The 71,799-nt window shown below is 43.8% G+C and overlaps 1 protein-coding gene across 1 annotated transcript; it reads right to left on the bottom strand.

Annotated features, from left to right (window-relative positions):
- Positions 1-37,827: 37,827 nt before the first annotated feature.
- Positions 37,828-42,084, bottom strand: MMP7 (matrix metallopeptidase 7). The gene is made up of 6 exons (XM_072855059.1): positions 41,977-42,084; positions 41,220-41,443; positions 40,965-41,113; positions 39,193-39,318; positions 38,503-38,664; positions 37,828-37,947 (listed from the first exon to the last, which is right to left on the bottom strand). Exons 1-6 carry the CDS (start codon positions 42,082-42,084, stop codon positions 37,925-37,927), a joined length of 792 nt encoding a protein of 263 aa, XP_072711160.1. The 3' UTR covers positions 37,828-37,924.
- Positions 42,085-71,799: the final 29,715 nt, after the last annotated feature.

The following is a 71,799-nucleotide window of genomic DNA, read 5'->3' as shown; positions in this document are numbered from 1 at the left end:
CGCCATGGTGTGGTCCTGTCCCTGCGTGTTCGTGTGTCTGGAAGAGGCAGGATAAGAAGCAAAGGGGCAGGCACCCCGGCTCACCGTGGGCAAGGCCTGCCCAGGGCTCTGCCAGAGTCTCGAGGCCTTAACTTAGCGTCATCGTCCTTGTAGAAGGTAGCGAATGTGTGTGGCCGAGGACGGGAGCGCGCCATGGTGTGGTCCTGTCCCTGCGTGTTCGTGCGTCTGTAAAAGGCAGGATAAGAAGCAAAGGGGCAGGCACCCCGGCTCACCGTGGGCAAGGCCTGCCCAGGGCTCTGCCAGAGTCTCGAGGCCTTAACTTAGCGTCATCGTCCTTGCAGAAGGTAGCGAACGTCTCTGGCTGCCTGGCCGAGGACGGGAGCGCGCCATGGTGTGTTCCCGTCCTTGTGTGAGCCTGCAGCCCTGGAAGACAAAGGAGGAGCAGCCGGCATCTGTCGCGCCACGGGCAACCCGGGCCCAGCAGCCCTCCCCTCCCCTCCCTGCCCTCCTCCCTGCCTGGCCTCTCGCCTCAGCCCTCGCTCACCCGCCTGCAGCCTGGGCCGTCTGACCGCACAGCCCTTTCTCTACCGGTCCTGGGCGGCTGTGTCACCAACCCCTGTGACACGGCCGGCAGCAGCGTTCTGCCCACTGTTACACGGCCACCGCATCAGTGGAGGGAGCCAGGGCTGATGGGAGGCCCAGCACAGTACAAGACTTCTTTTAAAGAACAAGTACATTAAAAACCCCCTTAGAGCCCTCAAACATTCCAAAGTTGAGGTTGTCTCTGCCAAGCCTGGCTTGTTGCACCTTATCTTCACTCCCGTGCCTGTCTCCAGTGTTGAGGCTTCTCATTTCACTCCCAAACACCTCCCAAACTTAGTATTCCTTGTGCCAACTCCTCATCTGATGTGAGCTTCCATTTACCTGTTAGCTGGCAGGCATTCCCCTTGACCAGCAGCCGCCAGCTGATTCCAGTCTCCCCTGGAGCAGTCTTCTCTGAATTTCGTGTATCCTGGCCCAGCTGATATTATTGTGCCTCTGTCCATTGCCAACATCCTTTATTTCATAAGAGCCTGTGCACATCAGGCTGGCTCCCTGCTCTTCACAGGCCTTGCTCTTCTACTTTGTGTCTTTAAATCCGGTTTCTCCATTTCTTGGGCCGCGAAGAACAAATGGTGCAAGAAGGGAAGAGCAGGGTTCCTTGCTCTCCTGCAGTGCAGACTCAGCTCTACGAATTCTCTAAGCTCATCTGGGCCTAAGGCTTTAATGATAAAACATGAATGGAAACTGTGATTATCATAAGCACGGTCAAAGTCGTATTTTTGACAGAAAGGCTGTATCTGTTCTCCAGGTTTCAAGTCGCAAGTGTTTGTGGATGATAGTTTTGCAAAACAAAAGGGTCAGCAGTGTAATTCAGCCGTGGTAAAAGGATGAATATGCTTTCTCCTCAGAGGCCAAAGGTCTGTTTTGAGTTGCTTTTTCAGCAAAGCTTAGCTTTTGTCAGGCACGCATTGTGGACCACGTCCATCCAAAGCTTTGCCAAAGTGACGGGTTACTGCAGAGGGTATCTTTGAGTAGCTGTCCTCCTTAGCAGCAGCCCGGGCTGTCGGGTTCTGTATACTAAGCTTGATGGGTTCCTTTGGCCATAAAAGGCTCAAGGAGTTTGTTTCTTTTTTCCTGAGATGGCTTTGAAGTGGAACTGAAGGCGACATTGAAAGTGATGGTCGCTCCAGGGATATGATGGGAGGAGGTTTGATCATCAAGCAGCCCAGTGAAATGAAGGCTTCTAGAGAGAGTATGGGTGTTTAGCCACCGCCATGTTTGGCGGTCCATTAAGGCGAGAAGCTGTTCTTCAGTGGTGGTGGTGGCGGCGTTGCACGTGAGTAACCATTTTTTTTTTTCCTAAGGCAGATAACTGAGATGGTTCCATTGCTGGATAAGGTTCTCAGTGGTAATTGGAATAGGCTCCAGAAAAGTGACGCTGTCCCCTGACTTTATTGGGTTAGGCTGTGAGGATGAGAACTAAAACGCTTGAGTGGGAAAGAGTGGTTTTCTGTGGCCTTTTGCCTTTGCAAAGGAATAGAGCCAACTGATAGGGAAAGTGACTGTAGTACCTGATCCCAAATGCTGTCCTTTAACGATGTACTTGAATACTCCCCAGTGATCTCGTCACTCACTGCTGGTTTCCTGAAACATAGCTGTCCTATTGGCAGAGTATCTGGGCAGGAGAGAGAGAACTGCGGACGTAGGCACAGAGCGGGATAAGCTGCATCTATATCTGCGGGATGCTCTGCACCGACAACAAGGTGTGTGTGAGCAGAGTTCTGTGTGTTTATCTATGCTTTGTGTCCGTGTTTGTGCATATTAGATATGCCTAAGTTCATACATGATGAGACGGAGATCTTTTTGGTAGCTGTTAACGGGCAGGATAGAAACTGAAAAGATCATAGCTATTGAAACGCTTCACTACAACTTCCTTTCCAGAAGCTATCGACAATTCACGATGCCGAGTAAAGGCATGTGGTCTATCTCTAGCATGCTCTTTTCCAGACATCCTAAGAGGAGAGGCAGGCCCAGAATTTCAGATATTCTGCCTGCAACCCTGACTTCCCTTCAGCGCTGTAGAGGAAGGCAGCCAAGAGGTTTTAGTGCTTTATGTAGGTCAAGCCCAGCACGAGAGGTTTTTAAGAGGCACGGACCCCAAAAGAACCCCATGCTAGTTTCTCAGATCCTGCGGAAAATAGGACATGGCCATGAAACGTAGAATGACAGAATCATAGAATCACAGGATCGCAGAATCGTTTAGGTTGGAAAAGACCTTTAAGATCGTCGAGTCCAACCGTAAAGCTAGCACTGGCAAAGCCAGCACTGAAACATGTCCCGAGGCACCACGTGTCCCCGTCTTTTAAATACGTCCAGGGATGGGGATGGTGACTCGGCCACTTCCCTGGGCAGCCTGTTCCAACGCTTGATAACCCTTTCAGTGAAGAAGTAGTTCCTAATATCCAGTGTAAACCTCCCGTGGCGCAACTCGAGGGCGTTTCGTCTTGTCCTATCGCTTGCTTCCTTGGGAGAAGAGACCGACACCCACCTCAGTACAACCTCCTTTCAGGTAGCTGTAGAGAGCGAGAAGGCCTCCCCTGAGCCTCCTTGTCTCCAGACTAAACAACGGCAGTTCCCTCCGCCGCTCCTCATAGGACTTGTTGTCTAGAGCCTTCACCAGCTTTGTTGTCCTTCTTTGGACAGATGAGGTAGGGAGGCAGAGCTTCAAAGAGACACAAGTGGAAAACAGAGGGGTCACGGGCAAGTTGCCTGCGTGCGTGTCTGCTAAGACATCTGTTGGCGTGGAGAAGTCAGCAGAGCTAGTGTGGGGTCCAAGGTCCTGCCTGCCTTAATCCAGCCCTCCCTGGTAAAGGCAGAGCTCTCAAATGGATTGTGTTAGTCTTATCTGCTGCAGATCCTGTCAAGATATTCATTAGCAAGATCACGGCAGTGTCCACCTACTTGTGAGCTGGGAGCAATACTGAGGCGTATGCAAATGTCCTCATCCCAGGGCAGTATGTTTAAATTCTAAACATCGCAAGAGCAGTGTTAACGCTGCGTGTTGTTGTCGGTCTGAGAAAATTCTTGAGCTCAGAGAAAATGATTGAGGTGTGAGAAGATTCCCCGCAAAGAGCACACAAACCCGAAGAACCAGCCAATGGTTCATGACTCAGAAAGTTTTATTTCAAGGTCGGTTTCAGACAGAGAGGGCAGGTGGCACGGGGCTCCCGTCGTCCGCGGCTGTGGGGAGCCTCGGGCTGCCTGTGGGACCCTGGCGCGGTGCAGACTGGGGCTGTGAGTGCTTGGTTGCGCTTAGGTCCATGGCTTTGTGGAAAGCTGCAGAAATCTCTGGCTGAGTGTCTGCGGAGGGAGGGACGGGAGTGCGCCATGGTGTGGTCCTGTTGCTGTCTGGGCCTGTGTCTGTCAAAGGCAGGATAAGAAGCAAAGGGGCAGGCACCCCGGCTCACCGTGGGCAAGGCCTGCCCAGGGCTCTGCCAGAGTCTTGAGGCCTTAACTTAGTGTCATCGTCCTTGTAGAAGGTAGCGAATGTGTGTGGCCGAGGACGGGAGCGCGCCATGGTGTGGTCCTGTCCCTGCGTGTTCGTGTGTCTGGAAGAGGCAGGATAAGAAGCAAAGGGGCAGGCACCCCGGCTCACCGTGGGCAAGGCCTGCCCAGGGCTCTGCCAGAGTCTCGAGGCCTTAACTTAGCGTCATCGTCCTTGTAGAAGGTAGCGAATGTGTGTGGCCGAGGACGGGAGCGCGCCATGGTGTGGTCCTGTCCCTGCGTGTTCGTGCGTCTGTAAAAGGCAGGATAAGAAGCAAAGGGGCAGGCACCCCGGCTCACCGTGGGCAAGGCCTGCCCAGGGCTCTGCCAGAGTCTCGAGGCCTTAACTTAGCGTCATCGTCCTTGCAGAAGGTAGCGAACGTCTCTGGCTGCCTGGCCGAGGACGGGAGCGCGCCATGGTGTGTTCCCGTCCTTGTGTGAGCCTGCAGCCCTGGAAGACAAAGGAGGAGCAGCCGGCATCTGTCGCGCCACGGGCAACCCGGGCCCAGCAGCCCTCCCCTCCCCTCCCTGCCCTCCTCCCTGCCTGGCCTCTCGCCTCAGCCCTCGCTCACCCGCCTGCAGCCTGGGCCGTCTGACCGCACAGCCCTTTCTCTACCGGTCCTGGGCGGCTGTGTCACCAACCCCTGTGACACGGCCGGCAGCAGCGTTCTGCCCACTGTTACACGGCCACCGCATCAGTGGAGGGAGCCAGGGCTGATGGGAGGCCCAGCACAGTACAAGACTTCTTTTAAAGAACAAGTACATTAAAAAACCCCCCTTAGAGCCCTCAAACATTCCAAAGTTGAGGTTGTCTCTGCCAAGCCTGGCTTGTTGCACCTTATCTTCACTCCCGTGCCTGTCTCCAGTGTTGAGGCTTCTCATTTCACTCCCAAACACCTCCCAAACTTAGTATTCCTTGTGCCAACTCCTCATCTGATGTGAGCTTCCATTTACCTGTTAGCTGGCAGGCATTCCCCTTGACCAGCAGCCGCCAGCTGATTCCAGTCTCCCCTGGAGCAGTCTTCTCTGAATTTCGTGTATCCTGGCCCAGCTGATATTATTGTGCCTCTGTCCATTGCCAACATCCTTTATTTCATAAGAGCCTGTGCACATCAGGCTGGCTCCCTGCTCTTCACAGGCCTTGCTCTTCTACTTTGTGTCTTTAAATCCGGTTTCTCCATTTCTTGGGCCGCGAAGAACAAATGGTGCAAGAAGGGAAGAGCAGGGTTCCTTGCTCTCCTGCAGTGCAGACTCAGCTCTACGAATTCTCTAAGCTCATCTGGGCCTAAGGCTTTAATGATAAAACATGAATGGAAACTGTGATTATCATAAGCACGGTCAAAGTCGTATTTTTGACAGAAAGGCTGTATCTGTTCTCCAGGTTTCAAGTCGCAAGTGTTTGTGGATGATAGTTTTGCAAAACAAAAGGGTCAGCAGTGTAATTCAGCCGTGGTAAAAGGATGAATATGCTTTCTCCTCAGAGGCCAAAGGTCTGTTTTGAGTTGCTTTTTTCAGCAAAGCTTAGCTTTTGTCAGGCACGCATTGTGGACCACGTCCATCCAAAGCTTTGCCAAAGTGACGGGTTACTGCAGAGGGTATCTTTGAGTAGCTGTCCTCCTTAGCAGCAGCCCGGGCTGTCGGGTTCTGTATACTAAGCTTGATGGGTTCCTTTGGCCATAAAAGGCTCAAGGAGTTTGTTTCTTTTTTCCTGAGATGGCTTTGAAGTGGAACTGAAGGCGACATTGAAAGTGATGGTCGCTCCAGGGATATGATGGGAGGAGGTTTGATCATCAAGCAGCCCAGTGAAATGAAGGCTTCTAGAGAGAGTATGGGTGTTTAGCCACCGCCATGTTTGGCGGTCCATTAAGGCGAGAAGCTGTTCTTCAGTGGTGGTGGTGGCGGCGTTGCACGTGAGTAACCATTTTTTTTTCCTAAGGCAGATAACTGAGATGGTTCCATTGCTGGATAAGGTTCTCAGTGGTAATTGGAATAGGCTCCAGAAAAGTGACGCTGTCCCCTGACTTTATTGGGTTAGGCTGTGAGGATGAGAACTAAAACGCTTAGTGGGAAAGAGTGGTTTTCTGTGGCCTTTTGCCTTTGCAAAGGAATAGAGCCAACTGATAGGGAAAGTGACTGTAGTACCTGATCCCAAATGCTGTCCTTTAACGATGTACTTGAATACTCCCCAGTGATCTCGTCACTCACTGCTGGTTTCCTGAAACATAGCTGTCCTATTGGCAGAGTATCTGGGCAGGAGAGAGAGAACTGCGGACGTAGGCACAGAGCGGGATAAGCTGCATCTATATCTGCGGGATGCTCTGCACCGACAACAAGGTGTGTGTGAGCAGAGTTCTGTGTGTTTATCTATGCTTTGTGTCCGTGTTTGTGCATATTAGATATGCCTAAGTTCATACATGATGAGACGGAGATCTTTTTGGTAGCTGTTAACGGGCAGGATAGAAACTGAAAAGATCATAGCTATTGAAACGCTTCACTACAACTTCCTTTCCAGAAGCTATCGACAATTCACGATGCCGAGTAAAGGCATGTGGTCTATCTCTAGCATGCTCTTTTCCAGACATCCTAAGAGGAGAGGCAGGCCCAGAATTTCAGATATTCTGCCTGCAACCCTGACTTCCCTTCAGCGCTGTAGAGGAAGGCAGCCAAGAGGTTTTTAGTGCTTTATGTAGGTCAAGCCCAGCACGAGAGGTTTTTAAGAGGCACGGACCCCAAAAGAACCCCATGCTAGTTTCTCAGATCCTGCGGAAAATAGGACATGGCCATGAAACGTAGAATGACAGAATCATAGAATCACAGGATCGCAGAATCGTTTAGGTTGGAAAAAGACCTTTAAGATCGTCGAGTCCAACCGTAAAGCTAGCACTGGCAAAGCCAGCACTGAAACATGTCCCGAGGCACCACGTGTCCCCGTCTTTTAAATACGTCCAGGGATGGGGATGGTGACTCGGCCACTTCCCTGGGCAGCCTGTTCCAACGCTTGATAACCCTTTCAGTGAAGAAGTAGTTCCTAATATCCAGTGTAAACCTCCCGTGGCGCAACTCGAGGGCGTTTCGTCTTGTCCTATCGCTTGCTTCCTTGGGAGAAGAGACCGACACCCACCTCAGTACAACCTCCTTTCAGGTAGCTGTAGAGAGCGAGAAGGCCTCCCTGAGCCTCCTTGTCTCCAGACTAAACAACGGCAGTTCCCTCCGCCGCTCCTCATAGGACTTGTTGTCTAGAGCCTTCACCAGCTTTGTTGTCCTTCTTTGGACAGATGAGGTAGGGAGGCAGAGCTTCAAAGAGACACAAGTGGAAAACAGAGGGGTCACGGGCAAGTTGCCTGCGTGCGTGTCTGCTAAGACATCTGTTGGCGTGGAGAAGTCAGCAGAGCTAGTGTGGGGTCCAAGGTCCTGCCTGCCTTAATCCAGCCCTCCCTGGTAAAGGCAGAGCTCTCAAATGGATTGTGTTAGTCTTATCTGCTGCAGATCCTGTCAAGATATTCATTAGCAAGATCACGGCAGTGTCCACCTACTTGTGAGCTGGGAGCAATACTGAGGCGTATGCAAATGTCCTCATCCCAGGGCAGTATGTTTAAATTCTAAACATCGCAAGAGCAGTGTTAACGCTGCGTGTTGTTGTCGGTCTGAGAAAATTCTTGAGCTCAGAGAAAATGATTGAGGTGTGAGAAGATTCCCCGCAAAGAGCACACAAACCCGAAGAACCAGCCAATGGTTCATGACTCAGAAAGTTTTATTTCAAGGTCGGTTTCAGACAGAGAGGGCAGGTGGCACGGGGCTCCCGTCGTCCGCGGCTGTGGGGAGCCTCGGGCTGCCTGTGGGACCCTGGCGCGGTGCAGACTGGGGCTGTGAGTGCTTGGTTGCGCTTAGGTCCATGGCTTTGTGGAAAGCTGCAGAAATCTCTGGCTGAGTGTCTGCGGAGGGAGGGGACGGGAGTGCGCCATGGTGTGGTCCTGTTGCTGTCTGGGCCTGTGTCTGTCAAAGGCAGGATAAGAAGCAAAGGGGCAGGCACCCCGGCTCACCGTGGGCAAGGCCTGCCCAGGGCTCTGCCAGAGTCTTGAGGCCTTAACTTAGTGTCATCGTCCTTGTAGAAGGTAGCGAATGTGTGTGGCCGAGGACGGGAGCGCGCCATGGTGTGGTCCTGTCCCTGCGTGTTCGTGTGTCTGGAAGAGGCAGGATAAGAAGCAAAGGGGCAGGCACCCCGGCTCACCGTGGGCAAGGCCTGCCCAGGGCTCTGCCAGAGTCTCGAGGCCTTAACTTAGCGTCATCGTCCTTGTAGAAGGTAGCGAATGTGTGTGGCCGAGGACGGGAGCGCGCCATGGTGTGGTCCTGTCCCTGCGTGTTCGTGCGTCTGTAAAAGGCAGGATAAGAAGCAAAGGGGCAGGCACCCCGGCTCACCGTGGGCAAGGCCTGCCCAGGGCTCTGCCAGAGTCTCGAGGCCTTAACTTAGCGTCATCGTCCTTGCAGAAGGTAGCGAACGTCTCTGGCTGCCTGGCCGAGGACGGGAGCGCGCCATGGTGTGTTCCCGTCCTTGTGTGAGCCTGCAGCCCTGGAAGACAAAGGAGGAGCAGCCGGCATCTGTCGCGCCACGGGCAACCCGGGCCCAGCAGCCCTCCCCTCCCCTCCCTGCCCTCCTCCCTGCCTGGCCTCTCGCCTCAGCCCTCGCTCACCCGCCTGCAGCCTGGGCCGTCTGACCGCACAGCCCTTTCTCTACCGGTCCTGGGCGGCTGTGTCACCAACCCCTGTGACACGGCCGGCAGCAGCGTTCTGCCCACTGTTACACGGCCACCGCATCAGTGGAGGGAGCCAGGGCTGATGGGAGGCCCAGCACAGTACAAGACTTCTTTTAAAGAACAAGTACATTAAAAACCCCCTTAGAGCCCTCAAACATTCCAAAGTTGAGGTTGTCTCTGCCAAGCCTGGCTTGTTGCACCTTATCTTCACTCCCGTGCCTGTCTCCAGTGTTGAGGCTTCTCATTTCACTCCCAAACACCTCCCAAACTTAGTATTCCTTGTGCCAACTCCTCATCTGATGTGAGCTTCCATTTACCTGTTAGCTGGCAGGCATTCCCCTTGACCAGCAGCCGCCAGCTGATTCCAGTCTCCCCTGGAGCAGTCTTCTCTGAATTTCGTGTATCCTGGCCCAGCTGATATTATTGTGCCTCTGTCCATTGCCAACATCCTTTATTTCATAAGAGCCTGTGCACATCAGGCTGGCTCCCTGCTCTTCACAGGCCTTGCTCTTCTACTTTGTGTCTTTAAATCCGGTTTCTCCATTTCTTGGGCCGCGAAGAACAAATGGTGCAAGAAGGGAAGAGCAGGGTTCCTTGCTCTCCTGCAGTGCAGACTCAGCTCTACGAATTCTCTAAGCTCATCTGGGCCTAAGGCTTTAATGATAAAACATGAATGGAAACTGTGATTATCATAAGCACGGTCAAAGTCGTATTTTTGACAGAAAGGCTGTATCTGTTCTCCAGGTTTCAAGTCGCAAGTGTTTGTGGATGATAGTTTTGCAAAACAAAAGGGTCAGCAGTGTAATTCAGCCGTGGTAAAAGGATGAATATGCTTTCTCCTCAGAGGCCAAAGGTCTGTTTTGAGTTGCTTTTTCAGCAAAGCTTAGCTTTTGTCAGGCACGCATTGTGGACCACGTCCATCCAAAGCTTTGCCAAAGTGACGGGTTACTGCAGAGGGTATCTTTGAGTAGCTGTCCTCCTTAGCAGCAGCCCGGGCTGTCGGGTTCTGTATACTAAGCTTGATGGGTTCCTTTGGCCATAAAAGGCTCAAGGAGTTTGTTTCTTTTTCCTGAGATGGCTTTGAAGTGGAACTGAAGGCGACATTGAAAGTGATGGTCGCTCCAGGGATATGATGGGAGGAGGTTTGATCATCAAGCAGCCCAGTGAAATGAAGGCTTCTAGAGAGAGTATGGGTGTTTAGCCACCGCCATGTTTGGCGGTCCATTAAGGCGAGAAGCTGTTCTTCAGTGGTGGTGGTGGCGTTGCACGTGAGTAACCATTTTTTTTTTCCTAAGGCAGATAACTGAGATGGTTCCATTGCTGGATAAGGTTCTCAGTGGTAATTGGAATAGGCTCCAGAAAAGTGACGCTGTCCCCTGACTTTATTGGGTTAGGCTGTGAGGATGAGAACTAAAACGCTTAGTGGGAAAGAGTGGTTTTCTGTGGCCTTTTGCCTTTGCAAAGGAATAGAGCCAACTGATAGGGAAAGTGACTGTAGTACCTGATCCCAAATGCTGTCCTTTAACGATGTACTTGAATACTCCCCAGTGATCTCGTCACTCACTGCTGGTTTCCTGAAACATAGCTGTCCTATTGGCAGAGTATCTGGGCAGGAGAGAGAGAACTGCGGACGTAGGCACAGAGCGGGATAAGCTGCATCTATATCTGCGGGATGCTCTGCACCGACAACAAGGTGTGTGTGAGCAGAGTTCTGTGTGTTTATCTATGCTTTGTGTCCGTGTTTGTGCATATTAGATATGCCTAAGTTCATACATGATGAGACGGAGATCTTTTTGGTAGCTGTTAACGGGCAGGATAGAAACTGAAAAGATCATAGCTATTGAAACGCTTCACTACAACTTCCTTTCCAGAAGCTATCGACAATTCACGATGCCGAGTAAAGGCATGTGGTCTATCTCTAGCATGCTCTTTTCCAGACATCCTAAGAGGAGAGGCAGGCCCAGAATTTCAGATATTCTGCCTGCAACCCTGACTTCCCTTCAGCGCTGTAGAGGAAGGCAGCCAAGAGGTTTTAGTGCTTTATGTAGGTCAAGCCCAGCACGAGAGGTTTTTAAGAGGCACGGACCCCAAAAGAACCCCATGCTAGTTTCTCAGATCCTGCGGAAAATAGGACATGGCCATGAAACGTAGAATGACAGAATCATAGAATCACAGGATCGCAGAATCGTTTAGGTTGGAAAAGACCTTTAAGATCGTCGAGTCCAACCGTAAAGCTAGCACTGGCAAAGCCAGCACTGAAACATGTCCCGAGGCACCACGTGTCCCCGTCTTTTAAATACGTCCAGGGATGGGGATGGTGACTCGGCCACTTCCCTGGGCAGCCTGTTCCAACGCTTGATAACCCTTTCAGTGAAGAAGTAGTTCCTAATATCCAGTGTAAACCTCCCGTGGCGCAACTCGAGGGCGTTTCGTCTTGTCCTATCGCTTGCTTCCTTGGGAGAAGAGACCGACACCCACCTCAGTACAACCTCCTTTCAGGTAGCTGTAGAGAGCGAGAAGGCCTCCCCTGAGCCTCCTTGTCTCCAGACTAAACAACGGCAGTTCCCTCCGCCGCTCCTCATAGGACTTGTTGTCTAGAGCCTTCACCAGCTTTGTTGTCCTTCTTTGGACAGATGAGGTAGGGAGGCAGAGCTTCAAAGAGACACAAGTGGAAAACAGAGGGGTCACGGGCAAGTTGCCTGCGTGCGTGTCTGCTAAGACATCTGTTGGCGTGGAGAAGTCAGCAGAGCTAGTGTGGGGTCCAAGGTCCTGCCTGCCTTAATCCAGCCCTCCTGGTAAAGGCAGAGCTCTCAAATGGATTGTGTTAGTCTTATCTGCTGCAGATCCTGTCAAGATATTCATTAGCAAGATCACGGCAGTGTCCACCTACTTGTGAGCTGGGAGCAATACTGAGGCGTATGCAAATGTCCTCATCCCAGGGCAGTATGTTTAAATTCTAAACATCGCAAGAGCAGTGTTAACGCTGCGTGTTGTTGTCGGTCTGAGAAAATTCTTGAGCTCAGAGAAAATGATTGAGGTGTGAGAAGATTCCCCGCAAAGAGCACACAAACCCGAAGAACCAGCCAATGGTTCATGACTCAGAAAGTTTTATTTCAAGGTCGGTTTCAGACAGAGAGGGCAGGTGGCACGGGGCTCCCGTCGTCCGCGGCTGTGGGGAGCCTCGGGCTGCCTGTGGGACCCTGGCGCGGTGCAGACTGGGGCTGTGAGTGCTTGGTTGCGCTTAGGTCCATGGCTTTGTGGAAAGCTGCAGAAATCTCTGGCTGAGTGTCTGCGGAGGGAGGGGACGGGAGTGCGCCATGGTGTGGTCCTGTTGCTGTCTGGGCCTGTGTCTGTCAAAGGCAGGATAAGAAGCAAAGGGGCAGGCACCCCGGCTCACCGTGGGCAAGGCCTGCCCAGGGCTCTGCCAGAGTCTTGAGGCCTTAACTTAGTGTCATCGTCCTTGTAGAAGGTAGCGAATGTGTGTGGCCGAGGACGGGAGCGCGCCATGGTGTGGTCCTGTCCCTGCGTGTTCGTGTGTCTGGAAGAGGCAGGATAAGAAGCAAAGGGGCAGGCACCCCGGCTCACCGTGGGCAAGGCCTGCCCAGGGCTCTGCCAGAGTCTCGAGGCCTTAACTTAGCGTCATCGTCCTTGTAGAAGGTAGCGAATGTGTGTGGCCGAGGACGGGAGCGCGCCATGGTGTGGTCCTGTCCCTGCGTGTTCGTGCGTCTGTAAAAGGCAGGATAAGAAGCAAAGGGGCAGGCACCCCGGCTCACCGTGGGCAAGGCCTGCCCAGGGCTCTGCCAGAGTCTCGAGGCCTTAACTTAGCGTCATCGTCCTTGCAGAAGGTAGCGAACGTCTCTGGCTGCCTGGCCGAGGACGGGAGCGCGCCATGGTGTGTTCCCGTCCTTGTGTGAGCCTGCAGCCCTGGAAGACAAAGGAGGAGCAGCCGGCATCTGTCGCGCCACGGGCAACCCGGGCCCAGCAGCCCTCCCCTCCCCTCCCTGCCCTCCTCCCTGCCTGGCCTCTCGCCTCAGCCCTCGCTCACCCGCCTGCAGCCTGGGCCGTCTGACCGCACAGCCCTTTCTCTACCGGTCCTGGGCGGCTGTGTCACCAACCCCTGTGACACGGCCGGCAGCAGCGTTCTGCCCACTGTTACACGGCCACCGCATCAGTGGAGGGAGCCAGGGCTGATGGGAGGCCCAGCACAGTACAAGACTTCTTTTAAAGAACAAGTACATTAAAAAACCCCCCTTAGAGCCCTCAAACATTCCAAAGTTGAGGTTGTCTCTGCCAAGCCTGGCTTGTTGCACCTTATCTTCACTCCCGTGCCTGTCTCCAGTGTTGAGGCTTCTCATTTCACTCCCAAACACCTCCCAAACTTAGTATTCCTTGTGCCAACTCCTCATCTGATGTGAGCTTCCATTTACCTGTTAGCTGGCAGGCATTCCCCTTGACCAGCAGCCGCCAGCTGATTCCAGTCTCCCCTGGAGCAGTCTTCTCTGAATTTCGTGTATCCTGGCCCAGCTGATATTATTGTGCCTCTGTCCATTGCCAACATCCTTTATTTCATAAGAGCCTGTGCACATCAGGCTGGCTCCCTGCTCTTCACAGGCCTTGCTCTTCTACTTTGTGTCTTTAAATCCGGTTTCTCCATTTCTTGGGCCGCGAAGAACAAATGGTGCAAGAAGGGAAGAGCAGGGTTCCTTGCTCTCCTGCAGTGCAGACTCAGCTCTACGAATTCTCTAAGCTCATCTGGGCCTAAGGCTTTAATGATAAAACATGAATGGAAACTGTGATTATCATAAGCACGGTCAAAGTCGTATTTTTGACAGAAAGGCTGTATCTGTTCTCCAGGTTTCAAGTCGCAAGTGTTTGTGGATGATAGTTTTGCAAAACAAAAGGGTCAGCAGTGTAATTCAGCCGTGGTAAAAGGATGAATATGCTTTCTCCTCAGAGGCCAAAGGTCTGTTTTGAGTTGCTTTTTCAGCAAAGCTTAGCTTTTGTCAGGCACGCATTGTGGACCACGTCCATCCAAAGCTTTGCCAAAGTGACGGGTTACTGCAGAGGGTATCTTTGAGTAGCTGTCCTCCTTAGCAGCAGCCCGGGCTGTCGGGTTCTGTATACTAAGCTTGATGGGTTCCTTTGGCCATAAAAGGCTCAAGGAGTTTGTTTCTTTTTCCTGAGATGGCTTTGAAGTGGAACTGAAGGCGACATTGAAAGTGATGGTCGCTCCAGGGATATGATGGGAGGAGGTTTGATCATCAAGCAGCCCAGTGAAATGAAGGCTTCTAGAGAGAGTATGGGTGTTTAGCCACCGCCATGTTTGGCGGTCCATTAAGGCGAGAAGCTGTTCTTCAGTGGTGGTGGTGGCGTTGCACGTGAGTAACCATTTTTTTTTTCCTAAGGCAGATAACTGAGATGGTTCCATTGCTGGATAAGGTTCTCAGTGGTAATTGGAATAGGCTCCAGAAAAGTGACGCTGTCCCCTGACTTTATTGGGTTAGGCTGTGAGGATGAGAACTAAAACGCTTAGTGGGAAAGAGTGGTTTTCTGTGGCCTTTTGCCTTTGCAAAGGAATAGAGCCAACTGATAGGGAAAGTGACTGTAGTACCTGATCCCAAATGCTGTCCTTTAACGATGTACTTGAATACTCCCCAGTGATCTCGTCACTCACTGCTGGTTTCCTGAAACATAGCTGTCCTATTGGCAGAGTATCTGGGCAGGAGAGAGAGAACTGCGGACGTAGGCACAGAGCGGGATAAGCTGCATCTATATCTGCGGGATGCTCTGCACCGACAACAAGGTGTGTGTGAGCAGAGTTCTGTGTGTTTATCTATGCTTTGTGTCCGTGTTTGTGCGTATTAGATATGCCTAAGTTCATACATGATGAGACGGAGATCTTTTTGGTAGCTGTTAACGGGCAGGATAGAAACTGAAAAGATCATAGCTATTGAAACGCTTCACTACAACTTCCTTTCCAGAAGCTATCGACAATTCACGATGCCGAGTAAAGGCATGTGGTCTATCTCTAGCATGCTCTTTTCCAGACATCCTAAGAGGAGAGGCAGGCCCAGAATTTCAGATATTCTGCCTGCAACCCTGACTTCCCTTCAGCGCTGTAGAGGAAGGCAGCCAAGAGGTTTTAGTGCTTTATGTAGGTCAAGCCCAGCACGAGAGGTTTTTAAGAGGCACGGACCCCAAAAGAACCCCATGCTAGTTTCTCAGATCCTGCGGAAAATAGGACATGGCCATGAAACGTAGAATGACAGAATCATAGAATCACAGGATCGCAGAATCGTTTAGGTTGGAAAAGACCTTTAAGATCGTCGAGTCCAACCGTAAAGCTAGCACTGGCAAAGCCAGCACTGAAACATGTCCCGAGGCACCACGTGTCCCCGTCTTTTAAATACGTCCAGGGATGGGGATGGTGACTCGGCCACTTCCCTGGGCAGCCTGTTCCAACGCTTGATAACCCTTTCAGTGAAGAAGTAGTTCCTAATATCCAGTGTAAACCTCCCGTGGCGCAACTCGAGGGCGTTTCGTCTTGTCCTATCGCTTGCTTCCTTGGGAGAAGAGACCGACACCCACCTCAGTACAACCTCCTTTCAGGTAGCTGTAGAGAGCGAGAAGGCCTCCCTGAGCCTCCTTGTCTCCAGACTAAACAACGGCAGTTCCCTCCGCCGCTCCTCATAGGACTTGTTGTCTAGAGCCTTCACCAGCTTTGTTGTCCTTCTTTGGACAGATGAGGTAGGGAGGCAGAGCTTCAAAGAGACACAAGTGGAAAACAGAGGGGTCACGGGCAAGTTGCCTGCGTGCGTGTCTGCTAAGACATCTGTTGGCGTGGAGAAGTCAGCAGAGCTAGTGTGGGGTCCAAGGTCCTGCCTGCCTTAATCCAGCCCTCCCTGGTAAAGGCAGAGCTCTCAAATGGATTGTGTTAGTCTTATCTGCTGCAGATCCTGTCAAGATATTCATTAGCAAGATCACGGCAGTGTCCACCTACTTGTGAGCTGGGAGCAATACTGAGGCGTATGCAAATGTCCTCATCCCAGGGCAGTATGTTTAAATTCTAAACATCGCAAGAGCAGTGTTAACGCTGCGTGTTGTTGTCGGTCTGAGAAAATTCTTGAGCTCAGAGAAAATGATTGAGGTGTGAGAAGATTCCCCGCAAAGAGCACACAAACCCGAAGAACCAGCCAATGGTTCATGACTCAGAAAGTTTTATTTCAAGGTCGGTTTCAGACAGAGAGGGCAGGTGGCACGGGGCTCCCGTCGTCCGCGGCTGTGGGGAGCCTCGGGCTGCCTGTGGGACCCTGGCGCGGTGCAGACTGGGGCTGTGAGTGCTTGGTTGCGCTTAGGTCCATGGCTTTGTGGAAAGCTGCAGAAATCTCTGGCTGAGTGTCTGCGGAGGGAGGGGACGGGAGTGCGCCATGGTGTGGTCCTGTTGCTGTCTGGGCCTGTGTCTGTCAAAGGCAGGATAAGAAGCAAAGGGGCAGGCACCCCGGCTCACCGTGGGCAAGGCCTGCCCAGGGCTCTGCCAGAGTCTTGAGGCCTTAACTTAGTGTCATCGTCCTTGTAGAAGGTAGCGAATGTGTGTGGCCGAGGACGGGAGCGCGCCATGGTGTGGTCCTGTCCCTGCGTGTTCGTGTGTCTGGAAGAGGCAGGATAAGAAGCAAAGGGGCAGGCACCCCGGCTCACCGTGGGCAAGGCCTGCCCAGGGCTCTGCCAGAGTCTCGAGGCCTTAACTTAGCGTCATCGTCCTTGTAGAAGGTAGCGAATGTGTGTGGCCGAGGACGGGAGCGCGCCATGGTGTGGTCCTGTCCCTGCGTGTTCGTGCGTCTGTAAAAGGCAGGATAAGAAGCAAAGGGGCAGGCACCCCGGCTCACCGTGGGCAAGGCCTGCCCAGGGCTCTGCCAGAGTCTCGAGGCCTTAACTTAGCGTCATCGTCCTTGCAGAAGGTAGCGAACGTCTCTGGCTGCCTGGCCGAGGACGGGAGCGCGCCATGGTGTGTTCCCGTCCTTGTGTGAGCCTGCAGCCCTGGAAGACAAAGGAGGAGCAGCCGGCATCTGTCGCGCCACGGGCAACCCGGGCCCAGCAGCCCTCCCCTCCCTCCCTGCCCTCCTCCCTGCCTGGCCTCTCGCCTCAGCCCTCGCTCACCCGCCTGCAGCCTGGGCCGTCTGACCGCACAGCCCTTTCTCTACCGGTCCTGGGCGGCTGTGTCACCAACCCCTGTGACACGGCCGGCAGCAGCGTTCTGCCCACTGTTACACGGCCACCGCATCAGTGGAGGGAGCCAGGGCTGATGGGAGGCCCAGCACAGTACAAGACTTCTTTTAAAGAACAAGTACATTAAAAACCCCCTTAGAGCCCTCAAACATTCCAAAGTTGAGGTTGTCTCTGCCAAGCCTGGCTTGTTGCACCTTATCTTCACTCCCGTGCCTGTCTCCAGTGTTGAGGCTTCTCATTTCACTCCCAAACACCTCCCAAACTTAGTATTCCTTGTGCCAACTCCTCATCTGATGTGAGCTTCCATTTACCTGTTAGCTGGCAGGCATTCCCCTTGACCAGCAGCCGCCAGCTGATTCCAGTCTCCCCTGGAGCAGTCTTCTCTGAATTTCGTGTATCCTGGCCCAGCTGATATTATTGTGCCTCTGTCCATTGCCAACATCCTTTATTTCATAAGAGCCTGTGCACATCAGGCTGGCTCCCTGCTCTTCACAGGCCTTGCTCTTCTACTTTGTGTCTTTAAATCCGGTTTCTCCATTTCTTGGGCCGCGAAGAACAAATGGTGCAAGAAGGGAAGAGCAGGGTTCCTTGCTCTCCTGCAGTGCAGACTCAGCTCTACGAATTCTCTAAGCTCATCTGGGCCTAAGGCTTTAATGATAAAACATGAATGGAAACTGTGATTATCATAAGCACGGTCAAAGTCGTATTTTTGACAGAAAGGCTGTATCTGTTCTCCAGGTTTCAAGTCGCAAGTGTTTGTGGATGATAGTTTTGCAAAACAAAAGGGTCAGCAGTGTAATTCAGCCGTGGTAAAAGGATGAATATGCTTTCTCCTCAGAGGCCAAAGGTCTGTTTTGAGTTGCTTTTTTCAGCAAAGCTTAGCTTTTGTCAGGCACGCATTGTGGACCACGTCCATCCAAAGCTTTGCCAAAGTGACGGGTTACTGCAGAGGGTATCTTTGAGTAGCTGTCCTCCTTAGCAGCAGCCCGGGCTGTCGGGTTCTGTATACTAAGCTTGATGGGTTCCTTTGGCCATAAAAGGCTCAAGGAGTTTGTTTCTTTTTTCCTGAGATGGCTTTGAAGTGGAACTGAAGGCGACATTGAAAGTGATGGTCGCTCCAGGGATATGATGGGAGGAGGTTTGATCATCAAGCAGCCCAGTGAAATGAAGGCTTCTAGAGAGAGTATGGGTGTTTAGCCACCGCCATGTTTGGCGGTCCATTAAGGCGAGAAGCTGTTCTTCAGTGGTGGTGGTGGCGTTGCACGTGAGTAACCATTTTTCTTCCTAAGGCAGATAACTGAGATGGTTCCATTGCTGGATAAGGTTCTCAGTGGTAATTGGAATAGGCTCCAGAAAAGTGACGCTGTCCCCTGACTTTATTGGGTTAGGCTGTGAGGATGAGAACTAAAACGCTTAGTGGGAAAGAGTGGTTTTCTGTGGCCTTTTGCCTTTGCAAAGGAATAGAGCCAACTGATAGGGAAAGTGACTGTAGTACCTGATCCCAAATGCTGTCCTTTAACGATGTACTTGAATACTCCCCAGTGATCTCGTCACTCACTGCTGGTTTCCTGAAACATAGCTGTCCTATTGGCAGAGTATCTGGGCAGGAGAGAGAGAACTGCGGACGTAGGCACAGAGCGGGATAAGCTGCATCTATATCTGCGGGATGCTCTGCACCGACAACAAGGTGTGTGTGAGCAGAGTTCTGTGTGTTTATCTATGCTTTGTGTCCGTGTTTGTGCGTATTAGATATGCCTAAGTTCATACATGATGAGACGGAGATCTTTTTGGTAGCTGTTAACGGGCAGGATAGAAACTGAAAAGATCATAGCTATTGAAACGCTTCACTACAACTTCCTTTCCAGAAGCTATCGACAATTCACGATGCCGAGTAAAGGCATGTGGTCTATCTCTAGCATGCTCTTTTCCAGACATCCTAAGAGGAGAGGCAGGCCCAGAATTTCAGATATTCTGCCTGCAACCCTGACTTCCCTTCAGCGCTGTAGAGGAAGGCAGCCAAGAGGTTTTTAGTGCTTTATGTAGGTCAAGCCCAGCACGAGAGGTTTTTAAGAGGCACGGACCCCAAAAGAACCCCATGCTAGTTTCTCAGATCCTGCGGAAAATAGGACATGGCCATGAAACGTAGAATGACAGAATCATAGAATCACAGGATCGCAGAATCGTTTAGGTTGGAAAAGACCTTTAAGATCGTCGAGTCCAACCGTAAAGCTAGCACTGGCAAAGCCAGCACTGAAACATGTCCCGAGGCACCACGTGTCCCCGTCTTTTAAATACGTCCAGGGATGGGGATGGTGACTCGGCCACTTCCCTGGGCAGCCTGTTCCAACGCTTGATAACCCTTTCAGTGAAGAAGTAGTTCCTAATATCCAGTGTAAACCTCCCGTGGCGCAACTCGAGGGCGTTTCGTCTTGTCCTATCGCTTGCTTCCTTGGGAGAAGAGACCGACACCCACCTCAGTACAACCTCCTTTCAGGTAGCTGTAGAGAGCGAGAAGGCCTCCCTGAGCCTCCTTGTCTCCAGACTAAACAACGGCAGTTCCCTCCGCCGCTCCTCATAGGACTTGTTGTCTAGAGCCTTCACCAGCTTTGTTGTCCTTCTTTGGACAGATGAGGTAGGGAGGCAGAGCTTCAAAGAGACACAAGTGGAAAACAGAGGGGTCACGGGCAAGTTGCCTGCGTGCGTGTCTGCTAAGACATCTGTTGGCGTGGAGAAGTCAGCAGAGCTAGTGTGGGGTCCAAGGTCCTGCCTGCCTTAATCCAGCCCTCCCTGGTAAAGGCAGAGCTCTCAAATGGATTGTGTTAGTCTTATCTGCTGCAGATCCTGTCAAGATATTCATTAGCAAGATCACGGCAGTGTCCACCTACTTGTGAGCTGGGAGCAATACTGAGGCGTATGCAAATGTCCTCATCCCAGGGCAGTATGTTTAAATTCTAAACATCGCAAGAGCAGTGTTAACGCTGCGTGTTGTTGTCGGTCTGAGAAAATTCTTGAGCTCAGAGAAAATGATTGAGGTGTGATAAATTTCTTCTACTTTTTGTGTTTTAGGCAATTCAGTATGCTTAAGGAAATCACTTGGTTAGAGAACCTGACAACTTGTATTATAGATTTTTCTAGTGCTCGTAACCTTAGATTTCCATTCCTTTTTCTGGAGCACGGCTTAGAGGTGGCCATTTGATCTCCAGGTGAAGAAATTTACAACGAAAGGTAGAGCCTTGGTCATGATATTAGCTTTAGTCTGTAGTTTTATAATGAAAATTAATTTGTAAATATGTGATTTAATTATAGTTTTCTATAGGTGGTAAAAATCTTGATTTCTCTTGTTAGTTCCATAGTATACATTGTAACATAATGCTTGATTTCATTATAATATCCACGTTTCCTTCTAAACCATAGGAAGCTAAACAATTTTAAATACTCCAAAAGAAAGATGAGAAGAAGCAGTGTGGGAAAAGAAATCAGAATGCTGCTAGTCATACTTTCATTTTTTAAATTGTCCCTGATCATCCTGTAGTATAGCCTAAGTTGGGCATTGCTTTGCTCTGAAACCATCATAGATGTTAGTACGTCGTTGAAGAATAGGTACAGCTCCTATAGCAATGTGCACTGTAAACCTTTTCAGTTGTTTTTCTGCATAATTCCAAGTTGATCTTTGGAGGAAATGCGTGCTTAAGATTCACCTGCAAACCTGGTGTACATGGCAGGAAATCTTCATTGTATATAGGACAGGTTGCATTTTATTCATAAAGAATTTATTACTTGAAGATTATCATTCAGTGAACCTGAAATGAATACGAATTTGTGTCACAATCCAGGAGTAGTTTCAGGTAAATGAAGACTGAGGATTTTATGTTATCTTATGGAAGGAAGGGATCTGTCTTGTAGTTCGGATGTGGAGCCTCTGCTTCTTGTCTCATCAACTAGTTATGAGTGAGCTCTTTCTTAGAAAATGAGATCTCAAGGTTAAGTGAAAGTAGGACTTGGATCAAACCTCTGTGCCACAGTTTCCCATATAAAGTTTCCAGCCACTTGCACCTATCTACTTTGCCGTTCTGCAAATCTAGCCCTTTCTTATGTTAAGAGAATCAGAAAGATTTTTAAACTGAAAAATAAGTAGTTTTCTAACTTGCAAATGGTGAAAAAATGAAGCTTTGAATCAAATAGTAACTTTTTATTTAATTTCAGCTTTGGAAAAAAAACAAGTTATTTTGAATTTTTGCCATCGTGGTAATTATTTTGGTTTTTATAGGAACATTCAGCTTATACAACTAGGTCCAATGATGCAAGATGCTAAGAACTTTGGCTCTAGTCTAACAAAATGTTTCATCTTAAAATATTTTCATGATCTCTTTAAAGTTTTTTTAGGGATGATGTACGTGCTTAAAATTAAGCACATGCTTAAACTCTTTGTTGTTGTTAAACATGAGGATTTCTAAAGCAAGAGTTGAAACAGTCTGTGTGGATTTCTTACTGTAGTGTTATTGTGACAGACAGATAACAGGTTTAATTAAGCCTTCTGCCATTCATTTCTCGATACTATGCATAAAGAGCATAGAATAATTTACTTTATGCTTTAAAAATAACCTTATGGGAGTCACATGTATTCAGGAGTGATATACACAGGAAAGCTTTGGGCAAAAAATACACACCTTGTCTCCTGGAACTCCCTTTCCACACAAAGCATGCAGCATGTCTTCACAAGTGGTCTACTGACCCTATCTACAGTGACTTGTCTATAATAGCATAAGACCAGCTAAGAGCTCTGGTAGACTTGCTATGTGCATTTCTGTCCCTTTGGTTCTGCTTTGGAAGCTGTCTGAGAATGGCAGTAAGTTTCTATTTTTCTATTGCTACATCAGCATTTAAAGGCCAACTGCCTTGCCCCTGTATTAGATCACTTAAAGAGCAGAGGAAACCCAATTCTTTCCTACCTACAAAAGCAAATGCTTTCTTTTCTTGAAGAAAAGAGGAAAATGGGTAAATTATTTTATTAATCTTCTCTCTGCTGCCTTGAATCAGTATCTCGTCATTTCCAAATGGGATTCCATGCCTGTGCTAGTACATTAAACATATATTCTTTTCTAGTTCTTCAGTTGTTGAAATTGAGTTACAAGAAAATCCTCTGATGAGGAAGCTAATGCTACAGATGGATATTTTTTTGCAGTGCTCCTTAGACTGTCTTAATCTAAACTCCTTCCCTTTCTTCCATCCCAAGCTCTCCCATATAACTTCTGCTTAAACGACCTGATCCACACCCAATAAATCATCCTTGTTCAGTGTACCTACCTGATGACAAAGGCATGCACATTCTGCCTAGTCACCTAGACCTCAAGTGAGACTCACTTGCAGCCCAGAAGCTTACCTTTATTTGCTGTAGTGTCATATACACTCCTAAATGTGTGACAAACAAGCCTTGGACACATGTCCGTAACCTGTGTACCTATATGGCCCTGGGGAAAATATTTACATAAAAGCGGGAGGAAATATTTACATAAAAGTGGTAGTAAAAGAGACTAAAAAAGGAAGAGAGAGTAGAAAAACTATGCAGACGCAAAATCTCCAACTGATTTATATGAACTTCGTATCAGACTTGAAAAGAAACATGATTTACAAAGGCCTTGTAAGAAAGACAGTAAACTAGCATATGAAATGATCCCAAAATTATTTGGGAGCAAACTCAGTTGCATATCTTAAAGTGACAGAGATCCAAGGCACATATAAATGTTGTTCAGATTTCCTGGGAATGGGATGCAATTTAAATGTTTACTTTTATAGCATTGCAGTTGCCTTATTTGATTTAAATCAAATGGTTGCTAAAATAAATTTAAATAAAAACTGCATCAACTGAGGTATTAATAATGAAAATTATTATTTTAAAGTCATAATATAATCATACTGTTCATTTTCAAAGCAGTCATATATTATCTTCTGATGTAACATTTAGAGTTTGTTTATAGAAATTACATGGTATACAGAGAAAGATGGAGAGATCCGTAACAGACATTATTTTTTGGAGAGTACATGTTTTTCTCTATGTAATACATTTAGAAACATACGAGTGGCTAAAATTTCTCATCTCATCTTTTTAGGAGACATTTTATTTGAAAAGAATAAAAAATCCTCTCATCAGTTGTATTGTACATCCAATACATTGTTCGCAACCCTGTCTAATAAGCTTGCTTTGCAGTCCTTTTGCTTCCTATAAAAATGTTTGCAGGTTAGTAAAATATGTAATTGTTTCTATTTTTAAATAACCAAGCTTTCTAGATCAGTTACAAAGAATTCTTGTCTTTAGACTTTATTAATTTAGAGCCTAACACTCTGTTGCAGTCCATTGTAATGAATAGTGTTCAGCAGTCTACTTCAGTGAGTCAGGGCTGCCAAGTTTTATTCTTTTTTATTTTTAATGTTATTTACTATCCTGAAATATGATGGGTTTTCTAGTACGTTGCATATATGTGCTTGTTTATTCTATCTCTGTTGATGAAAAACAGTATACCTCTGAAGGGATTGTGGCCCAAGGATAAGGCCATGCTGAAGAAGGTACACTTTGAAGCATCTGTGGCTGTGCATGAGTGCATATCAGCTTGTGAATGCACACTCAGGTTGGGAAAGATTTAGGGATCTCTAATTTATATCATATGATACCTGAAATTAAATTTGAAGTAATTACAAAAGTGGTATTTTTTCCTGTGTTTTATAGAGGTAGCCTAGAATTGAAGTACCTACAGGGAATAACGTTACATTCACTGTTTGTACCTCTCTGATAGCACAAATTACCAGAAGTAGAAATACCTTTCTTACATTAGGCATGGGCATTTTAAAAATGGGCTATAATAAAAGGTTTACAAGTTTCAGTGTTTGAATTGTAATGGCTGCAAAGGCGATGTTTCTGCTTCAACTCTTAAAATTAATGCTTGAAATAAAAATGCATTTAGGCACTCAAGGTTTGATCTATAAAACTGCTATTTACTTTTATACAGGTTCTTTGCATAGTTTACTTGGTAAAAGAAAACTTTGATCTCAAGAGTGCACAATATGACAAATGGGATTGAAAGTGTGAAAGAACTGTGGTATTGTCAGAATCAATAAGTAGATTGTACTGCAATATATTTTATTTAAAGAAAAATAGTGGCAACATTTTACAAGTGAAGTGCAGAAGCTAGGGCTGCCCGGAGGAATGTCAGATTGGCAAAAATACTCTAGACACAGGATCCTCTTTGAAACAGTGTGTTTGGTCTGATGTGGCACTTCCAGGATATTCACATTGAACTTCTTGCTAGGTGATTTTTTAGGTTGTTAAATAAACTAGTGCCAAGGTACTACCTAGGACAGCTTCTTGGCTGTCATCTAGATTGCTAGTGATTGTTACCCATGAGAACTTTGATTAAGACATCTAAGGTCTGTAGCATTTGTAACTGAGATACAAGCAGAAATCTGATTACCACTTATGTAAGTGTTCCCAAATTCTAGCATATAGGTAACTTGAGGGAGAGGGGAGAATGTTATTTTATACTGCTACCTCTTCTGTAATAATGAAGAGGCCAAACAAACAGAACTGAGGGCCAGTCATTTGAGATACTATATAAACATGATGAAAACACAGTTAACAACTGAAAGATTTACAACACAAATTAAAGCTAAGAGATAATAGGACAATAAAAATCTCAGGAAGACAGCATGCAAAGGCTAGGATTAGTGCTTTAAGTGATAGGTATGCTGGATCCCTAAACACTGTAGAGTGCTTTTGTCAAAACCTAAAGCTAAGCCAAAATATGAAGATGGGCAATGTAATGGGGGGTGGTATTTGTGTGGGCTTTTGTAATGCTTAAAAGTTGTGTGAGAGAACATGGAAAAATGATTGAACTGACCTAGCAAGCAGCAAAGATCCGCACAGTTGGCAGAGGCTTCTAAATAGGTGGTCCCATTCCCCAGCTTACATACACAGAGTATGTGCAAAGCATCCCATATCCAAAGTGTTTCTGTGCTGTAGACATTGTAGTGTGGGAGCAAATAGCTCAGTGGAAAGTACTAACCAATATTTATCCATCATCTTGAACATGATTTGCAATGTGTGTGAACTCTGAACTGTTTGAACTAGCCTGGTAGTGATATGATACTAGCATTCTGCTTTGTAGCCATAGCAAACACGAGTAAGAGAAGTGACTTCCTCCTTGATCATTCTGGCTTCATATAAAAACTGGTATCTTCCTTATTGTCATAAGATATTCTACTCACTGCTAAATAAAAATTGGATCTTTTTACATCAGTACTGGAAAATCATCTAATCATTTGGAAAATTATCTCAAGGAGAACTCTAAGTGGTTGAGTTTTATTTGCAAAGCTAAGGCACATTTAAAAGAGTATTGTGCTGATATTAGTGCTATCCCAGCATTTTGCCTTCTGCTCAAATTATTACCTAACTTCTCATTCCCAGGACGTAAAAGCTTAAAACTTTTTATGGAAAGAATCCATCCTCATTCCTATTTCTGGCACTGAAGGTAGGAATGAAGAAAATAATATTACCGGAGAGAAAAAGTTATACCATTTCTTCACCACATTATGATTCTTTCCCACCTCTTCTACTGCTCTTTCCATTCATATTCAGAACTACTAGAAAATATTAAAGGAAGCTTAAGGCAAAAATGTTTCTGATAAGCCCAATTAACAACAAAAGCACCATTCCCATTCTTATATACTTTTCTACTGTTAATTTTTTTAAACAATGTCAGTTCATACTGCATTTTCCCCCAAGTATTAAAAAAATAGAACAGCATTGGGAGCATTAAAGTAACACTAGGCAGTCTCTTAATGTATTTTGCAGTAATTTTCCCTTTCATCGTTAACTGCTCTGAGTTGTTGTAACCATCATAAGAAAGAAAAGGCTAGTCATAAAGACTATGATTATAACGAGAAAACTGTGAAAGTATGTTTTAATCGGCAACTTATTTTCTTTTTTCTATCTAGCTGTAGGATTTCCCATCTGACACTTAGTAGGGTCAGGATTTCTGAGCTTCCTTATCTGATACAATGAAAGAGTTCTTGTAGTACTGGCACTCATTTGCTTTAGGATGTGGTAGAAGGTTTCCTGGAGTGACGTTCGTTGTTGCTCCTTTGTGGCTCACATTACGCTATGGGTCAGCCCTTGGGGGCAGTGTGCCTCTCCTTGGCCATGGCACTTCTCATCTAAAGGAATGACTATTTCAAGTTATTCCAGGCTCCATTTTATCATAGAATCATAGATCATAGAATCATTTATGTTGGAAAAGACCTTTAAGATAATCGATTCCAACCGTAAACCTAACACTGCCAAGTCCACCACTAAACCATGTCCCTATGCGCCACATCTACATGTCTTTTAAATACGTCCAGGGATGGTGACTTTGCCACTTCCCTGGGCAGCCTGTTCCAACGCTTGATAACCCTTTCAGTGAAGTAGTTCCTAATATCCAATGTAAACCTCCCGTGGCGCAACTTGAGGGCGTTTCCTCTTGTCCTATCACTTGTTACCTGGGAGAAAAGACCGACACCCACCTCTCTACAACCTCCTTTCAGGTAGCTGTAGAGAGCGAGAAGGTCTCCCCTGAGCCTCCTTTTCTCCACACTAACCAATCCCAGTTCCCTCAGCCGCTCCTCGTAAGACTTGTTGTCTAGAGCCTTCACCAGCTTCGTTGCCCTTCTTTGGATGTGGTCTGGTACCTCAATGTCTTTCTTGTAGTGAGGGGCCCAAAACTGAACACAGGATTTGAGGTGCGGCCTCAGCAGTTCCAAGTACAGGGGGACAATCACTTCCCTAGTACTGCTGGCCACACTATTTCTGATACAAGCCAGGATGCTATTGGCCTTCTTGGCCACCTGGGCACACTGCTGGCTCATATTTAGCTGGCTGTCGACCAAGACCCCCAGGTCCTTTTCTGCCTGGCAGCTTTCCAGCCACTCTTCCCCAAGCCTGTAGCATCGCATGGGGTTGTTGTGACCCAAGTACAAGACCCGGCACTTGGCCTTGTTGAACCTCATACAATTGTCCTTGGCCCATCGATCCAGCCTGTCCAGATCCCTCTGTAGGGCCTTCCTCCCCTCAAGCAGATCAACACTCCTGCCCAACTTGGTGTCATCTGCAAACTTACTGAGGGTGCACTCAATCCCCTCATCCAGATCATTAATAAAGATATTAAAACAGCTGGCCCCAATACAGAGCCCTGGGGAACACCACTTGTGACCGGCCGCCAGCTGGATTTAACTCCATTCACCACAACTCTTTGGGCCCGGCCATCCAGCCAGTTCTTTACCCAGTGAAGAGTACACCCGTCCAAGCCATGAGCAGCCAGTTTCTCCAGGAGAATGCTGTGGGAAACCGTGTCGAAGGCTTTACTAAAGTCTAGGTAGACAACATCCACAGCCTTTCCCTCATCCACTGAGCGGGTCACCTTGTCATAGAAGGAGATCAGGTTGGTCATGCAGGACCTGCCTTTCCTAAACCCCTGCTGACTGTGCCTGATCACCTGGTTGTCCTGTACGTGCCATGTGATGGCACTCAAGATGATCTGCTCCATAACCTTCCCTGGCATCAAGGTCAGACTGATAGGCCTGTAGTTCCCTGAATCCTCCTTCTGGCCCTTCTTGTAGGTGGGCATCACATTGCTAACCTCCAGTCAACTGGGAACTCCCCCGTTAGCCAGGACTGCTGATAAATGATGGAAAGTGGCTTGGTGAGCACTTCCACCAGCTCCCTCAGTACCCTTGGGTGGATCCCATCCGGCCCCATACACTTGTGTGTGTCTAAGTGGTGTAGCAGTTCACTAACCATTTCCCCTTGGATTATGGGGGCTCCATTCTGCTCCCCGTCCCTGTCTTCCAGCTCAGGGGGCTCGGTACCCAGAGAACAAGTGGTCTTACTATTAAAGACTGAGGCAAAGAAGGCATTAAGTACCTCAGCCTTTCCCTCATCCTTTGTCACTATGTTTCCCCCTGCATCCAATAAACGATGGAGATTCTCCTTAGCCCTCTGTTTGTTGCTAATGTTTTTATAGAAACATTTTTTATTGTCTTTTATGGCAGTAGCGAGATTAAGTTCTAGTTGAGCTTTGGCCCTTCTCATTTTCTCCCTGCATAACCTCACAACATCCTTGTAGTCCTCCTGAGTTGCCTGCCCCTTCTTCCAAAGGTCATAAACTCTTTTTTTTTCCTGAGTTCCAGCCAAAGCTCTCTGTTCAGCCAAGCCCAGTCTTCTTCCCCGCCGGCTTGTCTTTCGGCACATGGGGATGGCCTGCTCCTGCGTCTTTAGGATTTCCTTCTTGAAGAATGTCTAGCCTTCCTGGACTCCTTTGCCCTTCAGGACTGCCTCCTGAGGGACTCTGTCAACCAGGCCCCTCAATAGGCCAAAGTCTGCCCTCTGGAAGTCCAAGGTAGCAGTTCTGCTGACACCCCTCCTTACTTCTCCAAGAATCAAAAACTCTATTATTTTGTGATGGCTATGCCAGCTCTTGATCATAAATCTGGGTTATTCTTTCCATACTGACAGTATGAAGGTTCCTGATCTTCCTCTCTACCCTGTCACTTCTTATCCCTACTAGATTCTAACAGTTTCTATCTCCATTTTTTAACCATTAGTAGTTCTATGGAAAAGGTTCTGGGGAGAGTGCAGAGTTGCTGCTATCACTTTGAAAGGAAATGATGGAAATGTTACCATTTTACCATGTCCTTATGTTACCAGGCACTGATAGGTCCCAGCTTGACCCAGTTGTGAATTATTTCCAGTTTGCTCTATAAATGCTGAATATTGCAAATTTTGTAAAGAATGTCAGACTACATTTGGAGTACGTCCAAGAGCGTAAGGTCAGCCAAGTGGACAAAGAGAAGAGCAGAACCTCAGCAAAACAAGTCAGTGTGAGAAACACTTAGGAACAACCTAAACCCAGTCTTTTTTAGGTAGAAGAAAGAGATTTTAGTGATGACCTGAAGATGACCCCACAGAATGTGTTCAACCCAAGAATCCACTTAAAGTTCTGGGACTGGAAGGGTGGAATTAATTTCAACTATTTCTAGACATCAGTAAGCAGTGAATATATCTACATCTGAGCTCAAGTCAAAGAGAGTTGTCTTCATAGCCAATGGAGAGAAATGGACATTTTTAGGACATTGTTTTCTGATTTCTGCTGGACCTCTGCATTTAGGATGAGATTAACTGCTCCTGAAAGTACCAAATAGAGAAAGAATGCATCCTTGGTTGCATTCTTTAAATGTAGCCTTTATTTATTCTAATGTATTACTTTTGTGTTAAAGCCTACCTCTAGTGATTTCAAGGGGTTTGTGTCATTTGGCTGATTCTCTTCAAGGGAAGATAGGACAGTCCTGATTCAGGCTGTTGCTGATCCCACATCCAATTACAGATTACAAGAACATTGTGTTTGCTCTTTTGCAAAGCTCATTTTTGTAAAGAATAACTTGTTTCTTTATCAGGTAACCATTGATTTCAGAGTAATGGTTGAACTCTGGGTGAATTATTTGTGAGAAGTAGCATGTAATCAGGAATGCCACCATGACACTGTCCTGTAATTGAAAATAAAGGATATTTAACATTAGAGACTCCAATTTATCTTCAGAATTTTTTCACAAACAGCAGTTACTGGAACGGGCAAACGCTTTTGGGAATGTACTGTATTCTGTAATTCATGCCTGAACTGGGTAGATTGGTGTTGAATGCAAACTGTTTTTTCAGCACCACCTTACTTTGCTCCTAGATATCTCTGCTTTGAGTGCAAAGCTCCATCTAGAGAAAGCCCATAGTAATACCACAGATCCCTTTCACCCTGGCATGGCCTTTAGGACAGGATGGTGTCCCTAGATGGTGGGACAGTGATTCTGAAAAGGACTTAGAAGTCTTGGTAGATAACTAGTTGCACATGATCTTCTAGTGTGAGGCATTAACTAAAATGTTTAATGCACTCCTTACGTAAATATATAAGGATGTCTGAGAAAGGAGCAGGAGGGGTTGATAGGGGTTTTCCGGTTTTTTTCACCCTTTTATTTGACATTATAAATGACTGCTGGAATATATCCATTTCTGGGACCTACAAATTAAAAAGGATGTTGATGAATGGGAGAGGACTCCGTGGATTGAGTAGAAAACTGGAATGTTTATTAAAAATAAAATTAGTTTAGGTTAGCGCAACAAAAGGTGAGCTCTAGAGTGAAGGGAGAGAAACCATCAACAACATCATCAGCTCCTGGCAAGGACTCGGGACACTGGCAACTCACTGTAACACTCCCCTCAGACTGACGCTGAGAACTGTAGGATGCACAGGGGCTGGGGAAGGGTGAGCACAACAGCAGAGAAAGGGGTAAATAGTAGGAAGTGGGCTAATAATTTTGGCTATATCCTTATTGAGACTTTCTCTGTATTAGTATTATTTTCTTTCTCCCCCCCGCCCCCTTTTTTCTATAATAATTACATCTAGAATAATAGTAATTCCTTGATTAAACTGCTAAGTTAACAATTCCTGGCTTTGCAGACAAGGTTTCCTTTTGCCTATAGCAAGATTTGCAATGTTAGCAAAACTGGTTACACTTAGATTGATCCTTCCTTTGGTATTCAGCAAGATAGAGAGCCACCATTTGCCACTATGCCATCGTGTTTAATAGCTGTTAGGCTACATCTATATGTCTAAACCTTTCAGAATCCATTTATGAATTTGGGTCTCCACAGTCAGTGAATATCTTATGTTAGTGAATTCCACAACTGAGTTATTTGCTGTGTAAAAAAAAAGTACATTCTTCTTTGTTTAAAATCTCCCATAACATTTAATTGGGAGTACTTTACTTTTTGAGTTACAAAAAATAATGAATATCTCACTACATTCAGTATATCAGCTCTGTCAGATCCCTTCATGTGGCCAAGCTGAAGACCTCTAGTGTTTTCTGGTTTTCTGATATGAATGGACTTCCATATTTTCCTGTATGCCTGAGCAGCTTGCTGCTTTTCTTTATGCTTCTTGTTTTACTGCCTGTGAACTTTATTTTTAGGGCTGCTAGAAAACAGTGACAATTTCCACCCCCAAATAATTTTCCTCAGTCTTTTCCAACAAACAGTGATTATCTGTAGTTCTCTGACTTGTGGTGGTTCATGCTGTAAAAATAATCAAAACAGATAATATTTTCTCTAGTCCTTTTCTAACATTTTTACTCTCATAGATAAATTCAAAATAATTCCATTGACATCAATGGAGCCACTTCAGATTGACATTGCTGAAACTGAAAACATAATTATGGTATCATTAAGAGCATCCTATTTGAGGTGGGTTTTATTGAAGATATAATTTTATAAAAACAGAAAAAAAGCAGCATCTTCAAATTGGATGAAATTTCCAGTTAACACTATCAGGGAAGAGCCAAGAGGACGGTACTGTGACAGGCCATATTTCATACTTTTGCAGTCCTTTCCCATCATATATCTGTGAGCTTTTTACCTGTGGCAGCTTGTTAAGGCTGGAATTGCTGCTGCTGATGTCATTAAATTTATTCTCTAGAGATCTTATTCTCCTGTTAATACCAGGTATTGCTGGCCCTTATCTAGAGTATGTAGCAATTAAGCCCCATTATAGAATTAAAAGCTGAAACAACAGGAGCCTTTGTGTGAAGCCAAGTTCCTGCACAGCGCTGGGGTGGTTGCTCAGCTGCCTGATGGCAGGGTTTTCCGTGGATCTGAATGCATCACAGGCGACAGGGTGCTGAGGGCAGTACCCTTGTTTCTCTTAGGAACAGCAGCCAGTAAAGGCAAATACATATTTTTGTAATTCATCTGAGAAGGAAAAAGGGCCCTGGATGGAACTCTGTATAAATGAGAAAGAAAATGGAGAAATATTCAGCAAGCAGTGAGATAGACAGTTATTAAATAGCCAGAGGAAGATAGGGTTGGTAAAATAGCCTTGTAAAAGAAGTGTAACAGAGAGCACTTGGGCAGACTGCAAAGCTTGGAAAAGCGGGTTGGATTTAAGGATATATCCTGTAAAAAGGAAAAAAAAGAAGTCAAACATAAGGACGGCTATACTGGATCCAAAAAATATCTGTGTACCTCAGTGTTTGGTCTCCCATAAGGACCACCTAGACAAGAATATAATAATAGGACAAACATACAGTAGTAATTCCCAAGAAAAACATATTAGCTTTTAGTAATTTGTAGATCAGGAAGTCCATGAGGTAGGGACTCATGAGGAATCATTTAATGGATTTTTTTTTCTCCATTAATTTGTCCAGACAGTATTTGAACCATATAAACTTTAAGTATTCAGATTATAAAATAAAAGGAATTTCCTCAAGAATGATGGGCCTTTTAGAAGTGAAGGGTTACAAATATTACAGCACCAGGAGTGGATTCTCATGGTAAAATCAGGCAAGCTCTACTGAATGGTGCTGTTAACACTGTATGCAGAAATGTCTCACTGCAAAACAAAACAAAGCTCTGGGAGCATGTACTGTTCATGGCATGACCTCTATTTTTTATTTCTTTGATCTCAGAAATGGAGGTACAGAAAATGAAGAGTTTTACAGGCTGCTATATAAACTTTAGAGCTGGACTTACTGTCACTTCATGTGTTGGAGGACCATTTTTCTGTAGCTGAGAACTCAAACTGAAGGCATGTTTCTTACCCTGAGATGTTTTATCTAGTACTCTTTGTCCATCCTTGCAATGTCAAAATGGCCATCTCACTTCATTCCTGATGCACTGTCTTTATATTTTTTTACTATTGTTTCTCTTTTTGGTAGGCTGTTTGTTGGGGAAATGAATAAATTAAAAGATAAATGAAAGTGTCTTTATGCCCAGTATAACCTTCTTCCTGGCTTTCTTTGTATAATTAAATGTTTCCATTTCCGGGATTCCAGAAGAAACTGATCCCAAGGACATCATGCCACGCATTTCACAGAGAAGCTCTAGATTAAAGATGATTCCTCCTTGTTGGGTAGGAGAAATGGTGGACTGAAAGAAAGGACTGAAGTCGTGTTTGAATGTGCATTACCCCAGCATAGCCAAACACTGTTACAATCGCCAAGGAGAAGAGGAGACAATGCGGACATAGGAATTAAAAAAAAATAATCTATAAATAACTAAAAAGAAGGAAAGATGTTACCTAAAGAGATTAATGTGAAAGGAATAAGCAGTGATACTGTTTCAATTTATACTAATCAAATCTAATCTGTAAATACATTTATATGGACAGATAAATTTATATAAGACAATTATATTTAAAAGCACTTCTTAAAAGAAAGAAAAATTAATGAATGGTACAATTAAAATTATCCAAACGTGTATTTTGTCTCAAATTTTTCTTAGACAGCAGATGAAGTAGAATCAATAGTGTAGTATGAATTAAAACTAGTATTTTCCTACAGGTCCTGTGCACCTCTTGTGCACAATTCTGTCACACATATATCGACTTTGCCCTCTCAGAATATCACTCCGTGTTTGATGGAGTAGGCTCAGGATACTTGAATGACTGGGTAATTCCCAATAATAGCTTCTCTAGAGTAGTAACCATGACTTTTTTAAAACAGGAGTAGGGCTTATCCTTTATATATGGATAGTCAAAGGACCCATCAGAAATGTTAATACATTTGAGAGTTCATTTGCTTCTTGTTGTACTATCTGGAACAGCAAAGCTGCATTTAAATATATTTTTATTTAAAAGAACAGTAGTACAAGCAAACAAAAATTCAAAGCCCTACCAAAACAAAATACTGTGATTACCTATTTCTTCTTCTGTATGGAAGAGGAGGGAGCACATGCTATTTAAGTAAGTGACATAATGTGCTTAGATGTCCTCAGATATTTACTAGAGAGAGTAAAAACTTACACAGAACGCAGTAGAATGAAGTGAAGAAGGAAGAGGCAGCAGCATGCTTGCTAAATTTGCCTTTCTCTCTAATTTCCCCTTATGATGGAATGTATAGTAGTAACTGCTGTGGGCTTGTGGACAGGTAAGATGCACTTTACAACAGGGTGTAAAGCCAGTGCAGTTTGCCGAGCTGTACCACTAGATGGAGGCAGATATTGCATGGTTCACATATAGTAAGCAGGGTGAGGTGTGCCAGTGGCAGCCGTTTTCCCCAAGGGAGAGGTCCTGTATGCAAACGGAAGCGCAGCAGGAGCTCGGCAAGAAGTAAGATGCTGCTGGCAGCTCATCAGTGGTACCTTTGCCCTCTTTAAAGACAAAAATCCTGGCCCCTACTTTATTTCACGTGCTGTGGAGATGCTAGCTGAGTGCTGCTGCCTCTCAGAGATGCCTTCTTCAAGACACAAGGGTGCCTCACTCCCACCTTGTGCTGGCCCCGCTGCAGGCCAGTCGGCTCGTGTACTCGCTGGAAGCTGTCTCCCAGATGTGTCCCATTGTCAGGACAGTCTTCCTAGGAATAAACCTCTGGAGTTTTATTCCATTTATCTCAGTTCATATGGAAATGTGCTGCTTTTGGCTGGGATAGAGTTAATTTTCTTCAGCTAGTATGTAGCTAGTATGGGGCTATGTTTTAGATTTCTGCTGGAAACAGTGTTGATAATACAGGGATGGTTTAGTTATTGCTGAGCAGTGCTTACACACAGTCAGGGCCTTTTCTGCTTCTTACACCACCCCACCAGCGAGGAGGCTGGGGGTGCACAAGAAGCTGGGAGGGGACACAGCCGGGACAGCTGACCCCAACTGACCAAAGGGCTATTCCATACCATATGGCATCATGCTCAGCATATAAAGTTGTGGAAGAAGGAAGGGGGGGATGTTTGGAGTGATGGCGTTTGTCTTCCCAAGTCACCGTTACGCGTGATGGAGCCCTGCTTTCCTGGAGGTGGCTGAACACCTGCCTGCCCATGGGAAGTGGTGAATGGATTCCTTGTTTTGCTTTGCTTGTGTGCGTGGCTTTTGCTTTACCTACTAAACTGTCTTTATCTCAACCTGTGAGTTTTCTCACTTTTACCCTTCTGATTCTCTCCCCCATTCCATCGGGGGGAGTGAGCAAGTGGCTGTGTGGTGCTTAGTTGCTGGCTGGGGTTAAACCGCGACAGGAAATTAATTGTACACTAGAAAAGAGATCTGCTACTTTCAGTCAAGTATTTGTTCTCATGCCTTCCTCATTTGTCAGTACAGTGCCTCCTCCAGCATAGTGCATGGATTGTCCCATGCATCCTTAGGAAGGGTTCTTTCTGCACAGTCTTTATTCTGATGATGTCTGTCTTCTATGTCTGTTTTTAATATTATTATTATTTTTTGTTCCAATTATTAAACTGTTCTTATCTCAACCCACGAGTTTTCTTACTCTTGCTCTTCCGATTCTCTCCCCCATCCCACTGGGGAGTGAGGGTGAGTGAGTGGCTGTGTGGTGCTTGGTTGCCAACTGGGGCTAAACCACAACACTCTTTAAGAAGCACTAGTGAGTGACTTGAGCTCAATAAAGAGCATGGTGTGTCTCTGTTTTGTGCTATGTTCCCTGTGGGGACTTTGGCCAAGAGAACAGGGTACTTTCTGTCAACATTGTATCTTCCCAGGACCCCTCAGGTTGACCCAAGTTGGTCGAGCATCCACAAAGGCCGTGGAGCTCACTAGTCCCATTCTTCATAGTCTTTAATGCAGTCTGAGATCTGACCCTCTATTCTGGGACTTCCTGTTTTTCTCATATCTCAAGACACCTGTGCCCTCAGAATAATATCCACTTAGCACTAGCTACTTCATCTTTGAGCTTCATGTGGAAGAAATGGCTAGTAACTGATGGGAGTGTTTTCAAATGTCTGTCTTACCAGAAGTGAGAAACCATTCTGAGCGGGAACCACCTGAAGGAACCATGCTTCATACCCTATCTTCATACCCTATTCTTGACACTCTGGGTGTCTCAGTCAGTGACTTATTTCAGCCATCCCACCATCTGGTGCTGCTTCTTGCAGCCGATATTAGGTTACATGGACTGGACTAACAGGAATTCTTTATGGAATAAACTGCTGTCCATCTGGCAGGTCAGGAGCACTAATTCTCTCTCCTCCCCTGTTCAGCTGGTTGCTCCCTCTCCTTATGGAGCCATAGGATTGCTGTCTGGCCATTGCTGGAGGCACGTCCAAGGCAATCACAGAGCAGTGGCGATCCCATGGATGGTGAAGATCCTTTTTCTGCTGCAGTACCTTGAAGGTAAAGTGTCAGCTAGGAAGGGAGTGATTAGAAGAGGTCAGAAGAAAAGCATGAAAAGGTAGTTTCCCAATGTGACAGAGAGGAATTGACCTTCATTCCTTACAACTTGTTTCACATCCCTTCCAGCTCCAGGGAGCCAGGAGGAGCAAACCGCAGAGATCAGTTGGTACCGAGAAACTTGACTGGGAATTAGGCCTACCTTGGGAAGTATATTAGTGTTTAGATGCTATCCTAGGAAATGTGTATGTCTGGTGGCTGAGAGAGCAGGACATGAGTCTTCTGAGTATAGGTAGATTAAAATTGCCTCTCCTCCTTTCCACCCAGCCCTTGAATTGCAAAAGATGCCACCACTTTCTTGTGTCCCATGTTGTCCATCAGCAGACTTCCTTCTCTGAGGTGTCCTGCACCAAACCTGGGAGTGGGCAAAACTTTTTCCCAGTTGTATGTGGACTCAGAGCCCTTGCATCACCAGGCAGCAGCTTTTGAACTGGAAGAGGCTTTTGGATAAAGGCTGGGAAATGCTGTCAAGCTTTTGAGAGACTGGACCTTTGTGCACATTTGGCAAATGTGTTGAGGTAGAAGAAGCCTTCTCTCCCCATCAGGGAGCATAAAAAACTCCTAATGGAGAAACCATTGGTCTCATAAGAGTTTATCCTGTTAAATATGCAAAAAAGCTCCAGTGTTTGTAGACCAATGCCTGTGTGCAAAGTAAGCTACTCTCATCACATCCTTCCCAACCTCTCCAAGGACTGAGCCCAGTGGAGGCTTTGAAGTTTCTCAGGTGATGTTTTGCTCAGGGAGCCAGGAAGGCATAGGCATTTTCTCCTGGGATTGTGAGACATGGATGCATTTTCCCATGCCATTTCAGCTCTTCAGTTATGGCAGGAAGACAGGCATCCTACCCTGCAGCAGAGAGCAGCTCAGGCCCCCAGGACAACTGACCAGCTCCAGCAACCAGGAGTTCATCCTAGTTTTTCCAGGGTTATGCCTGTCTGCACTTGTTTCTGTTTTCTGGCAATGTGGGATTAGTCTTCCAAAGGAAAAAAGGAGAATTCCTGTTTGTTTTTTTCTTTAATTTCAGAATACCTGAGAGGTGTTTGAATATCACAGTGGACAATGGAAATCCTAGTCCACTACTCCTTAAACCTGCTTCTCTGGGAAGCCGGGGAGGACACAAAGTTGACAAGCTGTTCCCCTTGGGAAAGCATCCCAGCCTGTGCTGAACGAAGCACTGTGGAGACCTTCTCCTCTATCCGTGAGCCGTAAGGGAAGCACACTGTGATTCTGAGGAGGCAGCAGTAGGTACTGTGAAGGGCCAGGACATGCAAGGGAACTGAAAGCAAGCCAGGAACAGGGTTTGTGACTCCAGCAGTGAATGCACATAGGCTCTTTAGGTACCTCTGCCTCTATTCGGAAAGTTATTTGTCAGTCTATCCCACATGCAGGAGTTATTAATCCCCCAGTGAAATGCCAGAAGAAAAAAACCCATTAGACAACAGAGTATACAAGTTTGGGGTTTTTTTAATTGTTAAGTGAAATTGTATAAAGTGCAAATAAATCAATATACAAATTCAGGGAGAGAAAGTGCAGTCCAGGAGTTTGCCACTTTAATTAGCTAGAGGATTAAAATTGTTTTGGAACACCAAAGCAACCAGATGTGAATTCTTTGGTCTTTTTGAAGCACTTTCTTCAAGAGTTAGACGACTTTCTCCCTGTGGGAAAGAAGCACAAAACATAGAGACTGTACTGGAAATGGACAATGCAGACAACTATGTTTTATTCCTAGTGTTCCTCTAGCATGCCCTGAGGAAGGTGGTGCCTAAAGAAAAGCAAACCTGGCAAAGTTTACTCCATGGGGTCAATTCTGGTTATGCTCCACTCCTACTACTGAGTAGTTTCTGCCTTCACTGAACTGTCCCATTGACTTAGTAAGTGGCACAGTATCTCTCATTTCCCTGCCAGTAGCCCCATTCACTGAAACAGCTCATTTGCAGAGCAAGGTCCACAGGATTTGTTTGGCAATAAGTAGGTGTGCAAGAAGACAGTGTGCCAGACTGCTGCACTGCTGCTCCGTCACCTCTTGGTTGCAGTGGGGACACGCTACAGAAGGAACATAGTGGACAAAGTATACAGGAAAGTGTTTTTCCCAAGTTTGTTCCCCTGCTTTCTTTCTGGTAATATGACGAGGCCCTTGCAGTCAGGGAGAGTAGTGAAACCTGTACCCCAGTAGGTTTTATCTTGAAAATGAAATCTCATCATGAATTTACCGTATAACTTCTGAATTCCTCGCCTATCATCCTCTGAAAGTCTGAAGGTTGCTGGGTTCACATATGAGTAGATAGGGTACATCAGAGCTTCACGGACATTTGAATGAGCAAGTCCCAAAGAATGACCAAATTCATGAGCAGCAACAAGGAACAAATTAATTTCTGCAGCACAGAAGCAAAGAAAATTATGTTAAAGGTATGGCATTTCTTTTTAGCATACGAAGAATCAAAGTAGCAGGAGAATTTATATCTTTCATTCCCTTAGAATGAAACCTCGGAGTTTGGATCAGTTATTACTGAACTTTCTTATGTAACTCTAATATTTTAATAAAAACATTACTGATCCTTTGCATACACATCTAGAGACCCTGAGTCTCTTTCCAACTCTGCTTTTAGTCAACCTTATTCCTACAAGCAAGTAATTTTACCTTTTCATAATGTATATAGAAAACAGAGGCTAGAACATATGTTTAGCCTGTGAAAAGTGCTTTAAAATATGGAGAGAACAGGCATTATGTAGCTGCTAATGATAATGAAGCACAAGTACTTAGAAAGGTAGTTGAAAAGAACAGAAATGTTGGTACTGAAATGGTACCGAAGCATGAAGAGTTATGGAAAGCATTTCCTATGGTTGTGTTCTAACATGTACAATATTTGCCTTTCCCCTTCATACACACATGTGGGTTTTACCTCGATTGGACTCTGACCACCTTTCATCATCATCAAAATGAGCATCTCCACCAAGCCCTTCTCCAGGTGCAAACGCATGAGCTAGTGTGTTGCCTCTTCCGTCAAAAGGATTTCCATCACCATGCTCTGCATTTGAAAAGAAATAAATGTCATCAGATGGCATCAGCTGTAATGTTTAAATTCAGCAAATTGAAGCATGGTGCTTGTTTGTGCTAGTTTTGTTCATTATCAATCTTTAAAAAAAATCCTACCATAGCAGCAAGGTTGTAAAAATGAGGAGCAAGGCTTAGGAAACACTGTCCAAATTCATGACTTAAGTTCAAAACTTGTATTTGATAATTCAGGCTGCTGCATGTTTCACAAAGAGCTGAACTTTTTTTTCTGAGCCTTTGTCAGAAGTGTGTTTCTGAGGCAGCAATCAGGGTTTATTTCAGAATAAATACTTAATGCTTGACACCATTATAAGCACTTGAATGTTTTCAGTGTTGGAAAGTGCTGGGCAACAGTAGTTGTAGACATTCTCACTTGTACTGATTTTAGTGGAAGACAATGATTTGAGATAGGTAATCATGTTCCTGAAGAGCTAAGTTCATTTGTCCCCAGCCTTGGGGTATGGTCTGTTACCTACTTCTGTCACGGTGCATGTGGAATGTTACTGTTTCCTACCTGAAGTGCAAGAGCTGACAGGATGGTATATTTGTACCAGCTCTGAAAATTTCCCCCTACCCCTTAGTGAGCTTCTGACTTGATTGAGGAGTATTTGGGGACTCAGACGCCATTCTGTGTCCTTTCCCTCAGACCATGTGGATGGACCTTGGGGCAGAGCTAACACAGGCAGAAGAGACGTAGTCCTCATGCGTGATGAGGGTTTAAAACCCATTCCAGCTTGCAGGATCCTTTCTCACTTTGACTGGCACATTAGTTGACTCTTCATGGCAACATAATATGCTTCCCATCAGCGAAGCATGAGCTTGGGACATTTTGGTGTTTATATGTAGTCATCTACGTGTAAGCCAGGTGTCTGATCTTCACTTACAGGCAATGGAGATCTAGTAAATATTGTCAATGGATCTAGACAACAAGTCAGCTAACCTTAAAGTAGGCATTTAGTTTGGCCAAGTTGAGTCAGTTTAGGTGCCAGGCACAAGTTAAAGGTATGGTTACATTCATGTATTAGTCTGCATAACAAGTGAGCTTCTGAAGTGATTCTACTGGTCATCTGCATGTACCATGCTTTGGCTTGCACCTTGGTGCAATCTTGGAGTGCACCAGTGGGATTCCTTCTAGAAGAAAATCAACCAGAAGATACTCTCTATGCCAAACCTAATGCACCCCAGCTGCCAAAGACTGTTTAGTCCAGGGAACCAGACTAGATCTAGACCAAAGTAAACCTGCCTGAACCTGCCTGAATGCAGCCTGTGGAGGCTGGATCTTCAGAACCAGCTGGTTTGCTCTACAGATCTGTTCCCATTAGTTTGCACTATTTGTCAAGGTACACAGAGCCTTGAACATCTAAATTTAGGTGTCTCATTCTGGAGCTGAATTCTCCCCCCATTTCACAGCTGTAACTCTGAAAGGATTTTCTAATGGTTTCATAGGAGTAAAACTGAATCATAACATATAAATTTGGTGGCATGATAAAGAGAAGATAAAATTTAGGCAGACCAGAATAACTCCAAACTCTTTGTTCTTTCTTAAAGCTGTGGCTATAAAAATACATGCTTTGAGTCAAATATGGACCATTGTATTTTAAAAATGATAGGTATTCTCACCACGACGTGCAAATCCAATCACAATGTCTGCATGTCCCTGGAATACTCTTCGGAACTGCAGTGGAGTCACATCACTCCATACCGTAAAAGCCCTTCTAATTGCATCATCCACTTTCTTTTGGGGTAGATCAGGTGTATAATTGACAATCCTGGCAGCAAAAGGAAACAGATTAATGTCATTTAGGGTGTGAAGGAAACCCACATAGTTACATACAAAGCAACCCCTTTCCCTGTAAAACCTGAAACATCACAAACTTGTAAGTCAAATGTGTCTTTTTCCATTTTGGTTTTCCAGGAAATGTATTGTAATTTGCTATATCGGGGACTCCACATCTTGGCTGTTTCATTGTTTCTTCGGTTTCTGCATTTAATTTTCCAGTTACAGTCAGGTGGAAAAACCTCTGCATTTCTTTAATCCTCTCTTCTAAGCTTAAGCTTTGTGTTTTTGTAAGAGGTGGAAAGAATTTGTCAAGATATGCCTGGAAGAAGAAAAAGAAAATAAAAATTAATACGTATATCTGTGATCTTTTGGTGATTGCATTTTACATATGATTGAATTGTTTCATCGTCCTGCAGTCATGGCTAGTTTTATATGTATTTTTTCTTCCTGCTTCAGTTTACCAAATGCTGTTCTCTCTGTAGTATAGATTAGCATATATAAAAAGAATTGCAATAGCAGCAAAACACTGTAAGCAAGCAGTCCTTTTAAGTAAACACAACTTACTGAGCATTCAAGTCTGCAGCCTTCCAACGTAGTCTACATAATATTTTTGAGATATTTAAAAAATGACATGCTCCCCTTTATTTACCAGTTGGAACTTGGTCTCTTTTGTAAGTTAGACTTAGGGTGTCTAAGCTAGTCAGCAAGTTTAAATTGGTTTCTGTCACCTCTGCAAAAACTGTTGTGGTAATGTAAGATAAGATAATATAAAGAGATAGAAAAGGAATGTAGAAGCTGAATCAAAAATCAAGTTATTTATAATGCAGTTATGTTGTCCCTCTGCTAACATACCTTTACATTCTGGAGGTCAGTGTTGCTCCATGATTCTGGTTTAAGTTGTGCTGGAAAAGCAAGACTGCCAGATAGGAGGATGGCAGCACAAAGTAGGAGGTATTGCATAGTGCCCAGCTTGCCAAGGAGCCTTGCTGCAGCAGAAAGAGTTTGACCTTCTGTCTCCCAAGACCACAGCTAAAATGCTTATATAGATCCTGATACTCCAAACAGCAATTACATATATGACTCACTTTTTGGTGGTGTTAATGTAATGTCATCACTATTCTAAGAAGTAAATGAAAGCATGTTAAACAAATCTTTCCTTTGACTTCCCTGTTGATGTCATGTCACAGCTAGCAGCCAGCTTTGGCTCTCTCTTTTCATATTATTCCAGTAGTGAAACCACAGGGTCATAGGGAAGTTCACCTTCTGTAACTTCATCAGTACAGTTACTGTATAATCGCTTCTTACTGCGCTTCCCCCAAGTTCCTTATACACAAAGGCATTTTGCAACAGCCTTCTGGCCAGACAGCCTGCTTGTATTAGTTGATGCAGAGGCAGAGGTGAGATGGATGGGAGCACCATCTCACTGAAACTACTGGCATTTCCTAGGGCGCATGCACAACACTGTCTAGGTAATTTTTCTGATTCAGATTCTCTTGTGAGGTATCCTATGCTGCAGGAAATCCTGTTCAGTGAAGGTAAAGAGGTTTCTGCTGTTTTTACAGAGATCAGAAGAGAGGTCTTTAAATGTGCCCTCTAGAAATAGGAGGCCGTGGGAAGCCTTTGCCCCTTTCCTCCCAAATGAGATGGCCTTTCAGAAGAGTCTCTTTACATTTGAGAACTAGATATAAAACATAATTTACAAGAATGGGTGAAAGTCCTCAGGAAAAAAGAGAGGAGCTTACCCTAACAAACACGGAGCTATCTTCTACCTCTGGGTGTACCAGTGCAATCTGACGGAGGTCCATGAAGCACTGGCAGAGAAAACCAAAGCTGAGCAGGGCAGCCACAACTTCCCTGGTCCCCTGAGACCAATACTGGTCTCAGATTCACTCCACCAAAGTGATCCACTCTCAGATTCACTCCACTGGAAGTGATAGTTTTTGAGGACTGGAAACACCAGTCCACAGGCTGGCTTGTGATTTTTTTCCAGGCTGTGCAGTTTTGTGACCATATTACCTCTAATCTAAAAGGAAAGGTGCATGAATGGGAAAAGACCATTACTGTTTCTCACAATAGGACAGCTCATATGGGTATAACTGAACATGTATGGAAGGGTTTGTGGGTTACTAGCTTAAGTCCAATATACTTCTGACTGATGTGACGAGAAAGACTTTGATTTCAGAGAGAGATGATCTACACCAAAACACTGCTGAATTATGCAGGAGAGGACTACATTACACAGTAATGTCTGAAACAGTTGCTAAAGGAACAATGCTTCCAGCTGATATTGAAAACAGCCCAGATACTCGCCATGTGATAATTTCTGTACATTTTGGTAGGCTTACAGGAAATCTATCAATGTCCAAATTTTAAAGCTTGATGAAAAAAAGCTGTTTTATTGTTAGGAGCAGGTTGATCTTTTTCTTCCTCAACAACTGACTTTATGTCTGACTGTGGCAGTAAAGTAGGATCTGGACCAGGATCTGGGTGGCAGGAGATGAGGATGTGTTTAAACCACTTCGAACACCATGACCCTAGTGTGTGGTACTGATTATTTCCTCATATACACAAGAGGAATTTGAAAGCCTCCAGAGCCCCATTCCAGTTGACAGACTATTGAGCAACTCACATATATCTTTTAACAGGGCCATGGGCAAAACTGAAAAGGAGAGTTTAAACACAAGAGCTTCCTGAGAAAGGACAGGTGTCATGGTCCATTTTATTTTCTGCTGGAAATTTGTCAACTTCCCTTTTTTTTTTTTTTTTTCCCCCCCCAAAAATGAGAGAGGGTTTCAATGAACATTGGGCTTGAATTGAAATAAAAAACTTTATATGAAAAGAATTTTCATTTCTTTTGGCTCAAAATCATCAGGAATCAATCTAATTCTAATAAGATCAGTATCAAAAGGAAACGGATGCTGATTTTTAGATTTAACTGTGTGAATTTTGCAGACTTTATCTTTTTGTCTTGATCTTGGATGACAAAAACTGTTGTGTGTTAGAAAAAATAATTTCCTGCCCAAACATCATAGTCGTATCATTTACATTCAGCAGAGAACCTGTGCCTATGCCAGAGAATATGGCCTGTGTAGAGAAAGTTCAAGGAGGTCAGAAGAAATGCTGTTAGAGATGTTTAATAGTAGAAGTTGCTGTAGCCATACAGTGAAAATAAAAGCACTCCATGATGTAAAATTCTATTAAGAAGACTCACAATATTGCCACTGAAATGTTTACACTGTGACACTTTCTGAGGTGAGTAACCCTGCTGTGAACAAGGATGCTTCATGAAACTATGTCCTACGTGGAACTCATTGATGGGCATCAGAGCTTTTGTGGTCTAAAGAAAAAAAAATATATATAAACTAAGACCTGAGCCTCCTTTGGACAGCAGTGGGATCAAAAAGTGAAGTAGAACTGAGTGATTCAGTGGTGAATGATCACTGTTTCTTGGTCATTTGACTTGGACAGGAGGCTCAGCTGGATTCTGCCCAACCTGAAAGCAGCCAACATTGGAGTTATTGCAAGTCAAGAGCTGCTCAAATGTCTTTGTGAATGTTAGGGTCTAGCTGGGATGGAGTTAACTTTCTTCATAGCAGCCTGTATGGTGCTGTGTTTGGATCTGTGGCTAAAACAGTGTTGATGACACAACAGTGTTCTGGGTATTGGTGAGCAGTGTTTGCACAGTGCCGAGGCTTTCTCTGTTTCACTCTCTGCCCCCACAGTGCATGGAAGAGGCTGGGTGGGAAAGAGGCTGGGAGGGGACCCAGCCGGGACAGCTGACCCAGATTCTCCAAAGGGATATTCTATATGTTATAATGTCATGCTCAGCAATAAAACTGGGCTAGCAGAAGCAGAAGGTGGAGTGAGGGTTGTCTTCTAAGGTAGTCATTGCCTGGAGACTGGCTGGACATCAGTCTGCTTGCGGGAGGTGGTGAGCCTTTCTTTCACTTGTTAAACTATCTGTATCTCAATCCATGAATTTCTTCTCTTTTGCACTTCCTAATCTCTCACCTATCCCACTATGCATGGGGAGTGAGTGAGCGGCTATGTGGGTGATTAGCTGCTGGCTGTGGTCAACCCACTACAGTGAATATCAAGCAAAAAGAATGGCAAAAAATTCCTGGGAAATGTTTTGTTTGGGTCACTTATGAATTATGCAATATTGTATTTAAGGTCCTGCCAAACTGGATAAACCTGGATTCTTATGGTCTCCAGGACACCTGATTTGTTTTGTTCTGTTACCTGGTTATTCAATTTGACTAACAAAAAATAAAATTCAAACATGCCAAATATTTCTGCAGAGTAAAATGGATTTTTTTGCATTGAGATTTCTTAAGGCTAAGCCCAGTAAAGCACAGTCTGCTTCAGAACCTTCCTGGTATTTTTCCATAAAATGAACCTTCATCCTCCTTCTTGTCTCAGCTTCTCGTGGCACACTCCTTTTGGATGCAAAGTGGCCTCTGAGAAACACAGATTGAAGTCCCCTCATGGTTGTAATGGGCCATTTTTCTTGGCTGGGGCCTAGACTGTAGAGGGAGGCACATCTCCATGGCTTCTGCACTCCATTTCCATAGATTTTACCCCTGAGGGTGCTCTCTTCAAAGGAGTCCCTTGGCACCTGGAACCCAGGACTAGGTATCCCTTTTGCAGGCTGTGTGAGGGTAAAAACCTCCAGTCATCCCTGCCTGGGCACCAAGGTCCTGCCACGGCCCCTCGGCACTGCGTCAGCCCATCCCTGGAGAGAAGCAATCTAGTTCTTCCCTCCTGTTTGCCTGGATCAAGGTGCATTGAGGTATTTCCCACAAATATCTACCTCACGTCCCACTGCTTTAGGGGAGGAAAGGCCTGAGGAAGGGATTTAGATGTTCAGGTTCAGCACAAACAATGTGATAAGAACTAACACACCTAAGTTACTAATAATTGAGCAATCAAACAACCCATCTCAACTTGTGGATTTACCATCTTCTTACAGTGTCTAGAATTGCTTTGCATTTAATGACTTTGTATTGACAACAGTTTAATTGTGACATCGTGTGGGAAAAAGATGTAAATATAGTGATAAGTTTTTACAATAATAATCTTGAGCAATAAACCAGAAGGGAAATGGCATTCCTGTAAATGTTACCTACCTGTGTTAGTTCTGACATCCTCCATGTTTTAATTTGTCTGCTCCTTTGGTCAGTGATCAGGAGTCTCTTTCCTCCGGCTAACAGACACATGTGGGTCTCTCAAAATTTTCCATATAATAATTTGCTTTATTCAATTTAAATTGAAGTCATAAGATATAACCTTTAGGTGCATGCAGACTTCCCTTCCTCCAGAAGCAGATGTACAGGACATGGGGAAGGGAAGAGGGCAGGAAGGTCAGTCCGCTGCGTTTCACTGCACTGTGGATCCAAACCCTGCTGGACAGGAGCAGTGGCATAACATCCTATAGTCACCTTTCCTTTGCCAATTCCCTTTTTGTAGCTGGCTGTCCACATCCATTTGTAAGTCTGGCTCAACACTGTCTTTAAAGGACTGAGTCAAAATGCAATCTAAAGCCCTGTATACATCGTCTTGACAAAACTGTATCCCTTAATGTAGGAAACATTTAACTTAGTACTTGGACTAGGGCAACCTCAGGCTGCCTGTAATCCTGCAGCAAATCTTTGTGGTAAGCAGCAGGCTCCCATCCAAAACAAACTGATCATGTAATGGTTTTGCAAGGGCAGGCAGAGTAGCTGTGGCAGCATGGAGAGGCATGCAGCACTCCGTCTGTCCACACTAAATGTAACCCAAACTAAGGAGCAGTCGATGTCTGAAGCTTTTCCTGACTCATCCTGTGGATCTGCACATGTGTGTACATGCTGGGACAGCACAGTGCGTTTGGGCTTTCGTGATGGTGGAGGCCAGGGTTTGAAAGGCAGGGTAGACACAGCAAGACTATCTTCTTGTGCCTTTACCTGTGCTGAGCCTCATGGACTTGCATAGGTCTTTGGAAAAAGTGCTGGGAGTATAAATATCATTAACCAAAATTTTGCATTTAGCCTGATTTGCAAAATCCTATTTCTATCAAAAAACTAAACAGCCCCAAAACACCAGAAGGTTGATAGACTTCATTGTAAACTGACATGCAGTAAAGCGATTCCAGAGGAATTACAGACTTACCACCAGGGTTTTATGCTCTAGTATAAAAGGTGTGAGATTGAATTTGAATGCAGTCAACAGAAGACCAGAGCAGAAACTTGATTTACCTCATGTGTATTAGAGAGAGCTGAGATTCAGCTCGGAGGATTGCAAAAAACTAAAACCAGTCATATGTGAACACATAGGTAAAAAAATTTTTTACACCTTTTTTTTCCCCTAGAAGTTGTCAGGTATGATCATGTTATTGTCTCTATTCAAATGATTCCTGATTCACAGCACTGATTCATGGCTGGAAGCTGTCTGCTGTTCAGACAGATCCTCTGGCTGTGGGACAGGTCCTTTTCTATTCCTCTGTCTGATTTCCAGTAACTGAGTATAAAGACAATAACATCATTGTGTTGGTTTTGGCTGGGATAGAGTTAATTTTCTTTATAGTAGCTAGTATGGGGCTATGTTTTGGATTTGTGCTGAAAACAGTGTTGATAATACAGGGATGGTTTAGTTGTTGCTAAGTAGTGCTTAAACTAGTCAAGGACTTTTCAGCTTCCCATGCTCTGCCAGGTGCACAAGAATTTGGGAGGGGACACAGACAAGATAGTTGATCCAAGCTGACCAAAGGGCTATTCCATACCATATGACGTCACGCTCAGCATATAAAGCTGGGGAAGAAGAAGGAAGGGGGGGACATTCGGAGTGATGGCGGTTGTCTTCCCAAGTAACCGTTATGTGTGATGGAGCCCTGCTTTCCTGGAGATGGCTGAACACCTGCCTGCCCATGGGAAGTAGTGAATGAATTCCTTGTTTTGCTTTGCCTGCGTGCATGGCTTTTGCTTTCCCTCTTAAACTGTCTTTATCTCAACCCACAAGTTTTCTCACTTTTCTCTTTCCGATTCTCTCCCCCATCCCACTGCAGGGGGAGTGCACGAGCAGCTGTGTGGTGCTTAGTTGCCAGCTGGGGTTAGACCGTGACACTTGGTTATACCAAGAGATGTTCTGAGATGTTCTTTCACCAAAAATTTCTTTCCTTGAGCAGAGTTGCAGCCTCTGTTTCACACAAAGCAAGTTACGCTTTGAGTTTTCCAAAATGGTGGATTTTGACTTTGGCACCATTAAAAAGCAACACAACCATTAAAAGGCTGCACAACCAAATAAGGACTGCTTGCACTCGAGTGGTGAAGAGTGAGTCACAAAGAAGCCTCCCTAACTTTAGAACAGTTATTTATGTAGCTGCTCACCAGCCTGAGTGGTTGCTTAACCAAACCTCACCAATGAGTAACCATTTTTCACTCCATTTCTTTGAAACTGAAGGATATCACTGGGCTTCATTGCATGTAACCAGATTCCTAAAATCACCTGGGTTAGTTGTGGCTTGTAACTGCCTATTGATCACTGTCTGCCATAGGGAGCACTTAGCTGAGCAGTTCAGATGTTGCTAACGTTACAGACCCCTGAAGTGTGCTATTTCCCACCCCACAGACTGTCATCCTTAGTTATAAAATCCTCTTATTGTTACTGCATGTTTTAATAGTACTCCTGACTCCATCTGTGAAGCATTATCTCAGATTTCTCCACAAAACTGCAAGAAGAAATACAATCAGATATAGCCACAAGACTGCTTAATTGTTCTCTTTACTCTCTTATGATGAATATACAATTTAAAGGCAGTAAATTTGCCATTAAAAATGTTTGCCTCATGAAAACAATATAAAAATTCTTGCATCATTGCCTCAACGATATCCATAGGTCATGGGAATATCCTCTCACCTTTTTTTGATTTTTATTTACCATTTCTTTTTTGTGGTCTAATATTTTACTTTTCCATCCTGTCTGCTTTTCTACATTTCAGTTTGGTTTTTTCTCTCAGAGGGTGTCTTCTCCAAATTATATAAAATTTACCAAACTATTAGAGCTACTTCCAACAAAACAATGTTTGACAGATGAGTATGTTACAATAGTGTACAAAATTTACATAATAGATATAGACTTGATGGGGTTGCAGCTGATTATAGCAGGAGTTTGACAGTGTCTAATTTGTAAAAAGCTTAATAAATACATTAATATGCACACTTAAAAAGAACTTTGGTGTTCATCTAAAAAAAATATTGTCTAAATGTATTTTCATTTCCTGCAAATACAACCTCTTGCCTGTAAGGAAATAACTCAACCTCAGGCAAAGCATTACTCAAGTGAAGCCCTATCCTTGTTCCCTCTCCTTCTTCTCATTTTTCTTTGTTCCAAGAAATGAATTTTCCTTTGTTCTCACCCTCCTGCGGAGGCTACAGGCCAGAACCGGGCAGCATGTAAGACATCTAAAACAGGAGGCAGGCAGATGTTAGTGTATTGGGTTTATGTGGCAAGGTTTTGGTAGCAGAGGGCTGCAGGGGGAGCCTCTGTAAGAAGACACCATGAGCTGCCCCCATGTCAGATAGAGGTGGTTCCAGCAGGCTCCAGTAGACCTGCCACTGCCTGAAGCTGAGCCCATCGGTAATGCTGGTGATGCCTCTGTGATAACATATTAAGAAAGGGTAAAGTACGCTGCACAGCAGCTGGGAGAGAGGAGTGGGAAAATGTGAGAGCAACAGCCCTGCAGACACCAGGGTTGGTGAAGAAGGAGGGGGAGGAGGTGCTCCAGGCACCGGAGCAGAAATTCCCCTGCAGCCTGTGGTGAAGACCATGGTGATGCAGGTTATCCCCCTGCAGCCCATGGAGGTCCATGGTGGAGCAGATCTCCACCTGCAGCCCATGGAGGACCCCACACCAGAGCAGGTGGAGATGTCCTGAAGGAAGCTGTGACCCCGTGGAGAGCCCACGCTGGAGCAGACTCCTGGCAGGAACTGCAGCCCATGGACAGAAGCCCATGCAAGAGCAGGTTTTCTGGCAGGACCAGTGACCCTGCGGGGGACCCATGCTGGAGCAGTCTGTTCCTGAAGGACTGTACCCCATGGAAAGGAGCCACGCTGGAGCAGTTTGTGAAGAACTGCAGCCTGTGGGAAGGACCCACAATGGAGAAGTTAATGAAGGACTCTATCCTGTGGGAGGGACCCCATGGTGGAGCAAGGGAAGAGCATAAGGAGGAAGGAGTGGCAGAGACAAAGTGATATGAACTGACTCCAACCCCAATCCTCCCAGTGCCACTTGGGGGATAGCAGGGAGGGGATAGAGGAGTTGAGAATGAAGGAGTGAAATTCAGCCTGTGAAGAAGGGGGAGTGGGAGGAAGGTGGTTTTAGTTTTGTTCTTATTTCTCACTATCCTACTCTGTTATTAACTGGCAACAAATTAAATTAATTTTCCCCAAGTCGAGTCTGTTTTACCCGTGGTGGTCATTGGCAAGCAATCTCCCTCTCCTTATCTTGACCCACAAATTTTTTGATCTTATTTTCTCGCCCTGTCCTGCTGAGGAGGGTAAGTGAGGGAGCAGCTGTGTGGGCACCTAGCAGCCAGCCAACGTCAACCCTCTAGAGTTAGAGAGCTTTCGGGGGAAAAAAAGGAAGGGGGAATTTCACATTACAGTTTCATCACTGCCAAAAGTCTGCTTAGACTCTTTTCCAGGCACCAAAATCTATGTCTATATTAAGGAGTAAAGTGGATGTGGAGGGTGAAAGAGCGGGTGCTGAGGCCCGGGCACCCATGTGGGAGGGGGCTGCTCCAGACCAGCTCAGGTCTGAGCGTCCGTCAGTGGGGTGGTGTGCTTTTTGGCTCAGTGCCATCTGAAGGGTACACAGTTTGCTCATGCCCAGCTGATCCTGGTGAATCCAAGTGCAATGAGTGCAGATGGTTGGGAGACTGGTTTTTGGAAACACATGCCTGGTGTGGAGTGAAACACTCCCGGAGGCACACCCAGTGCCCTGGCCCTTTAAAATCAACTTGACATCATTACTTTTCCTCCAGAGGCAGTTGTCACTGCCAGGTGCTTATGCTGATCACAGGTCAGGAACAATAGGCTTTTGTGCATTTTAATCCTCTATGGTCCTTTACATTAATGTGTAACAAAAGAAGATTACACATTAAAGGAAGACTGTCCCCAGTCCTGGCTTTGTGTCCCAAAACTTTACTGTAAGTAAAGTTTGCATTTTTATATCATGCAAGTTTAAATTTTTATGGAAACTAAAGAGGAAACTAGCCAAGGGTTTGGGGTTTTTTTGCTACAAATAAACAGCCCTTTACAGTTAGAATTAATTTGTCACAGCATCCTGTCTGAGCATGACCTGCCCCAGCCTGCTGTTACTGTGGCTTGCTCTGGAGGTAGTTGTCATTTATTGCTTTGCAAAGGGCGGAAGGAGTTTGACTCCATTGTACTAGTGACAGATCAGTGACCGTACCTGACAAGGAGAAAAAAAAAGCAATCCCAGTATGTTTTATACGATTCAAATACAGCTGGTTTTCTGTAGTTTACAATTATTTTAAATTCATCGCTTGCGTACAGCGAAGCCAGAAGTGTTGCACCAGGGATGTGCTTTCTACCTAGGTCACAGCAGGACGTTAGCTTGTACTGGCTGTTATAGCTGTTGCACTGTGGATTATGACAGCTTCCCAAATCCTAAGAAAAAAAGTAGTCACTTCAATAATGTGATGTTCTTGTCAAGCAAGGGTGGCTTTTCCTGTAGTTAATATAGACAATAGTGCCAGATCTTAAAGGAACAAATGCATTGTGCTCTTGGTGACACCAGTACCAAGAATTAGTAGTCTTCATTCCTTGCCTTATTATCGTAGTTCCTTGTGAAGAAATAAAAAACTTCATATTGTTTGACTTTCACTCGGGATGTCTGACTCAAACCACTGAGGGCAGTTACATTAATTGCAAGAATATGCGACCACAAGTTAGCTTCTGGGAAACTTTGCCCTGGCTTGCCGTACCTGTCCTCAGGTTTCCAAAAAACCCCAGCCCATACCTGCCTGATCAAAAACTGCAGCAGATCATAAAACAGCTCTATAGCTTCCCACCAAGACAAATTTGTAGGCATTGTTGCATGAAAGCAAAGTTCACGTGCTTGCACTAGAGGTCTTTAAGATGAAAATTTGGATCAATGTTTGATCAACTGTTTTTATGCTGATTGTCACTTTTCTCTGTTGGACCCAATGTATAGCTGGCCTGTTATATAGCTTATAGCATCTTTTATACCTCTACAGAATTTGACTCTGTTGCAGAAAGACATTTCCCATGATTCTTTTATTTCTACATATTATTTTTATGAATTTATATGGGCCTTATTTCTTTGCAACTTTATCTTGAAATATGAACTTAAACTGAAGAGAAGCAGATGTGAAATCAGAAGACATGATTATTTACTTATTTTTTATATACAGCGTGCATACATGCTAGCAGGCTGTTCACCCCATGTAATATTTATAGTAGCATAATATTAACTTGCAAAGTAAGTATAATGGAAGAACATAGAAAGATGTTCTGTCATTAGGGACTCTATACATATGGGTAAGTGAAATGGATAGAGACTAATGCTATGAATGGAACAAAGTGTGACATGAGTATACCTCAAGATGGCAATGCACTTTTTCATATGGTGAACAAGCAATAAATGAAACACTAGGCAGCTAAGGGAATATTATGCTACGTGAATAGCGAGACTTTAATGGTTGGAGATACATAGGAGCAGAAACTGTTGAGAGAAAAGATTTGAATGTGCCTACATTTAATGGCAAAAATTGCATGGTTAATTGTGGAAAGAAAAGCTTCTGTACTGATGAATCTGCTTGAAACATGCCAGTTTCCATTTCAGGGATGCAACCTCATGCAACTTCACTGACTTACCAACTGAACTGTGTGGAGGCCTCACTTGGTTTAGCTGTCATGTGATGTAAGCATCCTTGCAGAGATCAGGAAGCTATCCCCACTTCCCCAGTGAACTGGGAAGCCAACACACTTGAATATGAGTGTATCTTTTTCAGCAATTTCCTAGCCAACATCACATGATGAGACTACAGTGTATCTTCATTGTAGGGGGAGGAGAGGTTTGCTTACTTTATCTGTGCTAGCCAAAGCTACGTTGCTGCCGCTAACATCTTTTGAACAGTACCAAAGAAAATTCAATTCAGCTTTCATTTCACCATTACGGATAGAAGTTTCAGACTAAGGTTAGTAACTAGCTATCAGATGAATCTCTCAGACAGCTAAAGCTGCTCTTGAATGCATGACTGAGATAGCTGGATATTCAGAAAAAGTCTCTGGATTTGTAGAAGCAGGATCTGAAAGACCTGCATTCTCAAAACCACATATCTGCTCTAGTTTGACAAGGAGCATAATTGCTGTATTGTGGTAAGGCAGGACCAAAGCTGGTGCATTTTGCCAGAATTCTTAGGTTTTTTGAAAAATACAACATTCTGAATATTTATTCTCACATTATGATTACCTTGCAAACAGAGCACAGTTATAACATTATTACTATGCTGTAGAGTGGATGAGGATGGACAAGCAATCCACATAGCTCAGCTGGGCTAGATCTGCTAAATGTGCAGACTGTGATGTACTGAGAGGTGATGTGGGGTGAAACCAGAACTTTAATCAGCTACTTTACAGCTTCCAGCCTCTTTTCCCAACAGCTTCCCACGTAACATGGAAAAAACAATTGAAGTTACATTAGCTTTTAGTGATTACAGAGTACATCCCTGTGGGTCTGAAAGAAGAGAATCCTACAATAGTAGATAGCTGGTATGAAATCACTGTAACAGAAAATAAGACATCCAGAGCTATTACTGTTCTGACAGAAGTGGCATGCAAAAGTTTTATAACAAGTGGAAGAGAGAGTGCAGTAGAAAGCAGGAAAGAAAGCAAGCATGGGCTAAGAATATATACATCTGTAACCCAAACTGTAGCTTTGCCTAAGATACTATCACATTTGGCCCTTCTCCATGCCCCCTTTTTCCAAAAAAGGCACACTGGCTTGTGGCACTTCTCCTGAGCCTCCGCTGAGCAGGAGAACTAGCACCAAGCATAGAGAACTAATCAAACTTAATCTTCTTTATTAGCTGGTACTGCTACACCACCCTCTGCCATAACACAGTCCATTCAACTCAAGGTTGCATCAGATCTAGACAGCACACTGAAATCTGGCTTAGGACTTCAGCCTTGTCTTCTCCACGCAGCACAGCATATTGGTAATCCTGTCCCTATCAATGCTCTTCTACAGGATTTTTTTTTACTCTCACCCTACTAATCACTTGACTAAAAGGCCTACTACAGTAACCTGATTCCTTCAGTTTTTAGGTTGCCCCACTCAAGCTCTCATATCAGCCTTTCAATCCGATTACCAGCCTGGCAATCTCAGCTGGTAGATAGCTGAAGTTGCACAGATGAAGGTGGACTCAATTGCCTTTAAAAGGGCAACCACAGAAGTGGAAGGCATACTACATATTCACCTAGTTCAGGGTTTCTGAGGTGCTTGAAAAGATCAAGTATTATTAAATTCAAAATTATAGCGATAAATGAACCTATGATTGCTGTAGAGAGAGGAGAATGACAGACGAACACCATAGCAAATATGTCCTTAAAAAGAGCTGCTGGAGTCATGTGAGGTGTGTGGAAGTTTGGTAGGAGCGACTAAATCCTGTGATCTCTGCATAATGAGGGAAGAGGTCACAAAACAACAATATATGAGAGATCCAATTTTAGCAAATTGCCACAGGAAATGTGGCAATATGGCCTTGAAACAGAGGGTGGCAAAACCTAAAAGGTATGACAAAAACTGGCAATGTTTGCTTCCTGCATGGGGATCACATTACCCTGTACAAGCTCAGCCCTGCTGTGTGCCTCGGTTACTGATGACCAGAGCACAGGTATGGTCCCCAGCCAAGGAGCAGTTCTGCAGGTGACCCGGATGGTATATGTGGCTCTGTAGGAAGCTGGTGAAGGGACAGGGACTGACTGCCCACCAGCAGCTTGTGCTCAGCTGCAGAGCATGCGGTGCTGGGCTTGCAAACCCACTGCTTCTCCAGAGCTGAGCCTGGTCTTGAGGAGAGCTCTCCAAAAGGCAGCATTTCTGCAGCTGGTGACTGCTCCTGGTCTAGCTACTTCTGCAGGTTCTGGTTTGTGCATGTAGGCTGTCAGCTCCTCCTGGGCTGTAAAAGACATGAACACCCCTCTGTAAAGATGTTCTGTGTTGTCTTCTGCTGACCTGAGCAAACGAGATCCCTGGAAGTTTTCAAGCCCTAAAAGAAGATAAACAGAGTTCATGATTGGTTTTGTTAAGGCTTATTGAGTCCAGCTCCAGAAGGGATAATGTTTGGCCCAGTGCAATGAATAATCATTGTGTTTAGGAGTAAGCAAAAGATACCGCCCACGGGTGCCCTGTGTGAAGGCATTTGTGTGAACAGACATTGTCTTCTACCAGGAAAAGCACATTGCTCTGTCTCTAGAAATCATTAATTAAACTGAGTTATTGTCAAGAAGTCAGTGTAGTACTACTCATTCCCTCCCTCAGTGCTTCGGCTTAGTCTGGTGTTGTGAGTTTAAATGCTGCTCTTCTATGACGCTGAAGTCCCGCTGTGAGAGTTAAGGAAAATGCTTAAAATGAGCGGGTGTGATACTAGAGCTGTGCTATCAAATCTTAACAAAACAGACCTAGCCAATTTCCATCTGGCTATGTTATTAAAAATTGGAATGATTAGTATTAGTGTTTCATTCAAAGTGATGGGAACTCAACGAACTCAAGTTTCCCAGCTTACTCCTCTATATGGAGCAGAGAACAGGGTTTTCATGTCAGCATCCTGTATAGGATAACCCAAGGGAAGCTAAAGTCCATGGAGAGCAGTATCTGTTTTGTTGAGGCTTTGTTTAGTAAGTTATTGTTTATTAAGTCCCTATTCAGAATAAACACAAGGACATACCAGTTCCTTGTGGGCTGGGTAAAGAATTAATATTAGACATAAAGATTAGCAGACATAAACAACAACAACAACAAAGATTATAAAAATGGAGTTAGGAAACAAAATCCACTAGAGACTTTTTTAATGAAGTATTTCATGTGAAGTACAGATATTGTGGACGGAAGCAGTGAAGCCTTCTGGAATTTGCAGGTGCACATTAAATCAGACTGTGATACACATTTAAGTTGGAAACATATCGTTGGACCTCCAAGCCCCAGCAAAACAGGGTGCAGTTTAAAAAGGAATTGAAATCATGTGCTGTGGTTGTGATTAAATAATGCTCATTACCATTCAGGACGAGGAACTAGTTTATAGTTGATCACAAGCTGCATGGGAGTAAGAAGAAATGTTTTGCTCTTTTGAAAAAGGCAAACATCATCCCAGAAGTAAAATAAATGAAATCATTGTTCTGCTCCAACAGGTGCTGATATGTCCCCGAGGAGAGTTTTGCGTACAGTCTTGCGCACCGTGCATCTAGAAAGGTGGGGACCAACTGAAGGGAGTACGGAGGTGAGCCACAGGAATGTTATTTAAAATATAACTTCTGTGGAAAGTTCAAGGCAATGGGGTTGCTAAGTCTAGAGAAGAGAGGGTTGAAGAAAGACGTGATACCACTCCACAGCTACATGGGTCATAGTGGCAAAGGGGAAAGAAGTGTCCACTGTGAATAGATTTAGCTTAGCAGGTAGGAAAAATGCTCTAACACCAGGATAGTTGAGGTTGCAGCAGATTGCCTGGTGAGGCTTCAGAATCTCCATTACAGTAAACTTTTAAGAACAGCAGGTTAAAAAGACATCACTCATTTTATCTACCTCTCTCCTTGGAGAACTGCACCTGCATTTGTAAGTGCCAGCTGGGTTTTAGGAAGACAGGAGCAGGGTAACCCGAATTCCACTACCTGAGTTTTAGATCTGCGATACAAAAGCAAGTGAGGGATTTTTCAGGTACTATCTTTTTTGACCAGATATACATTGCATGCACCATTTTCTTGCAGTGCCACAGGTGCAAATATACTGAAAGATCTTACGTAAAATACAGATATGCTCAAAGTTGCATGCATGCAAAGGAGTGCTCGGTATTCAGATCAACAGCTGCAGGCTGACAGTGTCCTTTTGATGCCTCTGGACATTAACATCCAGGCAGGACTTTTTCCTATTTCTGGTTGCTTGCATGTTCTTGAGAGTCAAAAAAAAGGTAAATGAAATCTAGAAAAAAAAATCTTTATTTAATTTTACTTGCTCATAGTTCCTATGAACTATGTGTAAGACTATGAACATTGTTAAGGTTAAGAAAATAATGGGTGTGCTGGACCATGGCCAGCATTGATTTTCTGGACCACAGACCAATGTGAAGGCAATGTAAATGTCTGAGGAACATCTGTTTTTCCTTCTCTGTGCTCTGTAGTAATGATTGCAGCATGTCAGTGGTCTCAGCAGACTCTGCTTGTAATTTTATGACCCTACAGCCATTGTGAAATAACCATGATTTTGTTTCAAGCATAATTGAAGTAATTTACAGGAAATATTGACAGCTGACTGATGGAGTGAGTATATTCTGCAAAGTGAAGTGTACATGTGAAAAAATACTACATTTAAACCTTTTCCTTTGGCTTAATATTACATGTGCCACACACCTCCTCTTTCACATGCTGCATTTTCTGCATTTTTAATCCCCGGGAAAATTTCCTGTATTTCTTTACGTTACAGTACTTTGTGAATTTTCACCAAAACTGAATGAGAATGTTTATATCTTTTTTTTGCTTGAAAGAACTGGATCGGGTTCTCATGAAAACAGCTGATTCAAATGAGCAATCTGTATTCCCACACTATTATTTATTAGCAAATCAGCAAAGGGATCTTAATATCATTCACTTCATTTATGTCTTAAAACTATGCCTAAAACTAAATGGACTCTTTAGTTTGGATTCTTCATTCACACATTGCTGGGAACATTCCTGCAGTGTTGAGAGTGCTTGAAGTGCTTGAAGTGTTGAGAGTGCTTGAGAGTGAAGGGAGTCTTGAAGTGCTGGGGGCTTGCAGGAAAGGTCTACGCACAGATGGCCTGCAGAGTCAGATCCCAGAAGTGTGAAAAACTTTGAAACAGGGGTGAAAGCTCACTGACAAAACCACTGATTTGTCTTAAAAATGAAAAAGAATAGGTCAGAGCTCATACATCTTTTTGTAAGCCTGAGGCACTTGGACCAGATGCAGAATATAGTTTTATTCTTTTAGATCTTGTTAAATTTCAGTACTTTCAGCTTGTAGAGATGACACATTGCTTATCATACAGTTTATTGAACTATCCGTTCACAACAGTATATAGTAAACATTCTCACCTAAAGGGGAGGCAGAAGGAAGTAATATTGTAAAGGAGAGTATGAACTTAATTGAAAGGATTTCAGTAAGGTCACTGTGCAAGCAGTCATAACAACAGGAATTTTTTTTTTTTTTTGGCTGGAGCAAAAATACTTCTATATAAATTCTTCATTCTTCTGCATTCTGGATTTTTGTTTAATATGTTAAATATATTCCAAAATACTTGAATTTGTTCCAGAATGTTATGCAATGAAAGGTGCTCTTCTTGAGCTAGTTTTCCAGAAGACATGTATGTTTTTCTCTCTAGTTAAGCATACCTTTATGATTTTTTTGAAAATGAGAACTAATATTGCTAAAGGACACTCATATATCCCATTTACCTGTAATTATACTATTCCCTCCAGGCCTTAGCAAATTGTTCATCCAGTTTTAGACTAGAATTAATGTTATTATGCTGTGATGTATTACAGGGGAGGAGTGAAGCTTAGCCATTCACATGGGGACCATTTCAGTGCAACTTGCCATACAAGGGCTATATGGCTCTTAGACCATCATGGGGAAGGTAGAATTCCTTTGAGCTGAAAAATTTCTATATTGTGAACCTGAGAGAATCTGCATCCTTGGAGTGCCCTTGTCCAAACGAATGATCAAATTCATGAGCTATTCTACCCCGCTGAACAGATCATGTCCTAACAAAAGAAAAAAAATCCATTAGGCTTAACATCAGATTTGAAAGTATAGTTTGGCTTTCATAAGAAACTTACATTTTTTGACAGATGAGTAATTTCTGCCTTCTGTGATGTATTGTAATAAATGAAACATATGGAACTTAGGATTTTAAGACTAGAAGGTACAGTTGTGATCATCTATTTTGAATTTCTTCATAACACAAAGGAAAGAGTTTCTTTAACTTTTGTCCTTGAATTCTGTTATGTTTTGACTGCAGTTTCCTGGGGTACCAGCCCTGCAGTCATTTCCTTGGGGAGAGTCGAATTTGGCCTGAAATTAGGAACACATCTAGAAGAGGGTTTGAGAGGAGAGATATGTTTCAATGGTGAACACTTCAAAAGAAATGTATATTTTTGGTGAGATGCAGCAGCACTGTGGATGGGGAGCTGAGAGGGGCTAATGGATGACAGCTACTGAGAATACGTGCAATAACCCTAAACCTTCCATGCAGATAAATCTGTTCCTGGCCTGAGGTAGGAAATGGAAGGAAGGAGTAAAAATCCTTCCTAAAAGGATTCTCGTAAACTGATTGTTCTTCAGCCCTTTGGCATGTATCATGATACAAAAACACCAGGTGAAAAAACCCGTTTTGACGGAAGGTTGATGTGAACGTGCCTGCTGAGTGGCAGGGTTGTTAGCTGCTGCACACAAGCAGCCTGGGATTTTCACACTTCCTGGTTTGCCACATCATCGTTCTGGGCAGGATCCAAAGCTCATGGAAATCAGCAGAAAGATTTCACTGGTAGGAGGTACATGACTGAGCTTGTGGGAGATAGTCCATTGTCCAAAATTCCTCTTCATCTCAGTGAGTATCACCTCCTATGTCCTCTCTTTCACATCCTTATACATGACCTAGCACAAAATGACATCCATCAAAAGGGAAAAAGTTCCCATGTTGTAGCAAAATGCATATTGGATTTTAGCTGGCAGTTCTTGTACTCAGGTAAACAGTTCAACCGAAAACTACTGTAAGTTGAACCCAGAGGATAATAACGCTTGGATTTTCCTTCCCTGTTAAATTGGCTTTCTTTCAAATCCCTTGTATGTGTTAAGTCAACAGGTACTATATTCCCAGCTATGGTATGAGCAACATCTCAGGTTGCAGGGAATTAAAATTATATGGGCTAGTTAAAGACTTCTTTCCCCCAACATAGAGAGCTGCCAGGGGTTAATTTCTAAGGGCAGTGGTAAATAGATTCTCCTAAGGTGTCTGTCTCCTAGCAAATAGTGTAAGAATGCCTCACGATTAAGCATGCTCATGCCATGTCCCTCTCTCATTTTCACTTATCCCTTTATGCCCAATCATATTTACAAAAGGAATCTCTGTTTTTTTCCTTAATGCACATTTTGATTGCCTTTTGCCATTCAAACCAATGCAATTGGTTCAAGAGAAGGGAACCTACTAGAAGAGCCAGAAACATGTAAATTAAATATTTTGGTCATCAGACTTTAGTCATCTGAAATCCATCGTATCTCATTCATCAGGTTCTCTGTATGGTCAAATATAAAGGGATAGTCACTGTCAAGAAGCGAATAATCTTGTTACACGGTAAGAGGCACAACAGGAGGGATGAAGGACCCTCTGAATCTTTCATTCTCTCACTAGTGGCCATTGATGGATTCTAGACTAGACACCAAGCTTTTGCATGTCTAGAAAGGAGGTAACTATGACTGAGGTTGGGTAAGAATCTCATCCTTTAAAAGGTTTTCTTTCATACATATGTGTTTCTAAACATTCAAAACAATTCGTGTGAGTTTCAAGACTTAGGTAACATATTTAAATGTCTTCCTGTTAACCTACTCCTACCTGTGAGGATTCTTTTCTATCTTGGTAGAATTGCACTTTTAAAGTCATGATGTCACATAAAGGCCAGATTGTTCTCTTCCTCTGTTGCGGGTGGAAGATGAGCTGTGTATCTGCAGGACTTGAGGGCAGAGCATCCCCTGCCTGGTTCTGCAGACCTGCCTGCTCTGCAGGACACGGCAGGAGAGATGACAGCAGCTAGAAGGAGAAGAGAGGCAGTATTCAAGCTGGCATGCTGGGGACACGGCTTTGGGAGCAGGAACTGCTTGGTTCGATGGTATGCCTATTTATTGTGCATCAAAGACTCACAGATGAAATTCATGCTGAATGTTAGGCACCTGTGTAACTGAAAGATACTGTGTACAATTGACTTTTGTGCACTGCTTTTTTCTGAGATCACTTAGATTTGGGCTTTGGTATTTTGCTGCAGGTGGCACTTGAAGTTTTTTGGAGCTTGTGCCCTGTATGACTGAAACAAGTTGTCCTTCCTCAGCAGTGCTTGCATGAGAAGGTGACATAGCATGAAGATTCTCATCACTTTTCTTAGAAGAAAACCTCTCACTTAAAAATGTCTTTTGGACAGGTGATTTACAAAATCAAACAGGAAAAGCAAACACCTTTAGAAACAGTGGTTATTCTGATATCAGGGTCCTCACTTTGCAGTTACAGAGAGTTCAGAGGGGTCACGTCCCTTGAGTTCCTTAGAGATGTTTTGACTATTTGATTCGCCTCTTCCTGTTTCAGGTCTGTATCATTGCACATAAGGAAAGTTCCAAAAATATCTGTATTGATATACAAATGTTTTATTCTGTGGTCTAGGAAGTTCTGCTTTGTTTATAGCCTCATTCAAGTAGTACTAAGTACATCCAAACCAGTTAGAAATCAACACTGGAAATTCCCTTTGCGTGGGGGAAATTGTCTGCAGACATAAGGAAGCTGCAAGTATTTTCCCTCCTTCATCAGATCTTGAAGAGTTACTGTAACCTACTTTTAGGTAATGTTTAAGCAGAATGACACAAAATATCTTCTTTACCTTTTCCCTTAATAAGAATTCATTGTGGTCTGAAGGTTATGGTGCGTTTCAATCTAAAATCAAGGTGACAAAGATACGGACCACTGCTCAAAGTCTACCCATTTCATAGAGAAAAGGTTACACTCTGCTTAATAGACAGGCAAAAAAGTCCGTGTTTGGTCATGTGCTTTGAAATTCTGCTCCTGTTCTGTAGTGACCATGAAACTGACTATTCTAAAATAGCATTGCCTAATGGTCTAATCACACTGATCAACAAAGGTTGACCCAGGAAGGATTTTGACTGACTATGTGGAAATAGTTTTTAGGAAATAGTTTTTAGGACTGCCTTGTCAGAAACTTTTTTTCCCTAAAAATGCTCAGCATCGGTATCTCTTATTATTCTATCTGTAGAAGCAAAATACTCAGTCAGATTTATTTCATATACTTACTTTGGATGATAATAATAGCAAAACAATAACTAACAGAGCAAAAGGGTCCTTGCTTTTGAATTACATCCAGAGGTATTTTATTGTTCAGTCGATTCTGAAAAAAAGACTAGCTGTGTTACTTTACAGATGTTTTGAATGATGTCATCATATTATGTCTTCACAATGACAAAGTAAACAGAGACATTGTTAGACCTTCATCATCTCTTTTCTGACCAGCACTTCTAGGAGTCAAAACATATATTCAAATATTGTGTGTTAAAGGGAACATGTGCCTTCACAATACAGGACCAGGAAGCGATGCTCAGATTGATTCCTGAGAAAATAGTTCAGGTAGAAGCAAATGCACTGGCGAATGAGAGAGGCCCAAGCAGAGACCTATACGGGGTATACCAGCACAGTGATAGCATGACAGCGTCAAACTGCTGTCATGCTAGAACAGGTACATGCTATATAGTGCTCATCTGTGCACCGTGCTTATTCCTTTTTTCTCACTTCAAGTTATTAATATGCAAGTATATTTTGAGCATGTATTAGTTAATGTTTCTTTAAGATTTTGAAAGAATTGAGGTTATGAGTATGACCATGGCAATCCCAGTAACAGTGCAGAAGTGTGATACCCTATTCAATTTGCTCAATAGATTTTCTATTTCTTAAATTAATTTTTCATCGGAATGAAGTATTTTAGGTATTATCAAAAAGAGGACATCTTTCTGCTTTGTTACCATTCTACATCTCTAAAGCAATGGAGTCAGTATTAGTTCTGCAGCCAGTGTGTAAGGATGACAAACAGCAAGCCCTCACATTCATAGGAAACCAAGTGGAGAGAAAGAACTTCCACCTCTTCACATCAGGGATTTGACATTGAGACTGTTCATCTTTGTCACTTTCTCAGCATCCAACTTTCCAGGGATATGAAACCCAAAGAAAGTTTGCATTTCTTTAATCTTCTTTCTGACACATTGAATGAATCTGTTTGCTCTCCCTGAAGAACTGTGCTTCATGCTATAAACCTGCTGCAGATAGTTCTGTATGAAAGTGGCAGGCTCAGAGGTTGTTCATGTCAGGAACAAGATAGTCCAAACAAGAGGTAATATGTCTAGCATCTGAAAGAAAACCTAAGAATATTGACATGTTAGGCAAAAGATTCAAATGCAAATTCAGAAGCAAATATATACTTTGTCATTTCTATTTTGCATTGTCATTGACTGAGGAGAGGTGAGTAAGGAAAGCAGCATGCAGGAAACCACTGTTAACATGGGCTGGAGAACAGAGGAAACCTGATGCCCAGACTGCATGTGCGCCACTCCAACCCACATCTCGGGCTATCTCATTGAGAGACACAATGCCATTTCTGGATGTGAGTCATTGCTCAATATGAGCATTGGAGGGAGTTGGAGGGCACTGCAAGTACAGGAGGGAACAAGCAGGAGCCAATCTGCCCCTAAGTAGGCATGTGTTGGTGTCAGGAGACACAGAAGCCAGTCTGGTAGACATTAAGAGAAAATCCTATCTCCAACCCGTGTTAATAAGGCCCAGCTACTTATATGCTACTATAGTATCTAAGATTAATCCCTAAAATAATAATAAAGAAAATTACATAGTGTTTATCAGTGGTTATTCCAAAATCAGACCATGACATTTAAAAGGATGACCAGAAATACTCATCATACTGTTGTGGTGGTTCAGTCTGAAGCTGACACGCTTGTTACTTGTTCTGCTTTTTCATTTCTGTAACCCAACCATAGCCTTTGGCTTATGTGGGCTTCAACTGTATTTTTAGTCAACCAAAATGACCTGCTGGAGTCAGATCAGTTCCTGGGAGCTAGTTCAGGCCTCTCCATCTGCTGCAGGCAAATTCTCCTTCCGTCTGGTTTGTCTGACTACAGGCATTGCTTCACAGGTACTGTCAACTCTTGCTGATAATAAACAGCTTCTTACTCCACCCTTTCCCACTAACTTGACTGGGGCTGTTTGCAGAGTTCTGCAGCTTATCCAGGGCAACGAGATCAGGATCTGGCCCACAAAGTCTTCAGCATTCCTCGGACCCCAGCATCACACTTGTGGGACCCGGAGATCCTGCCACCTTTACTTCGGTGCCTCCCAGGCTGTGAAAAGATTTGGACCTACTTTGGCCGAGGGAAAATCAGGGTTCCTTCAGGCTTGTGTTGCAATGTTAAGCAAAAATACAGTCCAGAGTTTAACAAAATGAAGAAAACTGACCTACTAACTTTGTATCTTCTAACAGAAATTTCCTCTCACAACCTGGCTGTATGGATGTAGTTCAATCTGGCTGTATGGATGTAATTCAATCTTCCTGTAAGTGATTTATACCAACTTATATTTCGTATAAGCTTGAGTCTACTCCCGATTATTATGGAGATGACAACATGATAATAGATGGATCAAATATTTTAGGAAGAATGTTGTTGTGAATTTACTTTAAGGTTGATGAAAAAAGCACTTGCACATAACAGGCAATAATTAACTCCAAACACTGAGTCTGTCCAGTCAAATTTCCCCCTTTTGTCTCTTGCCACTGAAAACTGGTGATGTGTGGATACACCTTGTGTGAATGTACGTGTAATGCAGAAACAGAGAAAAGTGCATTTTGCTAATACATTTCAAACAGCTGCAGAAATAGAGTGGAGTGAACTTTCCCAGGGAAATAATTCATCTGTTAAAATCATGCAGTTTCATGTTGAATAGAACAATTTGTGAGCTCAGCCTGAATTCATTAAATAATTTCAGCCCTTCCCAAAAGTTTGGTTATTTTACAACTTTTAGATAAAAATAGTTTTATGCTTTGTTACGAAATGATATTTCAAAGCTACATGTAACTAAAGTTTTGAAAAAAGCAAATGTAACATTTCAGGTCAGACAAAATATTTTGTTTGACTAAAACACCAAGACACTTACAAAATTGTTTGCTTGATTTGAGTCTTGAAGGAAATCGATTTGTTCATAACCTGATGTCCAAATATAAGTTTCTATTACTGAGAGACTTTAGGTGAGGTATATTGGTCCAAACACATAGTGCTTATCACTTTATGCGGTAATCTTACCACTAAGGCAAATCCCCTGATAGTAAGTATTTGTAGGATTTAATTCTTGGGTATTTGCACATTTTTCTTGGAATAAAGCTGTGCCTTCAAATATGTTCTTTATGCTTTGAAAAGGAAGGTACCTCATTTTTCTAAGGGGATCCAACTGGGAAAATGATCCTGGGAATTTGGATATTTTGACTGTGAAATTGAGGTTTGTATAACCAGTTCCTTGTCTTTGAAATAAGATAACATATCAAAACTTTAAGAGGCTACGTCAACACATGGCTTGAATGCTTAACTCCTTGTGGTCTTACAGGCTCATCCCTGTGCATTGACTTAAACCAACTCAGGAAAGATAGTATATACAAGACTAACACCATGCAAAAGGGCATCTTTAAATTGTACCTGGACAGTTGGCCCTAACTTGTAGTCTCTGCAGTTCAGCGTATTGGATGTACTGACCCACTTTCTCTTGCTTAGCAATTTCTGTTAAAATATTTGCATTTACCATTTGTGCTGGATGAACTTACTGCTGCTGAATGCATTTCATGGTAAACTAAGTGGGTTTGTTTGACTGCCCTCCTACTCAATAGACCCAGAACAATCTTATTCCCTACTTTCTGGATTGTCTCCAGAAGCATGTAATCTACAGAAATTAGGACACCTCTGTTAGTGGGTTTTAGTTGAAATTTAGTGGAAGAAGAATAACAATCCCTTCTTCTTTTACCATCCCTAAAAACCCAGCAAGGAGGAGACAAAGAAGTTACATGCCAATGAACTGTTCATTAAAATCCAGTCCAGAAAATTCAATAGATGTGCAGCTGTGTAATATGAAACAGTGAAGCAAGCACTTCCTCCAATTAGCACCTAATCATGCAAAGTTCCAATTCCCTCCTGAGAAATCCCAGGACTTCTTAAGTTAACCAGCATTTAGTGAGGATGCCAGCCTTCTGTGTTCAAAAGAAAAGATTTCTGGGTTGAATTTCCCACTGTGAATCTTAGTCATGTTCTCAAATCAAATTTTCCAGCCCAGTTCCTCAACTCTAGATTTGACAAGAGTTACACAAACATGCCCAGACTAGAGATTTCTAAATGACCTTGTTATGGAAATGATCTGTGTACAGACCTGCAGTGTACTTAGATTTTACCATTAGATTGCTAATGAATGCGTTCATTCTTCACAGACTTATTGAAGACGCAGTTACAAACTATGTTTGCTTACAGACTGTTTACTTTGACTAATCTGAGTTTGTCAAGTGTGATTTGTCACACTGCTCATAGTGCATGAGTTGTGCTTCCTGATTTGGCAGTGAAACTTTTGAATGACACAGTGATCAAATTATGTTGAGTTTTGTGTTAAAAGATGCACAAGCGTAATTATGTGCAGTCTCTGATAAGAACTTTGCTGAACACAATGATGAGAGATATTCTTGTGTTCTCTGCTTCACAGAACGTTTCATAAAAAATCACGTTGTATTAGTTTTATTCTTCAGATGTGCATGTTTGCATGTGAATTCAGGTAATCTTTTGCACAATGAACAGCAATTAAATAGTCATTGAGTACTTATTGATTTGCATTAAGCAAAAGAAGGAATCAAGCAGCTATTTAGGAATGCTAATTATAATTAAAACCTATACCTTTTGATAAATTTATAACAATGAACTGGAAATGACCATTTTCTCTCTGAACACGTAGTTGCTCATTTACAACAAATTGTCATGACCTCAACTCAGATCTACAGGGTCGCTAATCTTCAAATTCTCTGTCTTCTTGTTGAGCCTACTGATGAAGCAATATGGAAATTTCTTTCCTCCCACCCGTTATACTATTCAGTGAAATGAACAACTGAGAATAACCCCTTGATCCTGTATGGGTTGATGTCACACCTCTATTCTTAGCAGCTCATCTTCACTCTCTTCTCCTAGAACCTTACTTCAGTTGTTCATGGACAGAGTCTGAGAGCCTTACAAGATACAAACTCAGAAATTACTAGAATATTTAAATTTTCCCAGTGGTCCCTGTTGGCTATTGTAATATTCCTCCATATTTATTCTTCAGAATACGTTTTTATTCTTCTCTACATTCTGATCCCAGCCATTCAACATTATGCCAGTTAAATTTACATGCCTTCATGGTTTTTTTGTTTTTCTTTTGTGGATACATCAGAGGAAGAGTGGGCAGGTGAGCATGAATCAGTTAGATGGGGAACTTCCCCCCTGCCCAATTGCTACACCAGTGTCTATGAGCTCATGAGTAAGGTATTCCTCTAATGTTAGCTGGTCACGTGTTCTTTCTCTATTGGCAAGAATGACAAACAAACACCACTAGGAAATGATTTATCCTATCCTAAAATAGGCAATAGAAAATGCTTCAGTCACCTGAAACAAATACTAGAAAATGTTAAGTCATGGGTCATGCCTTCCTCCATAGCAGGGATTATATCATCCATTTCTGATCCTTAGTTCAGAACTTTTTCCAAGATTGAGACATCTTTCAGCTGCTACAACTGAAGCCACGCTTTGAGAGAGGAAAGAGGACAAACTGGGTATAATTGTGTAGCCAAGAGATTACTTCATGTGCTAGGTGGGAGGAGACCTAGAAGAGCTAGCCAGAGAAATTATTAACTGGGAGACCCTTTGGACCTAGAACATGGGAGAGGCACATAGCTGCTGGACGTAGTCAACACTGAGATGTTTATGGACATATTCAGAAGCCAACCTTTAATTGGGGTGTTGGTTTCACTTAGACATCTACACTTGAGGTGTCCAATGTAAAATAACTATTGAATCTCTTTTTGTAGTCAATGAGAAGAGAGAGGCACCTCCTACCTGCCTGTTCAGCTCAGAGTAAGAAGTCTCTCTGTATCCATTCCCCTAGACACCATTTGTTTCCTATAGCTTTTCTGTGCCTCCAGAAACCATCAGACAACAAAATACCAGGATGAAGGATAGTAGAAGGGTTCCACAATATTCTTTGCAGACAGAATCAGTAGCTGTCCCAAAAAACTCTGGGGAACTTATCAGCTCTGAACCAGCATAGGACTTAACAGGCCCGCACTCCTACTGCTTAGCAGGTCCTGGTCTGCATGCACGTGATGATGGGAGGCAGAGCTCTTCGCTTGCCCATTTTGCTCCAAGATGGCCTCACCTGACCTTCAACAAATTGCAGATATTGTTTCAGTCCTTTTTCTTTTAGGAAACCCCTTGCATCTTGACAATGGCAACTTGAAGATGAAGTTTGCAGCTTACTCATCTGATGTTTTTGATCCCATGCTTCTTCACTAGAAGCTACTGCCCGGTGTCACTTCACCAGCCTTCTTCCATCTCACATCAATCTGTTCCTTTTTTCAGCTCACCATCCATCCCTTCTCCCTCTCTCTTCCTAGGAGTTCTTTAGCAATTGTCACACCGGCCACAGTCTCCTTAAACAAATATACATTCTCCTTGTGTTTCCCATCTGTATCATGCCTATTCTGATAGCCTAATTATTAACATTGCTAATGGGCAATGGAGTAAATGAGAAGGTAGAAGGCATAGTGATTTGGCATGCCTTCAGGTGCAACATTCTGTGTGGTTTGAACATTTCTCCATGGAAATGAAAAATGACAGTAATTATCACACTATTAAATTGACCTAGCACTTGAATTTTTACATTTTTTATTCTTTTCTAATAATGGAGGAAAGCACACATAAAATTCTTAAATGATGCATTTTATTTCAATCATTTTTTTCTCTAACATGGCATTTTGAAAACTTTCATATTGCTTGATATTTTCTATGCTACAGGGGTTATAAAAAGTGTGGTAGAATCCTTGTATTCAGAAAAAAGTACCTTAATATGTTGCATGCAGTTTAAGTTTCTCAGTACAGCATGCTGAAAGTCACTCTTAACAGACATCTGTTTAAGATTCAAACAATAGACAGATCATATCTGTTTATTTAAAGTCTCAGATAAGAAGAAACAAAACCACATCCTTTTTGTTTTGCTTCTTTTGAAAACAGATTAATTTGAAAACCTTCAGTGGCTGCTGAAAGTCATAGAGCAAACTGTACAAAGATCAGAGTAATGTAGGTTAGTTTGCTTTTATTCTTAAAAACCTTCATCAGATACAATTGCACATTACTTAGCATTGAAGAGGCATCCTGTAGCCTTCTCCTGGCTGTAGGATTCTGGGTTCAGGGGAAAGTCCAAGGCAGGAGAAGGAAATAACTTCTCCCATAAAGCATGCTCAGGTAGAGATTACCTTTTCTTCCTCACTGCTGATAAGAATGAGACAGAAAGTCCTGTTTCTGCTGAATTACAAAATTTGTTTTTCTCTCTGGTTCCCAGAATGAATATGGTAAAATATTTACTGTACCCATTTCTGAAGAATACAACATTTTTCTCCCAAACCACTAACAAGATCAAATGTTAGATTGGTTTCACCTGAGGACTCGGATTGATCATTCCTAGGTGATATAAAATGAATAAATAATGAACATATTTGTCCAAACACTAAAGGTAGTTGCCAGGGCAAGACCTATTGTCTACGTGCTTTGCCTTGTATTTTCTAAGCACCTGCCACTGGCTGTCATGAAGACCTTGAATCTCATCTAGTAAGGTATTATCATATTTTTCTTAAAGTCAGTGGCAGCTTTGATGGAGATTTTCAATGGGGCTAGGATTTCAGTGCAAGATGGACTTGATTCCTTATGAGATCTATCAAGAAGGAAGAAAAAGATTTCTTGATTATACATTTTCTGTTGACTTTGCACAGCAGCCAGGAAGGGTAGAGAGTATCTCTCATGCTAATGTTAAAAAAAGTGTGTTATGTTTGCAGCCTGAGGTGCCATGCAGAGGATCTATGGCGGTGAGGATCTTCAGAAGCAACGGCGTCTGTTGAATTTGACATTTGTGTCCACTGAACATTATTTTCTTTCCTGTGGTGGGTTTTATTCTCCTGGTCACTTCCACCTGTTTTATTTCAACTCCAGTGGGGCTGCATGAGATTTACAGCACCATAAACAAAGGAAGAATCAAGACAGCTTTTTAAAAGAAGATCCATGTTCTTCACATTCCTTCATGCTTACTTAGCTTTGTACACTAAAGCATTTTCAGGGAAAAGAAAGACTGCTCTGGGGAAACATTTTTCCCTGTGTATGAGTGTTTCCAGAACTGAAGTCTAAGAACACTCCTCTACTTGCGAGTGCAGGTATAAAGAGGTATGTATCAGGAGGGATTTGCTGGGTTTGGCACCCTTTATGGTTTCCTCAAACTTGATGTTTGCTTTCAGAATGAAATCCTTGGGTTCACAAACATTAGCTTTGTATTAGTGTTCCCTCCAACCCTTAACTTGTCTTTGTATTTCCGTATTAAACCTGATGATGCTCTTGGCAGCAAGGCCTGTTGGGTAACATAAAAAGTGCTTTGATGCACTAAGTACAGAACTGTAAAACATAGCTCATATCATTCACTGTCATTCATTCATGTGCATCCTCAAGGGAAAGCGGTGGCCCAGGAATGCTGTGTTTTTGGTATATGCATGCTTCAGATATGCTTATTTTTTGAATAGGGAAGCCAGAGTAGTCAAACTCATGAGCAGCAACAAAGTACAAGTTAATACCTTTAAAGGAAAATGCAGTTAGCAAAGAGGAGAAATAGTTTCAAAAGCTGAACTAAGAGTGCATTACAGGGAAGTAGAACATGGCTACAGTCAGGAAGAAGTATGAAGCAATGGCTGGGGAATTTTTGTTTTGATACAGGATGTCTCTTTCTTTGAACAAAATGTGATCAAGGCTTGTTCTAACCAGGCTCAAGCACCAAAGCAGAATTCCCCCCAACCCCCAATTTTTTCTCCCCTGTTTTCACACTACGCACCAGAAGACTTCATTTTTCATTCTCATCATAGTGTATGTCTACTTCAGGTGCAGGTCCAAACACATGAGCCAGTTGCCTCCCTGACTGTCGAAAGTCTCCATGAGCTACAAAGGTATGTATAAAACCAGGCTTTCCTTTATGCTGCGTACTAACTATGCTCTTGAATCAGCAGAGTAATCCACCACTGAGTTATCTGCAGTATGTGCTTAGGAAGTAGTGAATGTAAAATTCAGTAAGTTTACAGACCGAGGACAAAAGTATGCCCTCCCCTTAAATACCATTGAATTACCTTTCTTTCCAAAGCTTATCACTATAGCAGCTTTTCTTGCACTGTGTGGCAGAAATATCTGTGGGGTAATATCACTCAAGACTCTTAAAGCTGAAGAAATTAAGTGCTATACAGTATATATTTTGATAACTCTGTAGAAAATAAGACAAAGAAATTCTTAGAAGACAAG

Source organism: Ciconia boyciana, chromosome 1 (genome assembly GCF_034638445.1).
Source record: "Ciconia boyciana chromosome 1, ASM3463844v1, whole genome shotgun sequence".
In the NCBI taxonomy this organism is placed as follows: Eukaryota; Metazoa; Chordata; class Aves; order Ciconiiformes; family Ciconiidae; genus Ciconia; species Ciconia boyciana.
This window is presented reverse-complemented; position numbering and strand designations above follow the sequence as displayed.

Excerpts from the sequence above, each read along its gene's own strand:
- MMP7 (XM_072855059.1), bottom strand. The coding sequence starts at position 42,084 with ATGCAATACCTCCTACTTTGTGCTGCCATCCTCCTATCTGGCAGTCTT. Across the intron at positions 38,665-39,192 it reads GTGGTCAGAGTCCAATCGAG|AAATTAATTTGTTCCTTGTT; the intron begins GTAAAACCCACA and ends TCTGTGCTGCAG. Across the intron at positions 37,948-38,502 it reads AGGAATTCAGAAGTTATACG|GGAGAAAGTCGTCTAACTCT; the intron begins GTAAATTCATGA and ends TCTTTCCCACAG.